At 34.3% G+C, this 72,089-nt stretch overlaps 1 protein-coding gene and 3 pseudogenes across 1 annotated transcript; all 4 read left to right on the top strand.

Annotated features, from left to right (window-relative positions):
* Window positions 1-18,355: 18,355 nt before the first annotated feature.
* LOC146898940 (uncharacterized) lies at window positions 18,356-19,531 on the top strand (annotated as a pseudogene).
* Window positions 19,532-26,232: 6,701 nt separating this feature from the next.
* LOC146898938 (protein FAR1-RELATED SEQUENCE 5-like) lies at window positions 26,233-30,161 on the top strand. Its single transcript, XM_085737287.1, has 5 exons — window positions 26,233-26,741; window positions 27,173-29,331; window positions 29,435-29,494; window positions 29,603-29,767; window positions 29,861-30,161. Exons 2-5 carry the CDS (start codon window positions 28,057-28,059, stop codon window positions 29,915-29,917), a joined length of 1,557 nt encoding a protein of 518 aa, XP_085593413.1. The 5' UTR covers window positions 26,233-26,741; window positions 27,173-28,056; the 3' UTR covers window positions 29,918-30,161.
* Window positions 26,657-28,032, top strand: LOC146898939 (protein FAR1-RELATED SEQUENCE 5 pseudogene; annotated as a pseudogene).
* Window positions 30,162-62,908: 32,747 nt separating the features above from the next.
* Window positions 62,909-63,476, top strand: LOC146898937 (agamous-like MADS-box protein AGL29 pseudogene; annotated as a pseudogene).
* The last annotated feature ends 8,613 nt before the right edge of the window (window positions 63,477-72,089 follow it).

Here is a 72,089-nt window from a genome sequence, read left to right as displayed (position 1 = left end):
CACATTTAAAATTATGTGCTGTTTGAAAAGCTGCCAAAAAGGCTACAACCACGATGAATATAATGAGCGTTGATCACCAAATTTGAATCCCATCGACCAGCTGCTCCTGTCCAATTCGGTTGATTGCGTTGGGTGGCTGGTTTGGCTTTATTTCTATTTATTACTATTCAATCTTACTTTACGTGATTGATTCTTTGCAACATAATCATTGGTTTGCTAATTCATGCTATTGATAATTCACGTTGGATAATTTGTAATTAGCCATAAAGGATTTTGCAAAAGGGATTTTGCAGTCTGAAAGCATTTCTGATACCGCAGCTTAGCCATGGCCTTTGATTGGCATGCCGAGCTGGCCGCACCACTGGGAAAGATTGTTGTGAATCATGCTTCATCTGCAGCAACGGCTCTTCCCCCTCCCAAACCAGTGAGTAGGATTCCTTTGCCGGTCTCATTTGCACAGGCACTGACAGGCACGAATAAGGCGGTATCGAATGACAATTTGCCCGTACCTTATATTCGGGGTGAAACATTCGGTATTAAGATCATGCAGGTCTTTTATGAACGTGGAAGAAATTTTTACAAGACTAATTTGAGGGGACGACTTGTTTTGAACAAGGGAGACAAACCTTATACTACAAAGGACACTGAGTCTAAATTACAGAATCTTTGGAAGATCGGAGGGGCATGGTGTATGCTCTCTTTAGGAAGGGGATTCTATGAATTCTTTTTCTCTAATGAAACTGATATGCGCACGGTCTGGGATGCGGGAACAATGAACTTGAAACCGGGTCTTCTTTGGCTCATTGAGTGGTCGAAGGACTTTAACATGCACACTCATCGCAGCAAACATGCATAAGTGTGGATTCGTCTTCTTGAACTGCCTCAAGAGTATTGGATGGAGCGGACGCTTTGTGAGATTGCAAGTGCGGTGGGCACTCCTCTTTTGATCGACAACGCAATGACAAAACATTTTTTCGGTCACTACGCTCGCATTTTGGTGGACATGGATTTATCTCGCAAGCTCTTTCACGAAATAGTTGTTGAGAGAGAAGGGTTTGCTTTTATGTTGGAAGTAGCATATGAATGGTTCCCGGATTTTTGCACTCGTTGTCAAGCCATAGGGCATGATGTGACTGCTTGTCGAAGGTTGTACCCTCGTAAGGAAACAAACGCAACTAAGGAGAAGATTGCACAAGGGAAGAAACCAATCCCTGTTACGAAGGAAAACTCTGAAAAATGGTAGTTGCTTTTTAACTTATGCTTCATGAATTTGGTACTAGTTCCTTTTGTTTCTCTATTAGGCTAAAGACTAATTTCATGTCCTTGTTCTTGTACTAACGTAGTGAAGATTATATGAATCTTACTAATGTAATTTACATTCTGCATGCTTTTGTCATTACATCACATTTACATTGTTTGGAATTGAGGATGATGCCTCAAAATAAATAAATAAACATCAACACATAAATTAAATCAAATCAGATCAATTTAACCTCAAAATGTTATTCACTAAAATTCAAAAAATTCAAAAAATAATGACAATTTCAGATTCAGATTAACAATAACATCAATAAACTGAACTTCGCACAATTCATCAAAATTAATAGAGTTCAAAAATCACAAACCACTAAAAAAATAGATCAGCCTTCAAATCGAAACTAAAGCAACCTAATAATTAATAAAAAAAATATATGAACAAGCATTCAATTAACACTTCGAACAAATCACAAATCACGAATTCAGATTCAAAAACAATTACGAAACCCTAAAATTCCGAATTGAATTACGAGATTGATTGAAATAGGAATTAGAATGGATCGAATCGAATTACCTTTGAGAGAAGAGTGCGACGAATCGGAAGATTGGATGAGAAGAGATCTTCGGGGAGATGCATTTTGGTGCCGTCGCTCATCGCCGTGTGAAGATCGAGATCGGAAATCGGAACGAATTAGGAATTGGAGAACAAATGATAAATTCGTCGAATTGAGCATCAACATGAATTTTGAGGTTATCGGAGATCGATGCAAGCGATGCAGATCGGAAAGACAGTGGTTATCGGAGCAATCAACGGTGAAGATAACTGAATTCGCGATAAGGAGAGAGCAGTGTTGTGTGTTTTTGGAGAGAGAATGTATTATTTAATTTATTTATTTTTAACAAAAGGGGATTTTTGACCGGAATAAATTTAAATATATAAAATATAAAAATAAAACCAAATTAAATGAAACGGTAGCTAATTTTGTTGACATTTGCTACCATTACATTTCATAGCACAGTTATCCTAGCATATCCTATATTTTCTTGTAGTGTTTGAATGTCATTCTCTTTCCTATGAATTTGTTCATTCAACCTCTATTTTTGTAAATTCATTCAGTTTTTTTTTTTTTTGGTGGCAAGTGATCATGGAAATTTGCATGTGTTACACTAATTTAGCAAAATACATGTATATTACACATTTAAAATTATGTGCTGTTTGAAAAGCTGCCAAAAAGGCTACAACCACGATGAATATAATGAGCGTTGATCACCAAATTTGAATCCCATCGACCAGCTGCTCCTGTCCAATTCGGTTGATTGCGTTGGGTGGCTGGTTTGGCTTTATTTCTATTTATTACTATTCAATCTTACTTTACGTGATTGATTCTTTGCAACATAATCATTGGTTTGCTAATTCATGCTATTGATAATTCACGTTGGATAATTTGTAATTAGCCATAAAGGATTTTGCAAAAGGGATTTTGCAGTCTGAAAGCATTTCTGATACCGCAGCTTAGCCATGGCCTTTGATTGGCATGCCGAGCTGGCCGCACCACTGGGAAAGATTGTTGTGAATCATGCTTCATCTGCAGCAACGGCTCTTCCCCCTCCCAAACCAGTGAGTAGGATTCCTTTGCCGGTCTCATTTGCACAGGCACTGACAGGCACGAATAAGGCGGTATCGAATGACAATTTGCCCGTACCTTATATTCGGGGTGAAACATTCGGTATTAAGATCATGCAGGTCTTTTATGAACGTGGAAGAAATTTTTACAAGACTAATTTGAGGGGACGACTTGTTTTGAACAAGGGAGACAAACCTTATACTACAAAGGACACTGAGTCTAAATTACAGAATCTTTGGAAGATCGGAGGGGCATGGTGTATGCTCTCTTTAGGAAGGGGATTCTATGAATTCTTTTTCTCTAATGAAACTGATATGCGCACGGTCTGGGATGCGGGAACAATGAACTTGAAACCGGGTCTTCTTTGGCTCATTGAGTGGTCGAAGGACTTTAACATGCACACTCATCGCAGCAAACATGCATAAGTGTGGATTCGTCTTCTTGAACTGCCTCAAGAGTATTGGATGGAGCGGACGCTTTGTGAGATTGCAAGTGCGGTGGGCACTCCTCTTTTGATCGACAACGCAATGACAAAACATTTTTTCGGTCACTACGCTCGCATTTTGGTGGACATGGATTTATCTCGCAAGCTCTTTCACGAAATAGTTGTTGAGAGAGAAGGGTTTGCTTTTATGTTGGAAGTAGCATATGAATGGTTCCCGGATTTTTGCACTCGTTGTCAAGCCATAGGGCATGATGTGACTGCTTGTCGAAGGTTGTACCCTCGTAAGGAAACAAACGCAACTAAGGAGAAGATTGCACAAGGGAAGAAACCAATCCCTGTTACGAAGGAAAATAGGGTCCCAATCCAAGATAACCCGTCAGGTATTAGTTCATCCGCTGCCTTTGGAGCAGATAATCATGATGATGCAGCAGAGGCAATTCCTCAAAAAACTTTGGAGGTTACTGTTCCTTTTCAGGTCATTGACAACCCAACATTCGAAAAAGAAACAGAAACAGAAACATTGCACAAGGAAGCAGGAAAAACAACATTGGACCAAACAGAAATAGCATGTGACAGAGAAGGGGGAAATCGCCACTATGGACATACAATTAGAAACCACAACATTAGAGCAGGAAATAGATACAAGTCAGCACGAAGATTCAAGTATTCCTCACCAAATTACTCTTGAAGCCGCAGAAGGGGCAGCATTACAAGGTGCAGCAGAAGTTACTAAAAAGCGCACAGACCAGCTGCCTAGCACTTCAATACATGCGTTGGAAGAGATAAATGTTGATGAGAATATAAGCATGGCTGATGTTGGAAATGATCGAGCAAGTTACATCTGAAATTGGCCTACAAACCCAACACGCAGCAAACACTAGTACTGATGACGCAGAGGTAAATATATCATCCCAGGTCCCATCTGTTCAGCATGAAGCACACATTAGTAGAAACATACAGAATGGTCTGGATTTATGGGCCAAAATTCGCGAATACGACCAACGAATGGCTGATGAAGGCTTCACGCAAGTTCTTTCAAAGGAGCAGAAGCAAGCTGTTGGGTGTTTGTGTTGGCTGCATTGTTGCTAAAACAAATATCCTTGCTCTGTAAGTTGGAACCAATGTTCCAGCATGTGGTTAGGAGACTTTGTAAGATGTTGGATACAATGTTCCAACATCCTGGCACGGTTCAGTGTGCCTGGGTTCATGCCTAAATGTACGCGCATATTTCATCGGTTAAGGAAACAATATTTCATTTACTTATTGACCAAGCAACGTGCATATCTTCTAAGAATCAGCTATGGAATATTTCTAAAGTAGATATTTTATTTTAGGAAATATTTATTATTATTTGGAACGCTTCTATAAATGTTCCGACATTTTAGGACTTTCTCGATTTGTTTCTGATTCTTGTTTTGCAGGTTAGCTGAACCGATCTGCAAGTTTACTGAAGCCCAATGAATTATTTAGCCCAAGATAGTTCAGTATAAGAGGAAGACTTCAATTGCTCATTCAAGTCGTCATACTAAAAAGTTTAGATTTTTAGGGTTTGAGTCTTCATGTATTCTGTTTTTATTTCGTTTGTGATGCAAGTCTAGAATCTTTACTGTGTGCCTTTCTTGTGTCGTCTGTGATACTTATTTAGGACTGTTTGTCTGAGTTTGATACTCTTGTGCACTAAACCAAAGTTGTGAAACAAGGTTTAGTTGATTATGTTGGAAGGTAACTTCTATTTTGTTTTGTGTTAAGGTCTGATAGGTCACTGGGGCAGTGACTAACCATTAGGATAGTGAGATGGGATCTCAGATCTAGGAGTTCCTAGGTTGAAGTCTATACGGGTAGGTCCTAGGTCATATAGTGTAAAAGAGGAGTTTTCTGAGAGCTATTGAATAAGGACTACACTAATGGATTTCCTTCCTGGCTTGGTAGCCCCCAGATGTAAGCGTGTTGTGCTGAACTGGGTCAAGAAACTCTCTGTGTTCTTTACTTTCCTGTCTTTTATTTTTCTTGTTTTATTTATGTTTATCGTGCGATGTTGAAACATTAATCGGAACATTGCAAACGTTAAAACATCTGACAGAACATATTAAAACAAGTGCGCTAGAATTTCAATTGGCATCAGAGCAGGCACCCTGCCTGTTATAGGGTGAGCTCCAAGGAGTTCTATTCTAGCATCATGGACAAGGAAGGTGGATATGTAAACAGGCCCCCTCTCTTGGATGGCTCCAACTATGATTACTAGAATTCACGCATGAGTTCCTTTCTCAAATCTATTGACAGCAAAACCTGGAAGGCAGTTCTGAAAGGTTGGGAACATCCTGTGCAACTTGATGCTGATGGCAACAGAACTGGTGTATTGAAACCAGAAGAAGAATGGAGTGCTGCTGAAGATGAATTGGCTCTTGGAAACTCAAAGGCATTGAATGCTCTGTTCAATGGTGTAGACTGTAACAGCCCGATTTTCGTTAGATTTATTTTATTATTTATTTATGCGTGTTATATGTGCAAATATGTGATTATTTGCCTTTGTGTGTATTTTTGGTTGGGATTCGTAGAATTCGGAGTTAGAAGGATATTTTAGTCATTTTGGACTTAGGGGCATTTTGGTCATTTCAAGAGTAAAGGTAATTTTGTAATTTAGCTGAAGATTATTTTTAATGCTTAGTGAGGGTTGTTATTTTACCAAGTTACTAGAGAGTGTAGTAATTATTTTATTTCCCGGTAAGTGACCGTTAGTGTTATATTTTACTGTTAGGTGAGTAGTAACATTTTTGAGGCTAGAATAGAAATGGGTTAGGCCCATTAAGGTTTGTGAGTTGAGCCCAATTGAATAGAGCATATATAAACTCTAGTTGTTGGTGAAAATTAGGTTTTACAAACATTTCTCATTTCATTTCATTGGAGAGAAGAGATAGAGATAGAGAGAAAAGGGTTGAAGAGGAAGAACAAGAGGAAAGCTAGAGCTAGAAGAGAGATTCATCATCTAGGAGCTAAATTGAAGCTTGGGTTAGAGATTCTTGGTGCTAGAGGTAAGAGGGTTAGATTTCAACCATAATTCATAACTTTTAATTTCTACCCATTTTGTGAAAATGATGAATTAAATCTAATTGTTGCAAATTCGTGCATGATTGTTGTTGTTATGTTTGAGAACATGATTTGTATGATAATTGTATGTTAGTATGTGAATTAACATGTTTAAATGCATAGTTGTTGGTGCTTTGTGTTCTTGAGCAAATTTGATAAGAATTGAAGTTGTGGTGATGAATTGTGCATGAATTTGTGTTCATTAGTGGTTGTTATTGATTTGGAACATGTAGTTGTTGAATTGGTACTTTGGGTATCAAGATTGATGAATTGATGAAGAGATTTTATGTTGTTTTTGAAAGTTGAGGAAGTGATGATAATTTGATGAATTTTGTTGTATTGATGCTTTAATTCCAAAACTTGTACATGTTTAAGTGTTTTGAAACCTATATGACCTATAAACACTTTCTGGAACTTGTTTTTGGTGAATTGGGGGATTGAAAATTAGATTTTGGGATGAAAATGGCTTAGAACCCGTAACTGAGTTCTGGAATTCTGATGTAGGACGCTTAAGCGTGCTTAGGACGCTTAAGCGACCCACCAGCATGCCAGAAGCGTCCTGATAGCGTGCTATCCAGAAGCTACTGGAGCTAGGACGCTTAAGCGTGCAGAGGACGCTTAAGCGTGCTCAGCCCAGTTCAGCCATTTTGATTTCTTCGCTTCGTGCACTTGGGGACCAATCCGAGATTTCTAAAATGTTTCTTTTGACTTAATTAACCTCTGTTTATACCTTTAATCCTACTGGAACATGATTTGAATTGGTTTGGACTTGAATTTGTGAAATTCGTCTAACTTTAGAAAAACGGTCCAAACGTCGATTTTTTTCAAAAACTCGTTTTTCTCTGGAAATTGAAGTGGGATTAGAGTTGTATAATGTCTATGTGATTTATAAAAACGGTTGTGATTGGTTTCATCTAGTTTGAACTTGTTTTGCTTTGAAAATGGAAATTTTTGTGAGAAGTGATAAAGTGAGACGAACTTTGAGTTTTTCATGATTTCGTCACACTTGGCCGATGAAATGCTTATGTAACCTCTACTGCACACATAAGTGACTTGTGAGAATACATGGAATAGGCAATTGAGCTTTTAGAATTGGTTTTGGTTCATAACCTCTAGTATTTTTAAGTTGTGACTTTTGGAGACGAACTTGGTAGAAAATGACTTTAAGAGTTGATTGTCTTGTGAATCCTTTATGGATAGTTGATATAACCTATATGAAGATGATTGATGATGTATTTATGTGACAACTACATATTGATTGAATTATGGATGTTGTTGGTGATTGTATATATGTTATATGGTGGTGAATTGTTGTTGATTGCATATATACTAAATGTTGGTGATGTTGAGGTGATTTGTATGTGTGAACATATGCATTTGGAGTTGAGTCATATGTTCATCCATTCATGACTGATGGTGGTGGATTTTATATCCGATTGAGGTGAGTACGATGTTTTTGTTGCATCGGAGGTGACGACCTTGAGGTGATTTGGTACCACATGCATCTAGATGAGTCTAGAGCCATTTGCATAAATTGTTGGTGAATTAGATTGCATTGAGATGTGCTTGATGGTTGAATTGCTAACTGTAATTGTGAATTGACTTGTTAATTGTTAATTGACATGGTGAAGATGTGATACGTGTATGATACACTTGTTGATATGAACTTAGAATGATGGTAATGAATGATATGAATGTTGTGAATACTTATGAGTATATGTATAATTTGTTATTCATCATACTTGGATGTATCTTTCATTTCCAATAATCTTGTTCAATCTTTTTGGATTATGATGATGTAATGCTAACCCTCAGTGGTTTACCACCTACCTTTCCGTATGGACGGGTAGATGGAGTGCAGGATGCTTAGACTTTATGCTTGATGTTGTCGAGGAGCGGAGTTCCTCTTTTTATGTGCAAGTGTCTAGATTAGGGCTCTGATCTAGGATAGTTCTTTTATGTCGGATTTTGTTTTGACTATGTAGTTTGGAGTTGAGATATTATTGTATCGGAGATTTTGGAGGATATATTTTTTATTATAGAGATTGGGAGTTGTTTATGGATTATATGTATGTGTTCCGCTGCTATGTTATGTAACATGATATTTATGCATGTATGATTTGGATTTTATGTTAGACGTAGCATCTATTTCTAGAATACATTCGTATGTTCACGCGTTTTACCGCTTATTAGAAGTAGGGTGTTACATAGACAAGAACATGTTCAGATTGATCAAACAATGTACTGTGGCTAAAGATGCTTGGGAGATTCTCAAAACTGCACATGAAGGTACTACTAAGGTAAAAAGTGCTAAAATCCAACTTCTTACTACAAAATTTGAGAATCTGAAAATGTTAGAAGATGAGAGCATTCAGGGTTATCACTTGAATATTCTAGACATTGCAAATTCTTTTGAGTCTCTTGGAGAGAAAATCTCTGAAGAAAAACTAGTGAGGAAGATCCTAAGATCTCTACCCAAGAGATTTGACATGAAGGTCACTGCTATTGAGGAGGCTCAAGACATATCTAGGTTGAAGGTTGACGAATTCATAGGATCGCTGCAAAACTTTGAAATAACTGTCAACATCAAGACTGATAAAAAGGGGAAGGGTATTGCCTTTACTTCTAGTGTGAATTCTGATGATGCACAAGGAAATTTTGAAGATGATGAAGACATAGCAGAGTCTCTGGCACTACTTGAGAGACAGTTCAAAAAGATCTTCAAAAGATTTGACAGAAGGTCCAGACCAAATGGGCAAAACATCCGACCCAACATTGGGAGTCAACCTAGTAAAGAGAAGATGACAAGCCCTGATGAGGTGGATTCTCACTACAAAGGAGTACAATGTCATGAATGTGAAGGGTACGGTCATATTAGAACAGAATGTGCCACTTTTCTAAAGAAACAGAAGAAAAGTTTGGATGTGTCTTGGTCAGATGGGGATGACTCAGATGATGAAATGAAAGATGAATCTGCAAATCATGTCTCTTCCCTAGCTGGTAGAATTATGTCTGACACTAAGTCTTGTGAGGAAGAAATGTCTTATGATGAGCTTGCTATTTCCTATCATGATCTGATTGGTGATGGAGCCAAAGGAAAGATTGTGGGAAGTGGAAACCTGACAAAACATGGGTTACCAAGACTTGATGATGTACTGCTAGTTAGAGGATTAACTGCAAATTTAATTAGCATTAGCCAACTGTGTGATCTTGGACAGAGAGTAAACTTCACCAGACCAGAATGTCAGATCTCAGATGAGAAAGGAGAAATTCTTATGAGAGGTACTAGATCCAAAGACAACTGCTATCTGTGGGTATCTCAGGAAGAATCATTCATCTCAACATGTCTTCTAAGCAAAGAGGAAGAGATCAACCTGTGGCATTAAAGGTTGGGACATTTGCATCTGAAAAGTATGAAGAAGGCCTGGTCATCAGAAGCCACCAGAACTGAATATTGTTGAAGGAAGCATATGTGGTGAATGTCAGATTGGAAAACAAACAAGGATGTTGCATCCAAGGTTGGAACATCAAGAAACCACTAAAATTATTGAACTTCTGCACATGGATCTGATGGGACCTATGCAAGTTGAAAGCATTGGTGGAAAAAGGTATGTTCTTGTAGTAGTTGATGATTTCTCTAGATTCACTTGGGTAAACTTCATTAGAGAAAAATCAGACACCTTTGATGTGTTTAAGGAGTTGTGTACACAATTCCAAAGAGAAAAGGGTTGTGGTATTGTTAGAATCAGCAGTGATCATGGAACTGAATTTGAAAACTCTAGATTTGATGAATAATGTACAGAAGAGGGAATCAAACATGAATTCTCATCACCTATAACTCCTCAGCAAAATGGTGTGGTTGAGAGGAAAAATAGGACTCTTAAAGAATCTGCAAGAGTCATGCTTCATGCTAAACACTTACCATATCGTTTCTGGGCTGAAACTATGAACACAGCTTGCCACATCCACAACAGGGTGACACTGAAAACTGGTACCACTACAACTCTCTATGAGCTTTGGAAGGGAAGAAAACCTACTGTTAAATATTTTCATGTGTTTTGTAGTAAATGCTATATTCTGTCTGATAGAGATTACAGGAGGAAGATGGACCCTAAGAGTGATGAGGGAATTTTTCTTGGGTACTCTACTAACAGCAGAGCCTACAGGGTTAACATGTCAAAATAACTTTTGATTAAGAAAAGGTGGCTGGGATTTAATTAATGTTTAAGATGTTGTTGGTTACTTTATCCTTATTAAATGATGTTAATTGATGATAATAATGTTAAATATATGTTGTTGATTAATCTTTATAAATTGTTACTTACTATTAATGAATGTGAAATCTCACCCCTTCTGCTTTATGGTCATTAAGGTCAAAATGACCATAATAGTAAGAAGGGGTGAGATTTCACATTCATTAATAGTAAGTAACAATTCATAAAGATTAATCAACAACATATATTTAACATTAATATCATCACTTAACATCATTTAATAAGGATAAAGTAACCAACAACATCTTAAACACCAACAATATATATGTCATACCCCAATTTTTGACCTAAGACCCTGCATTTATATGTCATTTGACCCTGAATACTCTCTGACTTTTCAAAGGAAATTTCGAGAGAGGGGTATTTTAAAATACCTCATTTTTGTTCCGATATCGGACCCTCTTCTCTCCTTTATTTTATTTTTATTATTATTAGTTTTTATTTTATTTTATTTTTATCTTTAGTTTTTTTTATTATATCCATATTTTATTTTACCATTTTTTTATTTTATTTTATGTCCACTTTTCTTTTTAGGTTATTTTCTTTTTTATTTTAATCAGTCAACCGTCCAATAGGTCTAAAAATAATTTATCCGGGGTGCAAAAGAATTTTCTTTCTTAGCCACGCCACCATTCATGGCCAAGATTCCTCATGTCAACTTTCGCATTCCAAAACCATCAATCTCATTCAATTCCCCATCAAAAGTCATTAAACCACTTTTCAATTCTCATCAACCTCCTCACCTATAAATAGAGCCCTCGTTCCACACTTCAAAAGACACCAAAAGTTCTCTTGAGTTGTCAAAGAACATTTCTCTCTTCTCCCTCATTTAGCTTGTGTTGACGAGCTATTCTTTTCTTCTCCCTCTTTTTCTGTCCCATCGGAAAAGTCCCTTTGGAATTTTGTCCCTTCGGTTGTCCCTTCCTTTTATTTTCTTTTATTTTCTTGCATTTTATTTCTTTTTAGCATTTTTTTATTTCTATTTAGCATTTTAATTATTGTCATTTATTTTCCAGCAATTAGAATGTATTTAGGTCCAATGTAAATATAAATGAGAAAACGTGTGTGTGTGTGTGTGTGTCTTTTATTTCTTTACCGCTTTATTTATATATATATATATATATATATTTATATATATATATATATCCAAAAATGCAAAAAAATAGATTAGGGATTTTGTGGTGATCCAACGTCACTACAAAAATCCACGCGCTTTTAATTTTATTTCTCTGTTAGTTTAATTTTCATTTATTATTCCAAAACAACAAAAACATGCAAATAACCAAAAATCACAAAAATATTTTCACGATAAACCTTGGTTCAAAAATCAAGTGATCCCATTTTTTTTTCTTTTATTTTCTTAATCAAAGTACATTAATCAATTTAATTATACTTTGAGTCTCTTTTTTCTTTTAATATAAAAAATACAAACCAATTACATTTTGCCACTTGGCTTTTACTTTAAAACCTTTTCAAAACTAATAAAAAACACAAAATCAATCAAACGTCAATTTCAACCCCGAACTACGTGATTTTGATCCTTCACGGTTACGTAGGCAAAGGACATTCGTCCTCTCAAATCAATAAAATGTAGATAATTAGGTCTTCCTCTTTTAATCATTTCAAAATTCCATTTTTAAAAAAAGCAAGGAAGTTTATAACACAAAAAGTTCAATAAAATCAAGAGGTTCTCGTAGAGTACGACAAATATTTAGGGTGCTAACACCTTCCCTAAATATAACCAACCCCCGAACCCTTAATCTTTAAATATGGGGTAGTTTGAAGTTTTTTCCCCTTTTCTAAAAAAATTAAATGTTCGGTTGTGAAATAAATTAGTGAGTCAAACGCTAATAAAAATAGCTTGACCTCCGAAAAATGACGCGACAGAAATGGCGACTTCACTGGGGACATCCTAAGAGGGTTAAGCCTAACTTGGCTTTGTTTAAATTTTGTGCTTTAAACTTGCTTAAAAATAAAAAAATCCAAAAAAAGAAAATCAAAAAAAAAAAATCAAAAATAACGTGAGTGGTGAGATAAGTCCTAACCCGGACTTGAGAGAAATATAAGATAGGACGGGGTATAATCATAGTGCCATACCATGAGCATTCTTGGACCATGTGTACATGTGATAACCCTACTCGATGGAGGCCCCACGGAAGGTAATACTCTTGTTGTCATGAGCATTCATGACGACGTTATTACTTTCAATGTGAGTGTTGTAACACGCCGTTTTCCCAAAATAAACATTTCTTAAATAAAAATCAGAGTTTAACAACTTTAAACGGAATACTACACTTCTTAAAAATTCTTAAACTGAATAAATAACAATTTATTCTTCAAAATCATTTAACATAAGTAATTCAAAACTTCGCAGCGGAATTAAATCAAATCAACATAAAAGTCTTTGGCACGCAGGCCTCATCATAAAAGTCTTATAAGTCTTGGTTCAACATTTATTCATAAAAGTTCATAAATAATACGTAAGGAATAGAAATAAAGTCAAAGTCCCATCTCATTACGTATCAGAGCACCTAGACACAAAGTGAGGAGTCCACTCACGACCGCCTCTAGTCTTCATTACCTACAAGTTACCCATACGAATGGAAACATTTTCAAGCAGAAGGGGTGAGATTTCACAAACAATATATTAAGCATAAAATTCATCAAAATAAATTTAACAACATAAAACATCATTAACATATCAAACATTTATCACTTAGCATCATATTAAATCATAATCAATTCATAATCAACATTAAATCATAATCAAACATCTTTAATCGACTCGACACTTGACTCAACAATGCGACTCAACAATACAACTCTTAACATCTTAAATCATCTTAAAACCTCTTGATATGCAAATGCATATGGTACCACTCAGGGCATCATGCCCCCAACATATATGAGCGTGAATAGGCTCTTCAGGGCATCAAGCCCCCAACAAAAGTGAGCAAAAGTTGTCGGGCATCAAGCCCCCAAAGTAGTTTGAGCAAAAGCTACCGGGCCTCAAGCCCCCATCTTTAATGAGTATGCAATGGGCTCAACTTCCTACAACTTAGACAAAATCATGAACACCTCTTATAATTCCATTATTATGGACAACTTCTTAAATCTTTACAATTTAGACCAACTTATACAACTTTATGACATTAAATGGTCAACAAAAGTAAACGACAACAAATGCAGCATATAACAGTGCTTGAATATCATATCACCAACAAGGATAATTCACATCAACTTAATCATCAAGAATAACCACATAAAGCATATTTATCATTATCACATTGATCACAATCTATATCATCTTAGTTCAGACTTTCTGGACAGCTTCTAATGTCCTAAACAATCTTTATCTTACTCCTAGGATCAACTCATAACTACACGTGCGAAAAGGATCACAAAAACTTAACAAGGTTGTCTGTCTTTTAGGTGCTCGCGAGGCGACTCCTCTACTCACCATTGCGAGTTCATGTTTCTGGGTTACCCGCCATTGCGAGTTGTTCTGCTCGCGAGGCGAGCAAACTTCTAGGTGCTCTCGGGTTCTTGACATTTTTCACCAAAAAGTACCGTTTTTAACTTCCCTAGGTCCAATCTTAATCCCAAAACTTGTCTAATCATTCTTATAAATATTAGGAAACTCAAAGCCATATAAAACTTGGCCTAAAACATCAATTACAAAATCATGATTTCTCACTGGGTTGCTCGCCGTTGCGAGCGATCCACTCGCAGTTGCGAGCGATGAAGTTCATAGTTCGCGAGGCGAGCTAAGCTACTCGCCATTGCGAGCGATGAATGTCAGCTCTGCCAGAATTCAGTTTTTGTCAAATTTTCACCTAATCTCATGGTTCTATCATCGAAACAGTATCTAATTATCACCCTATGGAATATCTACACAAGTTTTACATCAATCTAACAAGTGTTCATGGTTAAATCATCAAAATTGGTCATAAACCCTAGTTCTTAATTCTCACAAAACTCATCCTAAATCATGCTAAATCCATATTTCAGAATCATAGACTTAATAATATTGGAAGTTAGTCTCACCCTTACCCTATAACAGATGAAATCGCAGCTCTCCAGGTTTCTCCCTCTTCTCTTGACTTTTCTCCCTTTTTCTCCAAAACTGAACGTACATTGTAAAAACTGTTCTCTCAACCTAACTTCTCTATTTATAACACTCTTCTATTCTTTTCTCACCACTAAAATTACTCATCTCACATCATAGCCCCACTTCTTAGTATTTTTGTTTTATTTTCATATCTTATTTTATTTAATAATAAAATAAGTCGCAATACTTCATAAAATCACTAAAAATCGTATAATTCACATAGATCTTGCAAATCACATAAATCACATATAAATCATATAAACCACTTGTAAATCACCTATATCATATAAATATATGCAAAAACTCATTAAATAATTAAATGATTAAGACGGGCGTTACAAGTGTCCCGCAAAGCTGAAGACCTTAGTTACCCTTAACCATCTTGGCCTTTTTAGGATGTAGTGCGGTGGCAAACCAAGAGCATTCTTGACTTTAGTTGACACTCGATACTACACTCAAACTAGATTTCCTTGTGAATGTTATTGGACTAGGAGCATTCCTATACACCAATATATTCATAAGGGGGTTGTAATTTGGGAACTTGGTAGAACCTTTGTTACAAAGTGCAAGTGAAACCATAGTCCTTACCAAAAGACGTACATACCCTTAAATCCAACATGTGGACTTAACCTCACCACGTATTCTATGTTCTTTTGCATAATCATGCATACATTCATATAAACTTTTTCTCATTAAAAATTGAAAGACTTAGATAAGTTTTTGTAAACATCAGAGGTATGGACCTTATAAAGAGGAAAACCAGGAAATACATCTTCAAAATTCTTAACTAGACCTTATCCATTGTTGGGGTCTTCTTCCTTGACTTTTCTTCTTAAGGAAACTGCTTTTAATATTTCAAATTATCAAATGAAACAATGTTCCTTATGATGTTTACAATCACTTTGACAAGTCCTTCGAAAAAAAGTGTTCATTTTTTGCATAAGCATAATTCATCATCATGCATTCACAGTTTCAAGTTCGTGTCTCACAAGTTTGTTTTTCCTATAAGAAGGTCAACCTGTTTCAAAAGTGGTCCGACTGTTGTCGTCAAAAGTCAACTCGCACCTACAACACTCGTGCAAACAGAATGTAACAGTTTGAACAAGAGATCCACGAGCATTCGTGAAGAGGTAACAACACTCCAAGCCGAGTCAGAGAGACTGATTACCCTAGTGGCTTCACTGGTAGCTTCGTAGAATCAGCCGCAGTTCCATCAAGGGCTAACATCAACAGCAGCCTCGACAACAGGCTCCAAGGATGCAGTTTGACCCAATCCCAATGACATATGCAAAGCTGCTTCCCCTCTTGCTCATGAAGAACCTTGTCCAAACTAGAGCGCCTCCTCGGGTGCTTAACGAGTTGCCAGGTTTGGTATCAACCTGACCTCTCCTGTGCCTTCCACCAAGGAGCACCCGACCATGGCATCGAGCATTGTTTCTCTTTGGAGATTGAAGTCCAGAAGCTAATTGAAGCCAATATCTTATCTTTCGAAGATTGAATTCGGACGTGCCAGTTAAACCGCCACCGGATGATGGAGCCTAGTGGTGCGACACGTTGAGTGGTTTGCTACATTTGGGTCGATGTTTATGTTCCTTTCACTACTCTTTTGTATCAAATAATGTGTTTGTTTGTTTGTTTGCTGCTTTTCAAAAAAAAATCCTTTCGTTCTGCCCGAGACGAAAGTGAACTTGTGTAGGGCTTTTTGCTTTAAGTGTTTCCATCATTGATAAAAAAGTCGTTTTGACCCCAACTTTGTTTTTATTTGTTTCTTATTTTGGAAAAAATGGTAATACAAAAAAATAATCATTCTCAAATATCTGCATAATCATAACTTATACTTACTTGTCAAAATTAATAATCAAATCATGCATTAATAAACCCGTTGAAGACATTAACCATATACTCTCTTCCAAATTTGAGTTCCCCGTGTCCGAAGGTAAAAAAGATAATGAAGAGACTCCCGATGAAATCTCTCACATACTGGGGTATCTCAGCCATTGAACCCGTCAAAAATCAAGAAGATTGTCCAAAAGAGCACATTCACTTACAAAAACTGCCATGAGATGTTACCATTGCGTTACATAGGTATTATGTGTCAGTGCACATTTCAACAAGGGCAACCCCCCCTCCATCCCTCAGTATACGACATGGAGATCGTGCCTCCCGTAGAGGTTTGAAGTCCCGTCAATAGGAGTTCAGCTGGAATCCCAGCTGATTGAGCTTAAAATGTGTGACGACCTTGTACAACTATATCAAAACAGGTTTAAACTAACTTCCAACAAGAAGGTTCGTCCCCTTGAATTTCAAGAAGGAGACTTTGTGCTCATAAAGACACTACATTTCCAAACAGACTCCAGGGGCAAGTGGACGCCTAACTGTGAAGACCTATATGCAATGACTTTTGCAACTACGGATGGTGACAAACTCACACTGTTGGGTATTTGTGTTGGCTGCATTGTTGCTAAAACAAATATCCTTGTTCTGTAAGTTGAAACCAATGTTACAGCATGTGGTTAGGCAGCTCTGTAAGATGTTGGATACAATGTTCCAACATCTTGGCACGGTTCAGTGTGCCTGGGTTTCTGCCTTATCTGTACACGCATATTTTATTGTTTAAGGAAACCATATTTCCTTTACTTACTGACCAAGTAACGCGCATATCTTATAAGAATCAGCTGTGGAATATTACTAAAATAGATATTTTGTTTTAGGAAATATTTGTTACGATCTGGAATGTTTCTAAATAGGTTCCGACATATTAGGACTTTCCAGAATTGTTTCTGATTCTGTTTTGCAGGTTTGCTGAACCGATCTGCAAGTTTACTGAAGCCCAATGATTATTTAGCCCAAGCTGCTTCAGTATAAAAGGAAGACTTCAAGACCTAATTGCTGATTCAAGCCATCATACTAAAAAGTTTAGATCTTTAGGGTTTGAGTCTTCATGTATTCTGTTCTTGTGTCGTTTGTGATGCAAGTCTAGAATCTTTTGTGTGTTCTTTCTAGTGTCGTGTTAGATACTTGTTTAGGACTGGTTTTATGAGTAGTGATACTCTTATGCATCAAACCGAAGTTGTGAAACAAGGTTTGGTTGTTTGTGTTGGAAGGTAACTTCTAATCTTTTTGTGTTTGAGGTCTGATAGGTCACTGGGGCAGTGACTGACCATTAGGATAGTGAGATGGGATCTCAGATCTAGGAGTTCCTAGGTTGAAGTGTAGACGGGTAGGTCCTAGGTCATATAGTGTAAACGAGGAGTTTGGTGAGAGCTATTGAATAAGGACTACACTAGTGGATTTCCTTCCTGGCTTGGTAGCCCCCAGATGTAAGCGTGTTGTGCTGAACTGGGTTAACAAACTCACTGTGTTCTTTATTTTCCTGTCCTTTATTTTTCTTGTTTTTATTTCTGTTTTATCGCTCGATGTTGAAAAATTAACCGGAACATTGCAAATGTTAAAACATCTGACAGAACTTTTAAAACAAGTGCGCTAGAATTTCAATTGGCATCAGAGCAGGCACCCTGCCTGTTTTAGGGTGAGCTCCTGGGAGTACTATTCTAGCACTATGGACAAGGAAGGTGGTTTTTTAAACAGGCCCCCTCTATTTGATGGGTCCAACTATGATTACTGGAAATCACGCATGAGTGCCTTCCTCAAATCTATTGGCAGCAAAACATGGAAGACAGTTCTAAGAGGTTGGGAACATCCTGTGCAACTTGATGCTGATGGCAATAAAACCGATGAGTTGAAACCTAAAGAAGAATAGAGTGCTGATGAAGATGAAGTGGCTCTTGGAAACTCAAAGGCATTGAATGCTCTGTTTAATGGTGTAGACAAGAATATGTTCAGACTGATCAAGCAATGCACTGTGGCCAAAGATGCTTGGGAGATTCTCAAAACTGCACATGAAGGCACAACAAAGGTAAAAAGTGCTAAAATCCAACTTCTCACTACTAAATTTGAGAATTTGAAAATGTTAGAAGATGAGAGCATTCAAGATTATCACTTGAATATTCTAGACATTGCAAACTCTTTTGATTTTCTCGGTGAGAAAATCTCCGAAGAAAAATTAGTAAGAAAAATCCTAAGATCTCTACCCAAGAGATTTGACATGAAGGTCACTGCTATTGAGGAGGCTCAAGACATTTCTAGCTTGAAGGTTGATGAATTAATAGGTTCTCTACAAAACTTTGAGATTACTGTCAACAGTAAGACTGATAAAAAGAGGAAGGGTATTGCCTTTACTTCCAACATGAATTCTGATGATGCACAAGGAAGTTTTGAAGATGATGAAGACATGGCAGAGTCTCTGGCACTGCTTGGGAAACAATTCAAGAAGATCTTCAAAAGTTTTGACAGAAGGTCCAGACCAAATGGGTAGAACATCCGACCCAACATTGACAGTCAATCCAGTAAAGAGAGAATGACAAGACCTGATGAATTAGATTATCACCACAAAGAAGTACAATGTCATGAATGTGAAGGCTATGGTCATATCAGATCAGAATGTGCAACCTTCCTCAAGAAACAAAAGAAAAGCTTTGCGGTTACTTGGACTGATGATGATGAATCTGATAGAGATTTTGAAAATGAATCTAACAAGCATGTTGCTGCTCTCACTGGAAGAGTTCTTTCTGAGGACGAGTCTTGTGATGAAGATCTTGTCTATGATGAGTTGACGGTTTCCTATAAAAAACTGAATGACAGAAACACAGATATCTGTAAACAACTTGAAGAATAGAAAACATCACCATCAAACGCGAGATTGAAAATACTGGTCATCTAGCAAAAATCTCAGAACTCAACAATGAGGTAATTCAGTTCAACTCACAACTTGATTATGTTATGAAACAAGTAAAAATGATGACTACTGGGACTGATGTTCTAGATGAGATTCTGGAAGGACAAATCCATGGTAAACCAAATGGAATAGGGTTTACCTCTAAACACTCAGGACAGAGTCAAACTTTTGCCCAGGCCTTGGCAGAATATGGAATGGCAAAGAAGGAGAAACCTATAAAAAATATAAAGTTTGTAGCTTCCACTGGTACAAATGATCCAATAACCAGTAAAGGTATGTTGCAACATACCAAGAAACATCATGTTTCTAAAGTTGAAAAGGTATCTCTATCCAGGACATGTCATTTTTGCGAGAAAAAGAGGCACATAAGACCTTTTTGCTACAGGCTTTTTGGGTTGCCACAACAGGTACAACAGAAGGAACATAGATCAAGAAGGATAACTGTCAGAAAAGTGTGGAAACCTAAAAGATATAATGTAGGGTTGATGGCTCACATTTCTTAGAAAAATTTGTCTAAGGAAAGATGGTATTTTGACAGTGGATGTTCTCTACACATGACTGGATCTAAGGATCTGCTTAATATTAAAAAATCTTGTGACGACAGTTATGTTACTTTTGGAAATCAGACAAGAGGTAAGATCCTTGGTTCAGGTAGATTGATCAGTCCTGAGTCACCAAAACTTGATAGTGTCCTATTAGTAAAAGGTTTAAGCACCAACCTGATTAGCATAAGTCAACTGTGTGATCAAGGAATGAGTGTGAACTTCAGTAAATTTACTTGTTGTGTAGTTGATAGAAAAGGAAAGGTAATAATGAATGGCATCAAATCTGAAGGTGATTGTTACTTGTGGATACCTCCCTGCAAGGATCAGACTCAGTTTGATCAAGTTTTGTCTTTAGGGAATAATAAATGTATGTCCCAATCTACGTGTAAGGACAAGTTCCCTCTAGCTGGAAACAGACTCTCAAGACATATGAGGCTAGAAAAGGAATTATTAAAATATTATGTTGAACAAGATGTTCCAACATTATGCTGCATCAACTTATGCACAACTCTTCGTAAAGATTTAAAGGGCAATTCAGATATTTTATGTCAAGAGATTGTGGCAGTTATTTGTGCTTAAGTTTGTTCCACTACTGTACGCATATCTAGGGCAAACTTCTCTAACTTTACTAAAACCTCCAACCAAAAGCAACAACCTTCATCCCATCATTACCTTGTCCCTCTCTTCACACAAATTCAGAAGAAACATCTCTCTTCTACAATCTCCTACTCAATCCTTTGGTACTCCACACCAAATCAATCTTGTTGCTATGAACTTCAAAAACGACCCCCTAACTGCCAAAGAAAGCACGGTTCCAGAACTTCGTGAGACTGAATCTTCAAAAATGACTGATCCCTCCACAACGGTGACTTCTCCAAAATCCGAGAAGAAAACTGTGACTAAGTCTACTTCGAAGGAGAAAAGGGGCCCTAAAACAAAAAGGGGTGAATCAAAGATGTCATTGAGCATGACTAATTTGTACCTCAAGGAGAATCCATTTATCTCCACTGTTGTCGAACCAAATGTTGAAACTTTCCAGAAGGATCTTCTAGTTGCTGATGTTGAAGCTATTATCAACAGTTCCTCCACCCAAGTTGAAAAAGGTAACTCTTCTAAAACCCTAATTTCTGTTGTACATGAATCTAGTAGAAAATTAGGCTTAGAAGACTTGAACGAAGCCATAGATCGTTCTGAAAATGTGGATGTATTTGATCCTAATCTTATTATGATGAATTCGACAAAAGACACTGTTTGACCTTCTACTAACATCAGTGATGGTCCTAAGAATGGTGAACCTAATGTTGGAACATCTCTGGACCAGCAAGAAAAAGAACCTGATGATATTGGATCTCCTGAAATAGAATCTGCTCATTCGTCTGAAAGGAATGAACAGATTAAAACAGAAGGAAATAAAGTGGAGACTGATCCTGAGGATTGTGCTGGTAAAAAGGATGAAGAAGATGTGGTGGTTGTTGATGATATAGATTCAGATGAGATTCCACTGGGTAGGAAATTTGGAGAAAGTGTGGCGAAAAGACTAAGAAGTAGTAAAGAGGAAGCAGTTGTATCAGAGGTTGAAAACTGGAAAAATAGGACAAAGAATGTTGGTACAGGTCCAAAGAAGGGGTGGAGCAAAGTGAAGACTAAGACTACAGCTGGTAGAACAAAGAAGAGAAAGATTGCTTCTGAGATTGAATCTGAACATGATGTTGAGGAAGATGTTACAAACATCATCTCATCTACCAAAATGAAGTCAGCTAGGAAGATGAATGTGCAGACTGTTGAAAATGTTCCTATTGACAAAGTTTCATTTCATCTACCTGAGAACGCTCAGAGGTGGAAGTTCATTTATCACATGAGGATGGCATTGGAGAGAGAGCTTGGGGAGGAAGCATTAAACATTGAAGCTATAATGAAACTCATTAGAGAAGCAGGTCGGATCAAGACAGTTTGTAATCTTGATAATTGCTATGAACAACTCGTCAGGAAGTTTCTGGTAAACATTCCAAATGATTGCGACAATCCTATTAGCAAAGAATTTCAAAAGGTGTATGTGAGAGGCGAGTGTGTTAACTTTTCTGCCAACATCATCAACAAATTATTTGGTATTAAGGAAGACAATTTCTCTGAGTTGGAGGCAACTGACAGTCAAATCTGCAGAGAAATCACTGCCAACCAAGTCAAAACTTGGCCCAAGAAGAAAAAGATTTCATCTGGTAAGCTATCTGTAAAGTATGCCATCCTAAGTAGGATTGCTGTTGTAAATTGGGTACCTATAAGTCATTCCTCAGATGTTGCCAATGGTCTTGGTAGATTTATCTATGCTATAGGTACCAAGGCTAAAATGGATTTTGGTGCTTACATCTTTGAACAAACTATTAGGCATGCCAAAACGGATGCTATTAAATTTCCCATTGCTTTTCCAACATTACTCTGTAGCATCATTCTCAACCAACATCCCAACATTAAAAATGCAAAAGATATCCCTGCCAAGAGGGAATCTCCTCTAACCTTGCACCAGAAACTGTTTGGTGCTGATCATGTTCCAGACATTGTTGGAACATCTGGAACTGCACCTGCTGCAGGGTCAATGACTAAACAAGAAATTTTGAAAGCTCTAAAGGACACCTGTGTCCTACTGGAAGAAAGGAAAGCCAAGCTTGAATTGATGATTCACTCACTGGAAGGTGAAATTACTGCTGCAAATGGACAGGAGGAAGATGACTATGCAAATAAAGCATACAATGAAAATGAGGACATCAAGGAAGATTCTGATAGCAGTTCTGGAGCTGCTGAATGATTTTTTGTTGTTCTATTTTGTGGGCTATGCCCTGAATACTTTTTGTGCACCTGTGTGTGTGCCTATTTTGATGTGTAATATCCTAATTTTCTTCTGGTCTCAGGCTTTATCCTGTTTTGTTTGGCATATTTGTGGCTAAAAAGGGGAGAAAAATTGATGTTTCCTTTCTTATACTCTCCTATGTATACGTGCTCTCTGCATATATCTGTGCCTATATGCCTATTTTTATGCCTAAATGTTTTTACTGCACCTGCTATTCGATGTTGTTGCATTTATTTTGCAACTATTTCAGGTTGTGTGTAGATGTTGGCTCTCATGTTGCAACATCTTGATGTCCTGGTAGGTCTGATAATCTGAGAATTTGTCTCAGTATTTTTGTTTGTACATGTTCCTTGCTGACATTCTCTGATATGTTGGGACATGTCTATGAAGACTGGTGTAGATGTTAGCACTTGTGGTAGAACATCTCTATGCTTCTGAGATTCTGGTTCTCTCAGATGCTGTACATGTTCCCTGCAAATGCTTTATCAAAGGTTGGAACATGTCTGTGAGACTCTGTGCAGATGTTGGCACTTTCGCTGCAACATCTTGTTGTAATTCTGAGAATTTATTTTTCTTAGGATTCTTAGTGTACAGGTTCCCTACTACTGTCTTATATTATGGAATCTGTCTGGTTGGCTTCATAAAGTCTAGGTTGTGTGTGTGACCTTTGATAGGTCTGCTAGCATGTATCTGATGATAGGATTGCTAGCTTGTTAATATTCCTTGAATGTCTATGCCCAGATCCTGAATCTTATCTGTCTATGCATCTATATGCATGTATTCAGGGGGAGTAATGAAATATTCCTGTAAGTAGTTGTTGGAGTAAGCCCTAATAGCCAATCTATGTCTATTGGGTTTGGCTTTGTATCATGATGTTGATATAAGTATATATTGTGAATATATAATAATAAGGCATTTCTTTATTGATTTTGTTCTGTTTCAAAATAATAAAGTCCCTAGAATAGTTAGTCCGTTTAATGGAACATTAAGTATAACTTAATTGTGAGACCCCGTTAAACATAAGGAAACTATTCTTAAAGTATCCGTAGTCAAACTTTATTAAGAAGTGGGATATCATTAAAGCATAGAGACTATTATGTGGGTAGACTGATGATCACATCTCACAGGTCATGGATAAAAGAGTTATCAAGTCTTCACATAGATATAAATATTAGGAGTAATATTTATATTGGATTGACCCGCCATGAGAATACTACATAGTAAAAATTATGAAAAGTGTCATAAGATATTCTCATAGTGATAGTGGTGTATTCCACCCTTCGACCTGAAACCACTATGTACCCTAGATGTTGGAGTCGAGTGCTTTGTCACCATTCAAACGTTGTCCGTAACAGGATGACTATAAAGTTGGTTGATGGGTACTCCATGAATCATGCTGAGGGACATGAGTGACCTAGATGGAATTTGTCCCTCCTACATAACAGGAGAAATGTCTACGGACCCAATATTGAACTAGACAAGGATGACACGGTCTATGCCTTGTGTTCAATATAGACATGAGGGCAAAAGGGTAATTATACACATGATCATTATCACAGAAAGGTTTCGTCAGATCACATGACATTCTCGTCACTTGGGTAGCAGTGATGTGTTGCTAGATACCGCTCACTGTTTATAATATTAAATATGTGATTTAATATTATTGCCAACGTTACGGGAACCTATAGGGTCACACACAAAGGACAGATAGATGAGAGAAATAAATAAGTAAGACTTATTTATAAGATAAATAAGTAAGACTTATTAGTAATTAAATAATTAAATATTTAATTTACGAAAAATAGAGAAACGCGGTCCACCGTAAGGTATGGTGTGTTTAAGTGAAATAAGGTGCACCGTAAGGTACGGTGTACTTAAATGCTTGACTTTCTGAGCACACAAGTGGTTCTATAAATAGAACCCTTGTGCTAAAACTTTTGGTTGCTTGAAAGACTTAACCTAATTCTAAAAGTTAGAAACATAGCCGTCGTTCTCTAAACCCTATTCTCTTTGAATCTCCGTTGGAATTGGCTAGCACCGGTCATCGGAGAAGTTCTATTCGTGTGGACAGAGTAGAGGCATGGCTACGTGGCTACGTTGCTTTGCTCGTGATCAGAAATAATTCTGCTACAAAATAGAATCTGCCTTACCTTCTTGACTGGTGTTACCGGTATGGTTCTGCGCTTCAAGAGGTAAACACATAATCCTTAAAGTGTTTAAGTATGCGTTCTTGTTGATTTGTTGATTTGTGATTAATGATTTAATCAAGATCCGTTTTCATTGGGATTTCTTCCGCAAAGAGGATTAAAATTTTGAAAAACTTCTATTAAATCCCTTCAGTGGTATCAGAGATTGTGATTAAATCATTAGTTCGAATTTGTTTGCTTTACTTGACGATTGGCATGATTTAAGAGTTATTGATATTTGATGCTGTGAGTATCGTTTTGAATAGCCCGTGTTTGCTTTTATGTTATGAATTCGATTGATCATTATTTTTGTGGCGATAATTGTTATAGCTGTAATAAACTTATCGATTAATCTAGTTTGTTAACGATTGACTATTTGAGAGCATGTCTCCATCAGTGCAAAACGATTTTAATTAGATTGAAATTAGTTTGCTAAAAATTTCTGAACGCATGTCTCCACGCATTTCTGTTTCTCTATGGTCACTGTGTATGCTAATATCATCGCAATATTTTAATCCATGAAATTGTATTCAAGTTGAATTGTTTTTATTGCCCTGCAATGAATTATCGAAAGAAAAAAAAAATAAAGGAGCTAATCTGGACATATTTCTTTTGATTTTATTTTGACTTGAATACAATCGAAAATCATGAGATTTTAAATCGGTTTTAATACAATTGAATGACATTAATTCAAAGAAGATATTCCTTTCAATTTTGGAATTGATTGATTTTGTGAATTCTAGAGAATTGTATTAGAACAGTGAATCATAATAACACATTTAAGTGACCAGTTGTTGATGCAAATTGAATAGGCACAACCAATTGTTTTGTTTGCTTCTGTGTTAATTGGTTCTTTTTTTTGGTTACAGTGTTAATTGGTTCATTGTTAGTGTTTTGAAATTGTTTCAAAATACTAAAGATTTGAAAGTTGTATATGATATTTGGCAAAACTAATATTCCAAAGTTGTTTGTGAAAACGGAAAGTGATCCAAATTTTTCGAAACCGAAATTTGCGATTGATTACATGCGGATTTGACTTGAAAATTAGTTTCTTTTCAATTGATGGATATTATTATGGACAAAACTTATGCACAGTGCTATAAGTGCAGTTTTTGCTGTTCCCCAATCAAAATATGACACCTGTATTAAATTTCCACATCATTTAAGTTAACCCCTTAATAGTTAACGTCCGTTTTCTCTCCCCTGTTTCGTGCCTTCCTAATTTCTCTCCCTCCATCAGTTTCGTGCCTTAGTGTTTGGCGCTTCAAGAAACTGTCAATTCAAAACCATCTTCTTTTCATGTACCCATGAACAATCAGTGACATTAAACCTTGTTCTTGCACACGCAACGTTCCTCTTCCCTCTGTTTCTCTAATTCTTGCACCCATCTTTTATCTCTTTGAAGCCACCAATTCCAAATCCTCTTTGTTTCATGTATCCATGAACAATTGCTTCAGACCATTGTTTTTTTAGTTCAAGAAGGTACTCCAAGATGGAAAATTCAAATTTCACTGCAAGCAATGTCAATGAACCATTAGGGAGTGGCGATAAACCTCCAGTAAATATGAATTCTAATGGTATGTATTTTTCTATTTAAATTATATTCAATGTTTTTAAATATTTTTAGGAGAAGATACTTAGAAATTGATCGATAGGAGTTGGTCAGTAGGTTAGAGATGGTACAAATTGATAACATAATAAAGCATTGTTCTAGTTATAGTTGTTTATGTTGGTACTGTCATAGAATAACACACACTACAAGAAAACAAAGGGTTCATAGAGACATAACTACACCTTTAATAATAACACTATAATTGTAATTTATAACAACGTTTAAATTCATAATAATAGTAACATTGAAGCTTTATCTACCAAACTAGAAAAAAACCTATGTTCATGTTAAATGTTTACGTATTGCTTTTTCTTATAATATGTTTACCGATTGCTTGTTTGTAATAGATTGAGCTGATGATTTAACCATTAAATTTATATATTTTCTTATTCACAGTTAAAGGGAATGATAATCTTGAGCATGAACTAACTGAAGAAGATATAATCCCATATGTTGGCATGGAGTTTGATACCGAAGACCATGCATATAGATTTTATAATTTATATGCTGGCTTTGTTGGTTTTAGCATTAGAAAAGATTGGAGAAACAAAAGCAAATTAGATAATGAAACTGTGACGTCTCGAAAGTTTGTTTGTTTTAAAGAAGGTTTTAAGAGGATCAAAGAATATGATGAAAAAGTGTCTCGTAAGGATATCAGAACTGGATGTTTAGCACATGTTGTCATTAGTCGGGAATCAAGTGGAAAATATGTTGTTACATCTTTCAGAAAAGACCATAATCATGAGCTTGCATCCCCTAGAAGTAAGCATAAATTACCATCACAAAGGAGGGTTTCTGCTGCTCAAGCAGCTGAGGTAGAAATGGCAAATCGATCTGGTATACGTCAAAAATTGATTTTTGAGTTTATGAGTCAACACGTTGGAGGGAGGGAGAATGTTGGTTGCACTTCTAAAGATATTAGCAATCATTTAACTGCCAAGAGGATGAAGGAAATGAAGGAAGGTGAAGCATATACTTTGCTTCATTATTTTAAAGCAAAGCAAACAGAGAATCAATCATTCTTTTATGATATTCAACTTGATGTTGATAATCAAATCACAAACATTTTCTGGGCAGATGCTAAAATGGTTTTGGATTATGTTTATTTTGGGGATGTAGTATGTTTTGATACAACATACCGCACTAATAAGAATCTACGACCATTTGCTCCTTTTATTGGATTCAACCATCATAGAGAAAGTGTGATATTTGGTGCAGCATTGTTATACGATGAAACTGCAGCATCATTTGAGTAGTTGTTTAAAACTTTTCTTAAGGCAATGTGTGGAAAAAAGCCGAAGACAATTTTCACAGATCAAGATGCTGCCATGGCAAAAGCAATTTCAGAGGTTTTTCCTGAAAGTGAAACATATCATCGTTTATGCTTGTGGCATTTATTTCAGAATGCACTTAAGAATCTTAATCATGCCTTTCAGAGATCAGATTCTTTTGCTATGGATTTGAGAAGTTGCATTTATGATTTTGAATATGAGGATGACTTTCTTGCAGCTTGGAATTCGTTACTTGAAAAGCACGACCTTCACCAAAATAAATGGATGCAAGATCTCTATAAGAAAAAAGAAAAATGGGCTTTAGTATATGGGCGAAACACATTTTCAGCTGGTGCTACAACAACACAATTAAGTGAGAGCTTCAATGGTCGTTTACGACTTTACATGAAGTCCACTTATAATGTGTTAGAATTTTTCACACACTTAGAAAGATTGATAAATGACATGCGTTATAAGGAGATAGAGTCTAAATATGAAATGAGCCAGAAGATGCCTGCATTGAATATGGATATCATGTTACTCAAAACTGCTGGAGATATCTACACACCAGTTATCTTTTCTCTAGTTCGTGGAGAATATGAAAAGTCTTGTAATCTTCTTTTGAACAACTGCTCTAAAAACTTGCAATTATATGAATATGTAGTAAGTTTTTTCAGGGACATGAGGCAGCATAAAGTTACCTTTAACTCTGAAGATCAAAGTGTTGAGTGCAGTTGTCGACTTTTTCAATTCATTGGAATCCTTTGTTGTCATGCTCTTCGAGTACTTAATCATCAAAATATAATAGTTATTCCCCAAAAGTACATATTGAAGAGGTGGACTAAACAAGCTCGGAGTGGATGTGTGCTAGACAGTAAGGGACAAATTATCAAAGAAGATCCAAAGATAGTTGTGGCAAATCGCTTCAAAGATCTATGTCGCACTGCAGTAGGAATATCAAGCAAGGCTGCTGAAGATGGAGATGCTTCAGCAGTTTTAGCAAGAAAATTGATGGAAGCTAGCATTGAAGTTGATAAAATCTTAAGCAAAAGATCTTCCACATCAACAACAAATCTTGGTGAGGTAAATAGTCGAACCAATGAGATAGTAACAGATGATATTACCACTGTATCAAAAGCCATGGGTATAAAAAAGAAGGATGGTAAATCACGCATAAAAGGCAGGCCTAAGAGTTGTGTGGAGAAAAAATACAAAAGAAGCAAAGGCACTCACAAGCGTAGTCATGTGACACAAAATTATTCAACCATCATGTCAATTATGCAGGTACTACATAATAGTAACTCATATTTCTTTGTTTGAGTATAAATTATTTTGTTCAATACTTTATCTATTAAATTAAATATGTTTTTGATTGTTGTATGTGCAGAATTTTCCATTTTCACATACATATCAAGATCTAGAAGCAGCTAGTATTAGTACATCACAGGTTGGATTATTCATCACACAATTTATTTTTCTTTTTTGTACTTGCAGATTTTTTTTTTTGTTCAGCTTTATATGTGTGTCATACTCATCATATCCCCTTCAAATGTAGGCTAATGACATGAATAACGAAAATGGAGAACACGGGGAAGAATTTGGTCATTCTACCGATGCTTATCATGGACAAGAGCATCTGAGTCAAAGTCGCATGCTTAACTCAACAAATGTAGAGCCTCAGGCACCATCTGCTGAGTTTCAATTTCAACCAAGTCCTTTGGTATTTTAAGCACTCAATGCTTTATCACTAATGTTGTCAACACTCATTACAAGCAAATTTTTTTAATCAGTGGTATATTTTTTGTTGGTGTAGGAATTTAGCTTACATGATGGCTTGTCTTCATGGGGTGGAAACAAGGAGACCAATTGATATGGTTCTTCACGCTAATCCGAAGATTGGAAGATGTTTGACTACATATTACATATATTTGTTTTTTCTGTATCCATTGAGACTTAGATACTGTCTTATTATTATTATTATTATTATTTACGTGCATTGAAAAGAGTTTTGTACCAATTAATTTTTTATTTAGCATTTGAGACCATTGTTTAGTAGGGAAAGGTATACTAGTGCATAATATTATTAGTAATGAAATTGGTTTGACATTAAGAAAGGCAGCAACAATCATAACCATTCCATTTAATTTGCTTGTTTTCCATTGGTTTATTTTGATATCAATGGGACATAAATCACACAAAATTACACACACTAACTATCTAGCAGAGAAAGAACAGAGAAGAAGAGATTTTACAACATTATATTTTCATTCACAACATTGATACTACACAATGGTTGCTTCATGCCTTTTTATAAGCTTAGTTTCTTAATACACCAGCTAAATAAAATTCTTAAATATGAGGTAAATAAGAAGGTGATGCAGCTGTACTAAGAATGCAGCTCTGCTACGATCAGGTAGCGGGTCGAAACTCCAAAAAATAAGACCCTCCAAACCCCAAGTACAACCTCGAATCGCTACTGACCCCATACCATTAGTGGTGATTGAGACTCCCACAAATTCTCCGCTGTAGAAAGAAAAGAAAAAGACGATCATCAACATATTCAAACTACAAAAGGAATTGGCTGCAGACTGATGAAGAAAATGCAGAAAAACAGTCTAAAGTTGCTTCCTTGCCTTAAAAATGCAGCCTACAATACACAACTAGCAGAAAGTTTCACTGCCAACCCCAATAACAGTGTGATTACTATGAATTTTAGTGCACCTTATTAATATGATTTTTCTTTTGCAAAAACAAAATTGAGACATTGATTTTTTATTTCAATTGAGCTTTAGAATGATGGATATATATGGATATGCAATGCGTTCTCCTCATCATGAACCAAGCACGTGCTCTTTAGTCATAGGGGTTAAAATTTTCTTTCTTTGTTTGTTAGCCTTTTATTTATTATTTCATTTTTTATTTATCAATATTATAATCGTATGTGCCCATATGCCATGCTATTCAGGTTTCAGATTTCATGTTCTTTGTTATTTTTCTTGACTTCTTTTGATAAAATTATTGGTTGTAGTGAGAGCATTCTGAACCTTTTAAATAGTTTCTTGCTATGTAGTTTGGTTCATAAATACAATCAACTTATTTTCCCTTTCCCTGGAGTGATGTGCAACAACCAAATCATTGTTTAAGTATTTAAAAGAAAGGATGTGCAACACTTAATTGATTCGAGCAATATGAGAATATATTGAGCTTTACGTCTGCGGACAAATTAAATGTAAGCACACATGTCGTTGTCCTGTCAGATACCGGAATACATTGTACCCCAACATCGACACGTGTTATACACCAACTTGTGTTGAAAGCCAGACACTTCTTCAATCGAAAGTGTCAGTGCCACATACCTTATATATGCATCAACCGAGTGTTTTCACAACATTTTGAAAAGGATCACATTTTCAAAAGAAAAATAAATAAAAATCATTCCCAAAACTCAGTTCTCAAAGAGTTAGTTTCATGAATCCTCTCTAATACTTCGAAGCTTAAATGACACATGTGTGTTGTAAGGAAAATTTGAAGAAGAATCATAAAAAGATGCTAACTAAACTTCAGAACACTTCAATGGAGCATAACCAAGTCTGCATTCTTTGTATCACACAAAATCTGAAAATTCTGTTATTCATAGTTTCTAAATTTCCAAATCCAAAGACAATTCCACTTCTTCAACTCCACTCACAGTATAACTTCCCTTTAAAGATGCAAAACTTTCAACAATTGAATACCCTTTAAGTTTCAATTTTCTTCATGAACGATTTCTTAATGATCTCATAAGTAGGTTAAGAAAAAAAGTAAAGGTTGCACCACGAACACCTTCTTCTTCTTCTAGAAACTGGAATTGCTGATTTCTACTTAATTTCACTAATTTTTAATGGTATCTAAAATAGAAAGTTTTGGAATTGCTAATTTCGCGAAACTGATGGAGGGAGAGAAATTAGGAAGGCACGAAACAGGGGAGAGAAAACGGACGTTAACTATTAAGGGGTTAACTTAAATGATGTGGAAATTTAATACAGGTGTCATATTTTGATTGGGGAACAGCAAAAACTGCACTTATAGCACTGTGCATAAGTTTTGTCCATAATAATAGGACAAAACTTATGCACAGTGCTATAAGTGCAGTTTTTGCTGTTCCCCAATCAAAATATGACACCTGTATTAAATTTCCACATCATTTAAGTTAACCCCTTAATAGTTAACGTCCGTTTTCTCTCCCCTGTTTCGTGCCTTCCTAATTTCTCTCCCTCCATCAGTTTCGTGCCTTAGTGTTTGGCGCTTCAAGAAACTGTCAATTCAAAACCATCTTCTTTTCATGTACCCATGAACAATCAGTGACATTAAACCTTGTTCTTGCACAAGCAACGTTCCTCTTCCCTCTGTTTCTCTAATTCTTGCACCCATCTTTTATCTCTTTGAAGCCACCAATTCCAAATCCTCTTTGTTTCATGTACCAAATGTGTATAGACGTGACTCAATTGCAGCCATGGTATTGAATAATGATCAATATACTATTGATTTTGAAATCGTTTCAAAATAGAAATATTATTTCCAAAATCTTGAATGATTCTAAAATTGTTTAAAATAATAATAAATAGTTATTATTATTTAATATATGGTATATGGTTATGACCTTAGTTTATATTGGCATTTGTTCATTTATTTAAATATGACCTGCGTGTCATGATTTATTTTATTTAAATACGGCCTGCGTGTCGTGATTTATTTTATTTAAATACGACCTGTGTGTCGTGGTTTAGTTTAATTATTTTATTTAAGTGTTAAATATTGTAAATGCTCAAGTTGAAGAGAAGACGCCAAATGACGATTCCAGTTGGAGAAACTTTTGAAGCTTGCTCGTTGGTCAAAGAATTGTAATAAAGTAGTTTATTTAATTCTTACGCATTAGGAGGTCATAACCATATTACCTAATTTATTTTATGTATGTGATGCATGAAATGTATGTTTATTTAGCGCATGTATGTGTTGTATGCTTAACATGTTTTAGATGTATGTTAGCATGTATATTTTAAATGTTTTATATACTTGCTTTCTATGAGCATGAATGTCATGCATCTTTAAAGACACGTGTATGAGATACACATGTCAATGAGATTAAACTAAATAAAAATCCTTCAAATAGAATATGAAGTAAATTGTTTTCCAAAGTATAACACACTTCAAGACTAATATCGAAATGTGTAGGATTCGCCTCCGCGAGGTGCACTTTCTATACTAGTAAGTCGTGGTGCGGTAATTCTATTTACCGATTGTTATTTTTGGATCTAACTCAACTAGATTATTTTAATAAGATTAAAATATATAAATATTTTTACTTCAAATGAAATATTAAGTTTGATGCTTTCCAAAAGTTTAACACCCTTCAAGACTAATATCGAATATGTGGGTTTTGCCTCCGTGAAGCGCATATTTTATACTAGTAAGTTGCGGTGCGGTAATCCAATTTACCCAAGTGTTATTCTTTTGGGTTTAACTTAACTAAATTAATTTTAATGAGATTAAAATAAATTTAGAAGCAATGTTTGGGAACATCTATATGATAGATTAGAGTAAGGAGTTATTCACTCAAATGATTTGAAAGTTGTATGAGATACAATTGGAAGGAGTTCCTACCTAAATAACTGAGTTTTGAGTACAGCCCCGTTGACTTAAAGCAAGGTGAAATATGGATTTCAACCCACTAGAAAATCTTCCAATGAGATTTTCCGATTCAAATGTTGAAGGTCATTTGTTTTGAGTAAAATAGTGGGAGCATATTTAATTAAAGACCTAATTAAATATGTTTTTCAATCATGATACATTTATTTTATTAATTTTCTGTATTTAGAATTTCTTCGGCATATACTTTTTTATTATACTGTTACATGTTCTTATGAAGAACAAAATCTTCAGAAAGGAGTTTCTGAATTGGTACAAAATTAAGAATTGAATGAGAAAAACTGTTAATGTTTTGAAAGAGTCAATGCCTATATAGTTATAGAAAGTTAAATTTCTACTTCTGCATCATAAGTATATGATACTTGATGATTAATCTTATATTTGTTGAAATATAGAGAGTTTTAAAGAAGCAGGACATTAACTATAAGTGAAGTCCACTTACGTCTAGAATGAAGCAAATTGTTTCATTGACATAGGAACTAATGTTTGGACTTAAATTTAACTTGATATGGAACCACATAATTGTTATTAAATTCCATATAAAATAGAAGCATCAAATCATAAATCTTGCATTGACAAGAGAGTGATTGTGTAGTTGAATAAAAAGACAAATGTTGTCCTATTATCCAAATAATGTTTTCTATACAAGTGTGCTAATCAAGTAATGGAATTGAGTTCCATGATCTTGATAAAGCTGACCTATAACATATAAAAAAGGATCAAATGAGATTTGAACCTTTTGTATATCATTGGCATTATTGTTTAGTACAAACAGGTGTGATTCACATTTCCAAAATCCGTGGATATGGACTATTGGACTCATTTGATTTTATATCATTTGAAGGATGTGAGTCCCACCTTTCAAAATATATTAGTATACCAGTCACCAACAAAGGTGAAAGGGCACGTAATTTATTTGAGTTTATATACATATGAGATGTATATGAAGAACTAAACATATTTGCTAGATATTTTTTCTATTACTTCATCTAACATTACAAAATCATTTAGTAGATAAGCAAAGTGTATTTGACACGATTCAAGAAAACTTTGATATTGTTCAAAGATTTTAACAATGAAGTAAAAGGAATAAGTTTGAAAAGTATAAAGACTATACGAGTAAGTCGTGATGGTAAATGCTTGATTAATGAGTATAATGATTATTTATATCGCTTCATGTTTGACATGACTCGATCTAAAATAGTTTGATTATAACTCAAAGACTCTTAAAATTAATGAAATTATAGTTATTCTTCACCCACAACAAGTTCTAATTGAGTAACCATAAAGGCACCATATTAGATATGGAGGTAAGAGTACCTATTTTTGACTTTATGATAATTTGAGGTCATATGGTTTACTAAGATAAACTAAACTTCAAATTAAATGAATGTATACTTGTGGAGGTTCCCTTAGGAAACTAGAGGATACTATTTCTACATCTTCTTCCTTGACAAAAGTCGTTTGTCGCTAGAACTGGAGTATTCCTTTTTCAAGGAGTATAGCTTTGCAAGAGCTAGTGGGAGTGATGTAGAACTTGAATTAAGTCAAGTACCACAAAATACATGTTTCTCTAAGAATGGAACATGAACTGATTCAACAAAGGGTTGTTGGTAAATCGGTAGTTCGAGTAGCACATGATCTAGATGAGTCTGATATGTCATAACACTAGGATGAGAAACATGAATTTGTCATAAGGTGATATGATGCTCATGGAAGATGAGCACCTGACTTACTAGAAGGTCGCAAATGGCCTGATTTTTTAGAAGTGGCTAGATCCATGTACATAAACCATATATGAATATTGGTTATATCATCCAAATGAGTATGACTCATAAGATGAATGTGAGTTTTCTTATCAAAAACTGACATGGATGGTATTATGAATACCTTTAAGATGTGATTGATTGTAGAAGGTTTCATGCAATTCATGATGCATATCATGACGAAACCATTCCATCTTCGTAATGCTTAAATCTAAGGATCCCAATTCCCAATGTTATATAATACATGTTCTAGAAGATGGATAACGAGGTTCTATTCCTTAATTGGAATAACCTTATATATGTATTTGTGTAGGATTTCGTTAATCCAAAGGTTACTAGAAAGGAAGATGTATTATAAAATTCATTTATGAATTAGAAAACTTATCGAAGTTGATTTTTTTTTTTTTGAATGAAGTTTTATGAAAACTTTTGTTAATAAAGAATCTTGTGCACATAAGAAGATTAGTGGGAGCATTTAAATTACTTTGGTGGAGTATGTGGATGACATACTAGTCACCAAAATAATTTATCTACATATGTAAGACATAGTTAGAAAATTATTTTCAATATGTACCAAAATTGATTATAGTGTTCGACACTAGAATACCTTCAAGAATATCCTTGGATGTCTTAAAGGACTATGGATTGTTTCTTGAACACAAATGAAAGAAACATTGTAAATGAGTTACAATGATGTTGACTTTCATATCGGTGTACAGAATATCCAGAGCGTAATTTGGAATAAATGTTATGCTAGGATATCAACTATGAAATTTGTAAAAGTACAAGCTTCAGATAGTTGTTGTTTCTATTACAGATGTCAAATATATATGATTTGGATTGTTTAGCTCATAACTGAGTGAAAACATGTGTTTCTTGCGATGCGGATTCCTTTGATCTCGTCTGAGGTAAAATTGGTTTAAATCCTACAAGCAATGAAAACTTGATCTCACCAATGATCCAAATGTATACTTTGACACTTCAATTTCTTTTCGATGGAAAATTGAAAGTGTAAATTGAAAGTAGTGTAGCCTACCAACATAGGAAAGGGTTCCTTATCTACTAGAATAGTATCATGCCCAAAGTGTGCTTGATGCTAACACTTGACCAATAGATATTGAGTTAATATTTGATTGGCTTTTAGTGCTAGTGGGAGATTGTTGGAGTAAGCCCTAATAGCCAATCTATTTTGATTGGGTTTGGCTTTGTATCATGATATTGATATAAGTATATATTGTGAATATATAATAATAAGGCATTTCTTTATTGATTTTGTTCTGTTTATAAATAATAAAGTCCCTAGAATAGTTAGTCCGTTTAATGGAACATTAAGTATAACTTAATTGTGAGACCTGTTAAACATAAGGAAACTATTCTTAAAGTATCCGTAGTCAAGCTTTATTGAGAAGTGGGATATCATTAAAGCATAAAGACTATTATGTGGGTAGACTGATGATCACATCTCACATGTCATGGATAAAAGAGTTATCAAGTCTTCACATAGATATAAATATTAGGAGTAATATTTATATTGGATTGACCCGCCATGAGAATACTACATAGTAAAAGTTATGAAAAGTGTCATAATAGATTCTCATAGTGATAGTGGTGTATTCCACCCTTCGACCTGAAACCACTATGTACCCTAGATGTTGGAGTCGAGTGCTTTGTCACCATTCAAACGTTGTCCGTAACAGGATGACTATAAAGTTGGTTGATGGGTACTCCATGAATCATGCTGAGGGACATGAGTGACCTAGATGGAATTTGTCCCTCCTACATAACAGGAGAAATGTCTACGGGCCCAATATTGAACCAGACAAGGATGACACGGTCTATGCCTTGTGTTCAATATAGACATGAGGGCAAAAGGGCAATTATACACATGATCATTATCACAGAAAGGTTTCGTCAGATCACATGACATTCTCGTCACTTGGGTAGCAGTGATGTGTTGCTAGATACCGCTCACTGTTTATAATATTAAATATGTGATTTAATATTATTGCCAACGTTACGGGAACCTATAGGGTCACACACAAAGGACAGATAGATGAGAGAAATAAATAAGTAAGACTTATTTATAAGATAAATAAGTAAGACTTATTAGTAATTAAATAATTAAATATTTAATTTACGAAAAATAGAGAAACGCGGTCCACCGTAAGGTATGGTGTGTTTAAGTGAAATAAGGTGCACCGTAAGGTACGGTGTACTTAAATGCTTGACTTTCTGAGCACACAAGTGGTTCTATAAATAGAACCCTTGTGCTAAAACTTTTGGTTGCTTGAAAGACTTAACCTAATTCTAAAAGTTAGAAACATAGCCGTCGTTCTCTAAACCCTATTCTCTTTGAATCTCCGTTGGAATTGGCTAGCACTGGTCATCGGAGAAGTTCTGTTCGTGTGGACTGAGTAGAGGCATGGCTACGTTGCTTTGCTCGTGATCAGAAATAATTCTGCTACAAAGGTTCTGCGCTTCAAGAGGTAAACACATAATCCTTAAAGTGTTTAAGTATGCGTTCTTGTTGATTTGTGATTAATGATTTAATCAAGATCCGTTTTCATTGGGATTTCTTCCGCAAAGAGGATTAAAATTTTGAAAAACCTCTATTAAATCCCTTCAGTAGTCACTCATAAGATCATATATTCAGGGGGAGTGATACTTCTATGTGTGCTTGTGCTAAGACCAAGCTGGGTGAAGGATGTTGTGTCAGAAGTTTAAACATATGTGTCTATCACTTGTAAGTTTGGAAATTTATGTTTCCTGACTTCTATATGTTGTTGGTGATAGTTCTCTGAAGGCATCCAAGTCTGTCACATGTAAGTATAGGAATTTAGGTTTCTGTGCTTCTATGGTTGGTTGGTGACAGTACCCTGTAGGTATGGGAAATTTATTTTTCCTTGCCTCTATGTGTGGCAGGTACTCCTGTCTGATGTGCTAAAGGATGTTGGAACATCCTATGTCTGTAGCATTGGAATTTCTTTTTCCTCTGCTCTTGAGAGATCTTGCTTCTCTCCACTTCTGTGTTGGAAGTTATCTTCCTTGACTGTAGCACAGGAATTTATTTTTCCTCTGCTCTTGAGAGAACTTGTTTCTCTCTCTCTCTCTCTCTCTCTGTACAAGAACTTAGGTTCCCTAGTTGTAGCTTAGGAATTTATTCCTCAGCTTTTGAGACTATGCTACTGATCTGATCCGCTGCTGCATGTCTCTGATCCAGTGTAATACATCTGCCAGCTTAAGCTGAGATTGAAGATCCGTGAGGTATTCTATGTATGCACACTTTTGCTTTCTCTAAAGTGATACTGTCTGCTACTTCTTCTTCTTGAATATGTGTTCGTGATGACTTGAGGAAGTGTATCTATGGTGTCTCTTTGGATTCTGTGTGCTAGCTGTTTCTTCATTGGTGTGTGCTCATGCTCTTGGAGGAATGGAATCTTTTGTATCCCTCTGTTTCATAAAGTATTGGCCTTAATTTGTTTTAGCCAAAAATTTGCCAAAGGGGGAGATTGTTGGGTATTTGTGTTGGCTGCATTGTTGCTAAAACAAATATCCTTGTTCTGTAAGTTGGAACCAATGTTCCAGCATGTGGTTAGGCAGCTCTGTGAGATGTTGGATACAATGTTCCAACATCCTGGCACGGTTCAGTGTGCCTGGGTTTCTGCCTTACCTGTACGCGCGTATTTTATTGTTTAAGGAAACCATTTTTCCTTTACTTACTGACCAAGTAACGCGCATATCTTATAAGAATCAGCTGTGGAATATTACTAAAATAGATATTTTGTTTTAGGAAATATTTGTTACGATCTGGAATGTTTCTAAATTGGTTCCGACATATTAGGACTTTCCAGAATTGTTTCTGATTCTGTTTTGCAGGTTTGCTGAACCGATCTGCAAGTTTACTGAAGCCCAATGATTATTTAGCCCAAGCTGCTTCAGTATAAAAGGAAGACTTCAAGACCTAATTGCTGATTCAAGCCATCATACTAATAAGTTTAGATCTTTAGGGTTTGAGTCTTCATGTATTCTGTTCTTGTGTCGTTTATGATGCAAGTCTAGAATCTTATGTGTGTTCTTTCTAGTGTCGTGTTAGATACTTGTTTAGGACTGGTTTTGTGAGTATTGATACTCTTGTGCATCAAACCGAACTTGTGAAACAAGGTTTGGTTGTTTGTGTTGGAAGGTAAGTTCTAATCTTTTTGTGTTTGAGGTCTGATAGGTCACTGGGGCAGTGACTGACCATTAGGATAGTGAGATGGGATCTCAGATCTAGGAGTTCCTAGGTTGAAGTCTAGACGGGTAGGTCCTAGGTCATATAGTGTAGACAAGGAGTTTGCTGAGAGCTATTGAATAAGGACTACACTAGTGGATTTCCTTCCTGGCTTGGTAACCCCCAGATGTAAGCGTGTTGTGCTGAACTGGGTCAACAAACTCACTGTGTTCTTTATTTTCCTGTCCTTTATTTTTCTTGTTTTTATTTCTGTTTTATCGCTCGATGTTGAAACATTAACCGGAACATTGCAAACGTTAAAACATCTGACAGAACTTTTAAAACAAGTGCGCTAGAATTTCACACACGTTCTATGAATGTCGGTGCAGTCAAGAAATACTTTGTCAAAAAATAAAGCTCGATAAGTCGCAAACCTAAAAAGGCGGCTTAGGCAAAATTGAGCGTCTCGATGGACTAAAAACCCAAAAGGGCGGTCCAGGCAAAAATCAGAGACATGATCAAAAATGATTATCCTGATAGGTTGGAAACCCGAAAGGGCAATCTATGCAAAAGTTAAGGATCAAAAGACAAAGTAACTGCATCCGGTCAGGCACAATCCACATGGGGCATAACCATTGTCAAAGAACCTCCAATTCGAAGCATGGGGCATACCTGCTATCAAAGAACCTCCGATTCGAAGCATCTGCATATCAAAGACTCGAAACAGGGGCATTCAAAGATAGGGAGAATAATGGTTATTGTATTCAATGTACCTTCCCATATATTTACCATTTTCATAAATTTTCAAAGATCCGTGGAGTCATGCCATTGGCCGGCCACCATTCAATTAATCAAATTTGAGCCTGTACCCATTTATTTGGAACTCTCAATTATTCTATTCATAAAATTTCTTCTATTTTTGATGGCAATACTTGAAGTGAAAATTTTCAAAATACAAAACTTTTTTTTACATCTTTTGAAAAGTGTGAACAACAAACACACTCTCTTTGAACTCGTGAGTAGGTGAAGCGTACATCAACGTCCGCCTCGAGAACGGTTACACTCCGGAAGAGAAACATGGCTGAGCATTATGGAGAGGACCTCTGCTTTGAGCAAGATGCTGTCACAGTCCGAGAATACAAAAACTAATAAAATAAAATAAAAAAAATCAAAGCTCGCTAAGTTAGAAAACCTGAAAAGGCGGCTTAGGCAATAGAGAGCGTCCTGGTGGACTGAAAACCCGAAAGGGCTGTCCAGGCAAAAATTAGGGGCACAAAAAAGGAATATATTCTCGTTGGACAGAAAACCCGAAAGGGCGGTCCAGGCAAAAGTTAGGGATTTTCAAAAAAAAAAAAACTGCTGAAGCATGCCGATGGAAGTACACTCTTCACCGGTTTGCAAATGGCGACTTCTTTCAGACTCTTGGTCAACAATGGGCTTTATCCCCAGGGGCATCAGTTGCTACCTTGTGCCTGACTTCACCCCGTCAACGGCTCAATTTTGTTCACAATAATCTCCAAGGAAGTTTGCCGAGTGTTTGTACTTCGAAGTCAGTCCATTTCCCATCTCGCCTGTCTTGTCTCGTTTCATCGAGTCACTTGTCATATACAGTTTATACAGTTGTACAAGTTACATCCATACATTCATGCATTCATACATTCATACATTCATTCATACATTCATGCATTATTACTTTCATTCATACACATCATATACACAACATCATTCATAAATAACCACATTGATCACCCATAATCTTGTTTGGCTATATCCTTTCAGTTCAATCTTCACTCATTGTTGTGTCAAGCGAATAGCTTGCAAAGATCATTTGTTACCTTTGTGTCAAGAGAATAGCTTGCAAATATCTTTTGTTACCTTGGTGTCAAGCGAATAGCTTGCAAAGATCTTTTGTTACCTCTGTGTCAAGTGAATAGCTTGCAAATATCTTTTGCTACCTTGGTGTCAAGCAAATAGCTTGCAAATATCTTCTGTTACCCATGTTGAGTCAAGCGAATGGCTTGCAAACCTCTTTTGTTACCTTGGTGTCAAGCGAATAGCTTGCAAATATATTTTGTTACCTTTGTGTCAAGCGAATGGCTTGCAAAACTCTTTTGTTACCTCTGTGTCAAGCGAATAGCTTGCATAGATCTTTTGTTACCCCTGGGTATTTGTCTATGTCTTCTTACATTTAAAACCATCCAAATGTTTTTCTTGCATTCCAAGTCATTTGAGTTTGTCTCTGATCAATTGCATGTTTCTCTGCATTTTATTTCGATATTATTTGCAAAAATTCATGAAAAAGGGTATTTTAGTCATTTCCTGCACTCAAACCCATTTTAGTCCTTGAAAATTGTTTAAGTCTTTTCAATTGGTTTGTATAAGTCCTTGTTTCAATCTCATGTTAAAATCCATTTCAAAAATTATACTTGAGTCATTTTGAGTCAGTTTAGCCCCTAAGGGGCATTTTAGTCATTTCTTGTGTTAAAATTCTGTTTAATCCCTAAAAATTGTCTCTGAGTCTTTTCAATTTGCTTGTATAAACCTCTGGCTTCAATTCCCTGTCAAAATTCATTTCAAAAAATTGCATTTGAGTCATTTTAGTCCCTAGGGGCATTTTGGTCATTTCACATGAAATTTTGACAGAGAGAGGTTACTTTGAAGCACCTCATTTATGTAGTTGGTTCATTTTAGTCCTTTTGGTGTTTTTTTATTGGTTCCACTTTACGTTGTTTTCAAATTACATTTTTTACCCAATTTTATTTTTAATTGCATTTTAGTCCTTAAAGCCTTTACAATTTGCACTTTAGTCCTTTTTTCATTTCAGTCCTTAAAATCTTTAAAGTTTGCATCTTTAGTCCTTTTTCTTTTCTTTCATTTCAGTCCATAAAACCTTTTTTCAATTTAAATTTCAGTCCTTTAAGTCTTTAAAAAATTGCAGTCTAGTCCTTTTTGAATTGCAGATTGGTCCCAAAGTCTCAGGAATTGCACAAAGGCCCTCAAGCCTAAAAACGCAGCAAATCCAAGTTCAAGTCCACATGTCACAAGCTCATTGGCCAAAACATCACACTTGTCACTTATATAAAGGCCAACTCATCAATGCACAGGGCATTCAATCCCATTCACAGCGTGCCACATCACAAACATAATTTCCCATTCTCTCTCTTCTGCTCAGAATCAAAATCGTAACCGTTTTTTCAAGAATCACCAAGAACATTCATCAAACCCTAATTTCCCAGAACCAAAAATTGAGTCGAATTGGAGTAAATTCATCACAGTTCTCAGAGATTCACGTTTGAATCTTCATCATCGAACTAGAAAGACTGCAATTCAAGCACACATTCAACGAATTTGTACGATCACAGTGAGAGAAGTAAGAAGAAGAGAGAATCGAAGCAACTTCTGAACCAAGGAAGAAGAAAGAGCGAAGAACACCGATTTATTTTCGGTTCCAACTTACCAGAAAAGCTTTCTCGAGGATCTTTGTTCGAATCTCCTTTTCAATTCAGGTAACCACAAGAAACTCTTTCGTTTTCATTGCAAAAGCTCAACGAAAGTTCGTAAGCACAAATAAACGGTGGATTGAAGTAGGTTAACAAACTTTTGGACTTGTTCTCTCATAAAACTTCAAAAAATTGAAACAACGTTGAAACCGAAACTTCAAAAATGTAGATCTACAACATTTCACCGTTTATTTTGCAAGTCAGAGTCCATATATGTAATCAACGTAACAAATAAGTTAGGTTAGGGTTTCGTTCCAAGAAACTTCGGAAAGATTCAAAAAAGTTGAAATCGTAACTTCAAGTGTAGATCTGCACTAATCTAGTAAGGTTTAGGAAAAATGAGTTAGGTTTTCAAACTCAGGAAGAAAAGACGAACACACCAGTACAAAAAGCTTTCAAAAACGGTTAAGATTGGGATTCCGATGCGGTGGTTCCGTCACTGGAAACCTAACCGTCGCCGGAATCTTCATCAGTGTTCTTCGTCTTTTCCAGAAAACACAAGGAGGAAGATGAAGTTCTAAGAGAGAAGTGAGAGCATCTCTCACTAGAACGAGAGAAGAGAGAGAAGTGAAAGTGTGGAATGGTGTGAACCGGTCCCCCATAAGCTTTTATAAACCACTGAACCGGACCGGTCTAACACCGGTCCATTCCTGCGCTTTCCCCATCGTTGGATCTAGGGTTGATCCGTTTGGATCAATCCAACGGTCCCGGAAACTCCCTGTGTTTTCTGGACCTTTCTCCTTTGGGCCTGGACTTTTTTTTTCATTTTCCTTCGTTTTTCTTGCTATGTATACCTGTTGTCGTGCTAATTGAAGCCCTGCCATGCCTAAAATGTTTTAGAAAATTCTCTAAAAATTTATAGAAACTTCTTGATATTTTTGTGATGTCCTTGTGTTGATTTTGCACTGAAAAACTTTCTAAAAAAAATTTACACATTTTCTTGTTAAAATTCTTGAGATTTTATGTCAAAAACTTGTGAAATTTGGCTTAATTTTGATTCCAATTCTTGACCTATATTTGTGATTCATAGTATGTGATTTTGTGAGGAATTTACTACAGTTTAAATGTGTTTTTACTGAACATGTGCATGTGATTTTTGGTGGCCTGCTTTCCAAGTTATGTTTGTAAATAAATAATGTGGAATTTGCCTAACTTTGGTCTTAGATGCTTGGTAGAGTGCATTCCTTTAATCCTCTTTGTGAAAATTGAATTGAAACTCTTTGGGAACTCTTTGAAATATGGGGATTATAGGTTATATTCAAACCTTGCATTGGTGATGAATTTTTAGGTCCATTTCACATCATTTTTTGCTTGTCTTTATGTCAATTCTTTACTTTTGTTATAGTAGCTTTTACTTGCTCTATATCTTATGCTACTAACATTTTCATCTCATGTTTCATAAGCACATTTCATCCTTCCACTTTAAGTTTCACTTCTTGCACTTCAATTCTCATACCAAGACTTAGAATGTATGACCTAGGAATTTTGTAATTTCTTTTATGCAATTTAAATTCTTGCAAGACCATAGCATGTAAACTAGGGCATATGTAAAGGACAATGGACTCTAATGATGTACACCGACACAAGCACCGACACATGCACACATATCACATGGTTACTTTAGATGTATGTTTAGGGAATGTATGTTTAGATGTATGCTTAGGAATCGCGATACTTAGAAAAATTCTCTTTTCCAAAAAATATGAACAACATCACTCAAATCATTTTCTAAATAAACTTTGGGATCAAAGTCCCATTGATTTGCCCTTTATTTTCTTAAATAAAAATCTTAATGAATTTTAATCATACTCAGACCTTTTCTTTGCAAAATAACTAATTCCACCACACATTTTTCCAAATCTTATGCCCTTGAGGCCTCCCTCTCTTATTCTTCAAAATTCCATTTTCAAACTTAAAATCAATCAACAAAAACAAAAACATTTTTTGGAAGAGAACTACATGGAGTTTGATCCCTTAAAAGGGTATGTAGGCAAGAAGTCAAAACTTCTCCAAGTCCGATAAAATAAAAATTCAAACATCTTCTTCTCCCTCCAATTCTTGACTTAGTAAACTCTTAGGTATAAATATCATTTTTTCAAATAGCATTTAAAAATAAAGCGCGCGTGTAGAAAATAAAGACGGTTCCTATAGGATACTATAGTCGTTATGGGTGCCTAACACCTTCCCGTAACGAAAACAAATCCCGGACCTCGATTCTCAAGGGTTTTTCTTATTTTTTCCTTCCCAAGAAAAAATGAGATATCAAACCTTTCGTAGGTTAAAAAGGTTCAAACTTAATCAATGTTTGACACCCGAAAACCAAGATAAAACAAATAGCTTGCAAACCTTTTTTGTTACGTTTGTGTCAAGCGAATAGCTTGCAGAGATCTTTTGTTACCTGTGTCAAGCGAATAGCTTGCAAACCATCTTTTGTTACATTTGTGTCAAGCGAATAGCTTGCAAGCCTCTTGTGTTATCTGTGTGTCAAGCGAATAAGCTTGCAAAAATTCTTGTCTTATAAAAAGTGTCATCCCCAGCGTTATCTATTCCATTGATGTCACTGATCAATTTCTATTTCAATTTCAATTTCAGAGGTGTCATCCCCAGCGTTAGCTGTTCTAGAGATGTCACTGATCAATTTCTATTTCAGTTTCAATTTCAGAGGTGTCATCCCTAGCGTTAGCTGTTCCAGTGATGTCACTGATCAATTTCTATTTTTATTTCAATTTCAGAGGTGTCATCCCCAGCGTTAGCTGTTCAGTGTAGCTGTTCAGCGTTAGCTGTTCTAGAGATGTCACTGATCAATTTCTATTTCAATTTCAATTTCAGAGGTGTCGTCCCCAGCGTTAGCTGTTCTAGATATGTCACTGATCAATTTCTATTTCAAATTTAATTTCAGTGGTGTCATCCTCGGTGTTAGCTGTTCTAGAGATGTCACTGATCAATTTCTATTTCAATTTCAATTTCAGAGGTGTCATTGCCAGCGTTATCTATTCCAGTGATGTCACTGATCAATTTCTATTTCAATTTCAATTTCAGAGGTGTCATCCCCAGCTTCAGCTGTTCTAGAGATGTCACTGATCAATTTCTATTTCAATTTCAATTTCAGAGATGTCATCCCCAGCGTTAGCTGTTCTAGAGATGTCGCTAAGAATTCTGTCTTCATTAAGCTATCGTTCCAAACCATTACGGTAATAGACAATCATTTTCCCCAGTGAAACTACATACCCCCTAGCGGAGTCGGGTCCCTATTTCTTCAACGAATTTGGGTATCCCGTGGTTGTTTCTCGTCTCAGTCAAATCATCTTTACCGTCCGGCGTTCATAATTGCATCATAAGCCTTTCACAGCATCTTAGGTCCAAAATTGGTGTACTTCTGTATTTAAGTCTCTTCGGTCCGTCAAATCAAAGATTCCATCTTCAAGTCTCCGGACGAAGAAACTTAAATAGGGGCATCTGTCATACCCCAATTTTTGACCTAAGACCCTGCATTTATACGTCGTTTGACCCTGAATAGTCTCTGACTTTTCAAAGGAAATTTCGGCAGAGGGGTATTTTAAAATACCTCACTTTTGTTCCGATATCGGACCCTCTTCTCTCCTTTATTTTATTTTTATTATTATTAGTTTTTATTTTATTTTATTTTTATCTTTAGTTTTTTTTATTATTTCCATCTTTTATTTTACCATTATTTTATTTTATTTTATGTCCACTTTTCTTTTTAGGTTATTTTCTTTTTTATTTTAATCATTCAACCGTCCAATAGGTCTAAAAATAATTTATACGGGGTCCAAAAAAAATTTCTTTCTTAGCCGCGCCACCGTTCATGGCCAAGGTTCCTCATGTCAACTTTCAGATTCCAAAACCATCAATCTCATTCAATTCCCCATCAAAAGCCATTAAACCACTTTTCCATTCTCATCAACCTCCTCACCTATAAATAGAGTCATCATTCCACACTTCAAAACACACCAAAAGTTCTCTTGAGTTGTCAAAGAACTTTTCTCTCTTCTCCCTCATTTAGCTTGTGTTGACGAGCTATTATTTTCTTCTCCCTCTTTTTCTGTCCCTTCGGAAAAGTCCCTTTGGAATTTTGTCCCTTCGGTTGTCCCTTCCTTTTATTTTCTTTTATTTTCTTGCATTTTATTTCTTTTTAGCATTTTTTTTATTTCTATTTAGCATTTTAATTATTGTCATTTATTTTCCAGCAATTAGAATGTATTTAGGTCCAATGTAAATATAAATGAGAAAACGTGTGTGTGTCTTTTATTTCTTTACCACTTTATTTATATCTATATATATATATATATATATATATATATATATATATATCCAAAAATACAAAAAAAATTAGATTAGGGATTTTGTGGTGATCCAACGTCACTACAAAAATCCACGCGCTTTTATTTTTATTGCTCTGTTAGTTTAATTTTCATTTATTATTCCAAAACAACAAAAACATGCAAATAACCAAAAATCACAAAAATATTTTCACGATAAACCTTGGTTCAAAAATCAAGTGATCCCATTTTTTTTCTTTTATTTTCTTAATCAAACATTAATCAATTTAATTATACTTTGAGTCTCTTTTTTCTTTTAATATAAAAAATACAAACCAATTACATTTTGCCACTTGGCTTTTACTTTAAAACCTTTTCAAAACTAATAAAAAACACAAATTAATCAAACGTCAATTTCAACCCCGAACTATGTGATTTTGATCCTTCACGGGTACGTAGGCAAAGGACACTCGTCCTCTCAAATCAATAAAATGTAGATAATTACGTCTTCCTTTTTTAATCATTTCAAAATTCCATTTTTAAAAAAAGCAAGCAAGTTTATAGCACAAAAAGTTAAATAAAATCAAGAGGTTCTCATAGAGTACTACGAATATTTAGGGTGCTAACACCTTCCCTAAATATAACCAACCCCCGAACCCTTAATCTTTAAATATGGGGTAGTTTGAACTTTTTTCCCCTTTTCTAAAAAAATTAAATGTTCGGTCGTGAAATAAATTAGTTAGTCAAACGCTAATAAAAATAGCTTGACCTCCGAAAAATGACGCGACAATATATATTCATCATTATATAACATCAACTAATATCGTCCATTAAGGTCAGAACAGCAACAAAACCATCAAGGGCAGCAACAACATCTTAAGCAATCATAAATTATTTCATGTTATGACGACTCTACAATGCAACAACAACTCCTCATCTTAAACAACGACATCTTAGACAACTTCAATATGCATGTGGTACCACCAGGGCATTAAGCCCCCATCTCTAAGGTCATAAATGGACTTGTCGGACATTAAGCCCCCATCTCTAAGATCATAAAGGACCTGTCAGGCATTAAGCCCCCATCTCTGACTATGCAACGACACAACTCTAATGCAACAACATAACTTTCGTACAACAACTTGAATGGCATAAAAGCATAATATTATACATCATACAATACTCACATAATAGATTCCAACACAACAACAACAATAACAACATATACATTAATCAATTACATTCATATCAAAGTCCAAAACATTCTTCAAAAGCAATCAAGTTTTATCAATAAGACATAAGCCAAATACTCATAAAACACCTCAACTAAATCCCTAATACTTAAGTTGAAGTTGGGAAACCAACCATAAGTTTTTGGACTAACTTGGGATTAGTTATGCTAAGTTTTCTTAAAGTTTTCTGATGATCCACTTGGACTATTTTCATCATAACTCAAAATCTATAAATATTTTTCTAGTCACTCCAAATCCATTAGAAAGCTAACTCAATTATATACAACTTTTATGTTTACACCTAAAGCTAATTCAAAACAGAAATGGGTGAAAAAGACGCAAGAACGCGAAACAAGGGATGCTGTCAAATCGGAGTACGATTTGGAAAATCGGAGCACGATTTTCTCGGTCAAAATTAGCATTTTCATTCAATAATCGGAGCACCATTTGACAAAATCGGAGCACGATTTGGCACAGGCTGTTATGATTTTTACACCATTTTTCACCCCAAAAACCCAATTTTCAATCACCCAAACCCCAAATTTGATAGGGAACATTGCCTATGATCATTCTAAGACCTGAACATCAATTCAACATAGCAATTCATGGGAAATTCATGCACTTTCAACAATTAAATTCATAATTCAAAGTCTTAATTTCTCAAACAACAAAACTATGAACAACAACATAAGATTAACCCTATAATCCCCAAAACTCACAACCTACAACTTCTGTCAAACCCAATTTCAGAAGAACATACTTAAGATTAGAGAATATGAATTCCACCCTTACCTTAGATTATTTTTCTGAATTCCAACGGCTGCGTTCTTCGTTCTTAGGCTTCTCTCTCTGAGTTCTCCTCTTTTCTCCAAAACGTACGTGTTCTGATTTTCTAACTCTCATTGACTCTTAACCTATTTTATAATTACTTTTCTCACCACAATTTACTTCCTCCCCTCTTACTTATTTATTTCTAATAATTATAAATCTCCCCCACATGCAATAATATTAACACATAATATCAATTATTAATATATCTACATTCCATCAAAATATATAAGTCACATAATATTATACTAAAATGCAATAAATCAATTAAGTAATAAATATTAAAGGTACGCGTTACATCTCCCACTAAACCCGACTATTGATCAGCTTAGGACAAACGACTCAAATACTTTAAGAATAGTCAACCAAAGCTCTGATACCACAATGTAACGCCCCGTTTTTCAGCACCAAATATTATGCGTCTGTTTTTTTTTTTTATATAATGAAAGAAAAGTGTTAAACCTTTTTAATCACAAGTCATAGACTTTTATTAACAAAATAAACTAAAGGTTACTTTTTAAAATGAACGTCATAGTTATATAGAGCTTTGTAAGACAACTGAATAATTTACAAGACACAAGTACATCCCTATGCAGAGGGAAAGTTCCCTATCCAAAGTTTTATCTAAAATTGACAAGACTACTAAACTGATCTTATTATAAAGATAAAGATATTGGGTATTGGACCTACATACATGACACCATCCTAGAAGCTTTCTCCCTACTGACTATGTGGCTGGTCTCGAGTACATTACCTAGTGAATATGATCTATCATGCGGCTGGGTGGAATCCCTAAGACGAAATAGTCAACTCATCCGGGGAGGTGGAACCATCATCTTCTACTCTCGTATTTCGACTTCCTTTGAAATCAACATAATCTAATGGCGTATAGCCCTCACATCCACTGAAAGGGTCACCAATCCAAAAATAACAAATATACAGGAGCAGAGCAAAAAGCAAATATGGAGTAAACATTATACATGAATTAGAGATCTCAATCTAACTCACGTACGGAAACAAGTATAAAAGTGCTCATAATAAAGATAATTAAGACTCGATTCCTAATGCAATGTTTATATGCCAATGCATATGATTCCGGAAATTATCACCGCTCCGCAGAGGGTTGAGGCAACACCACTAAGGAGATGAGTATCTACTCATCTATCAGACTCGATGATCCACTACGAGATAAGGTGGTTTTAAAACACACCCCGTGCCACCTCTCCAGTGTGCACCTCGTGACTCCTCTCTTGTGGCCACATTACTATGAAATGCATGGACAAAATATTTTTCATAAGGTATATGCACTTCTAGTCACATGTTACAGCTCAAATATACCATAAGTAATTTATCGCATGCATAAATGATTTCATATACATATACATTCATTTATTCACCTTGGAAATTAAAATCATCAGACAGCTATGAAAATACGGAGCAGATATACATAACAATTTATCATATATAAATGTATCTTATAATGGATAGGTGCCCTTTACCTCGACTAGCTTTTTATCGAAGCAAAATTGTCTTTTGTTCCTTTTATTTCTTTTAGACATCAAAGATCCTCAAGAATACAATACCCTCTCCCATTAAATACTTTTATGTCTCTTCTTACTCACTTCTCCAAACTCTCTCACAATCTCACTTTACTCACACTCAACTCTCACTTATCTCTCAAAGTTCAAGACACCGACACTTAAGATAAGGGAAAAGAAACCGAAGCAAATAGAGAGAGATGATCAGACATGAAAGAGAAAGAAAATATGACTCGCACTTGAAAGAGAGCAAGAAATACCATTGCTTTAAAGATTAAGATTATGGTCAGGATCTATTGTTACTATTATTATTTATTTTAATTTTTGATAAAAGTTAACATCATTAAAAGTCTTCTTTTTCTAAAATAAACTAACCTGTCAAAATAACTTTTGATTAAGAAAAGGTGTCTAGATTTAATTAATGTTATCTTATTTTAAACCAGTCTTGAATCATAAATGATTCTTAACGTCTTTGTCTCTACATTTCTACGAAAGTTCAACGGAGTCTCATTTGTTTTTACATCGTTTTCCAAATTTCTTTAAACTAGTTAAACCTTTAAGCATGCTACCCAAATTTATCAACCACAAGAATATTTTTTTTTTATTGTTTCTAAATCAATTGAGATTAACCATTTTTTCTACAAACGTTACGTTGAGAAAAGTTCAGCGCATATATCTAATTTTTTTTCTTTAAACTTTTCATTCAAAAGAATAAAAACAATAGTATATTTAGTGTCTAATAACTATTCTATTTAGTTACTAACTAACTCATTGTTTTTAGACTAAAAGTGGTAAAAGTTTAAGCATATTCTATAGTATATTTTAATACTAAAATTAAGTGTCCTTAACAAGGTTCATGACTAAATCTTATGAGACTATTTTTAGACAGCCACGACGTTTGTTTTAAACACCAACAAGTAAATGAAAAAGATTTTGAAAGACACAACAACACCTACGTCATAGATTTATATAGGTTATAATATGATAGAGATTATTAAGTCTCGGCCATTTAAGTAGAGAAAAGAGTGAATATAATTTTCTTACCAAATTTGATCCATAACCTTTAATTATTCGTCATCCTTAATACTAAAAACATAACATCTCCCTAAGTTCATATAGTTAAACTTTGTTAGTGATGGTCTGAAGAAAATCAAAGTCCAATATGTCCATATATTTAATTTTCTTTTGTTATGGCAGTTTCGAACATTTCAAATTATTGACCAATAACATTTTTGCCCGATTAGATTTATGTCCAAAAATATATTTTGTAAATGATTGATTCAATATCTTGAAAATTAATTAACATTAATTAACATGTTAAAAGTAGAATCGAGATTCTAAATTAAAGTCTTTTTTCCCGTTTTAGTTCAACTAGGAATTATACCAATTTTAAAGTCATTAAAGATAATTATATCCTTTTCCCTTTAAAATTATGACAGTTTAACATGCATAATCATTTTGAACAAAATAAAATCTTTATCAAAATCAAACATCATTAATTTAATTTAATTTAATTAAAACCATAACACTAAAAGACTAATTTTCATCCCCGTGAGCTTAGCTCGGTTGGTAAGGACAATGCATAATATATGCAAGGTTCGGGGTTCGATTCCCGGACACCACAAAAAAAAAAAGACTAATTTTCTTTTGAAACAAAAGTAATGGTTTTACGGTTTACAAAGTTTTATATACATACTTAAAAAAAAGTTTTATATACATAATTTTTTTTAAAAGCTTGTATACTACACGTTCAAGGCTTTGAATCAAGGAAAAAAAAGAGAAATGAAATTTTCACCTTTCCTGGTTATGTGAATAATGATCAATCGAGTATGGCTTAATTTGCATAGATAAGATCATATATTCTTCTTAAAATTCTATGAATAGATCCATATATGTCACAGAAGCTTAAGTCTAAAATTTAGTTGACAAATTCCAAATATTGAAAGAGTAAGACTTGTTTGGGTTTATAATTCTTTACACACTTTGTGAGAAATAGAAATCAAAATCAAGGAAAGAGTAGAGGTTTTCATGAGACGTTATTACCTTTGTCAAGGGCCTTGAACAATTTTTCTTTGATGTCAAAGTAGAAGAAATAAGGGAGGAAAGAACATAGAAGAATGAATGAATAAATAAGAGAGATGGAAGGTTTATGGTTTTGTTGAGAGAGAAGTAGGAAGAAGAAGAGATAAAGAAAGGAGAGAAGATAGAAGATAGAACAATGAAGAAAGAAGAGATCAACTAGAGAGAAGGATGAAGAATAGAGAAAGAGAGAGACACGTGAGAGAAAAGAGGAAAGAAGAATGAAAGAATGAAATGAGAAATGTGAATTTGGTTGGCTTTGGCTTGTGTGTATATACATATATATGCAAGTTAAAGAAGTTATATAGAAGGGTGAAAAAGAAAGAAGAATGAAGAATGAAGAGATATGGATGAGGAGAGAATAAAGAGGAGAGAAGAAAACAACTAGATAGAGAGAAGGAAGAGAGAAGGAACGTGAAAGAATGAAAAGAGAATAGAGCGGATAGGGATTGGTAGATATTTTCTTTCTAAAGCAAAGCAAATTATCATTAGGGAACTTCTACGTTACACTCACAAAGTGAGGTGTACCGGTACTCTTGCTTCATAATTTTATATATTAACGTTCATTTTTCATGTAAGAAATAGCTATATTTCAATATTTATATTTTATAGAACATCATTTCGTAAGAAAAAACATCATTTCATTGTTTATAAGAATCATAGTAATTTTTTTTCATATTATCGTAAAAAATAATCAATGTTCTCAATCATGAGTGATAAAAATTCAAAAAAAAATTAATTTTATTTCGTTGACACTTTTGATGAATAAGATTTAGTTATTATAATTATAAGTGATAAAAAAACAATATTTTTCTTCGAAAAACAACTCATATAACTACTAATTTAAAGAGTTGGTGTACTGGTACACTCAAGTATATTGGGTGTACCATAGAATTTGCCTTATCATTAGACTTTACTAGTTATCATTAGTTCCTTAAGTGTCATGCTAACCGGTGCCCCCGGGGCACTAGTTAAGCATACAAAAAAAAGGAAATTCTTACCATAAAAGGAAACTCTGTTGACTTATTTATGGATTAATTACACAATTTTCAATGCAATAATTACTAGGCTTAAATATGAATTTCGTCCCTGTAATATAGGCGTGTTTTGATTTTCGTCCCTGTAAAAAAAAAAGTTTGAATTACGTCCCTGTAAATTTTTTTTTGTTTGAAAATGGTCCCTGGGCCCACTGTTAAGCTGAGTTGGCAAGGGTTTGGTCACGTGGCAGTTGCTGACTGTGCAACTTTTGCCACGTGGCGCTGGCGTGGCGTGCCACATAATTAAAAAATAAAAAATAAAAATAAAATTCTGAAAATTATTTATTTAAATTTAAAAAATCTGAAAATAAATTTAAAAATCATAAAAAATTTCCAAAAAAAATCTAAAAATAATAAAAAATTTCCGAAAAATCCCAAAATAAATTTAAAAATCATAAAAAATTTTGAAAAAAATCTGAAAATTATAAAAAATTTCCGAAAAATCTGAAAATAAATTTAAAAATCATAAAAAAATTTCGAAAAATAGATATTTTAATTTGAAAATTATATATTAAATTTTTTTCGAAAAACATAATTTCAGAAAAATATAATATATATTCTGAAATTAATATATTATATTCAGTTTTTTCGAAAAATTTCAGAATATATATATTAATTTCAGAAAAAAATCAGAAAATATATTTCATAATTTCAGAAAAAATTTCCGAAAAAAAATTTATTTTAATATTTCAGAAAAAAAATTATGAAAAATTTTATTTTAATATTTCGGAAAAAATTTATAATTTTTAAATTTTCTTTGAAAATTTATAATTTATTTTTTCGGAATTTTTAATTTTTAAAAATTTTTAAAATTTTTTTGGGAAAAAATTAATTCTTATCTACAACATTCTTCGAAAATTTTCACATTTTTTTAAATTTTTCGGAAATTTTTTTCACATTCTTCGAAAAATTTTCGAAATTTTCGAAAATTTAAATTTAAAAATCTGAAAAATCCGAAATATTTTTAAATTTTCGAAAATTTCAATTTTTTAAAAATAATCATGCGGTAAGGCGCAACATTAAGAAAGACGAATGGGGCAAGAAAGATGTAGCAGAAGTCTGACAGGAAACTTTTTTCGTATAACCCCCTTCTACTTGTTTAATTAACTGAATATGCGGGGAAAATAATAAATAACAAGCCTTTTAAAGTAAAAATTGTCATATTCATATATGTATAATGTTATCATAATCATATATAGATCAACTTTGCTGGCATGACACAAAGTTTTCGAATTTTTTTAAGTTTTCAAAATTAAAAATTATAAATTTTAAAATTTTTAAAATTTTTGAAATCTTTTTATGATTTTTAAATTTATTTTCAGATTTTTCGTAAATTTTTTATGATTTTTAAATTTATTTTCAGATTTTTTGGAAATTTTTTATAATTTTCAGATTTTTTCGGAAATTTTTTATGATTTTAAAATTTATTTTCAGATTTTTCGGAAATTTTTTATAATTTTCAGAATTTTTTCGGTAATTTTTTATGATTTTTAAAATTATTTTCATATTTTTTAATTTTAAAAACAATTTTCAGAATTTTTAAAATATTTTTTAAAATTTAGTATTATGTGGCACGCCACGTCAGTGCCACGTGGCAAAAGTTGCACAGTCAGCAACTGCCATGTGGCGAATGCCATGCCACATCAGCGCTACAGTGGGCCCAGGGACCATTTTCAAACAAAAAAAAATTTACAGGGACGTAATTCAAACTTTTTTTTTTACAGGGACGAAAATCAAAACACGCCTATATTACAGGGACGAAATTCATATTTAAGCCTAATTACTATATAATTTCTTTTTTTAGTATCCTTAACTAGTGTCCCGGGGGCACTGGTTAGCATTTCCCGTTCCTTAATTAATATAAGTTCTACCAATTCCCTTAACCATAGAAACTTAGTTACTTCTAAAAAAATCTCATAATGGTTATTCTCACGTTCATTTCTATAACATGCCACTTAACTTTAAACATAAATAATCGCGGTTGATAATGATACGTGCACCGGTAAAATAACATTTTATTCCAGTATTCTATCACTACTAGAAAATTATTTTCACTACATTAATCTATCATAAATAATTTTATGAGTCTATACAAAAAATTTCGTACAAAACGGAGTTTGTTTTAAAAATTAAGCGCGGTAAAATTTTCGTTTGTGGAAGAGACTGAAAATTAAATTCTCGAGAAATTTTTTGAAAAATTTATCATGAGTCGCTATTGCGACAAAAACTACAAAATATTCGAGTAGCGATAAAAATTCATCGCTGAAGGTATTATTTATTTTTATTTTAACATAAAGGTTATAAAGGTTTTCCATCAGACCATCACTACTTTTTAGCTTATAAAATTCATCGCTATTGTTACTACTAAATTTTTACTTTAGTCCTTCTAAAATTTATGTTTGACTTTTAGCTTATAAAGGTTTTCCATCAGACCATCACTAGTTTTTATACAACTCATGTTTAGCTTTCAAACTTTTTATAGAAATTTTCAGAATGGTGTAGAATATTTTGACAATCTGCGAAGAATAGAATTTTTTAACAAAAACATGAATTAAATATGAAATTTAATGCACAAAAAACTAAAAATTCATATTTAATTCATGTTTTGTTTAAAAGTTCGATTTTATTGTGAGATGTGTTCTTAATATTCTACCCATTTTTGAAGAATTTCGTTAAAAAACATGAAGGCTAAACATGAGTTGACAAAAAAGAAGAGACCAAAAATGAAGATGAATTTTAGGACTAAAAGTCTAACAAAATTTGTACAGACACTAAAATGAATAAATTGTATAATTAAACGGACCAAAAAGATCCTTAAGTCTAACTTTATTACAAATTAAAAGTGAGTTAAAACATCAAGAAGAAACTTAAAGATCCCAACTCTATTAGGACCCTGATGTGCGGATTAGGCAAATGTTCCAAATCGTTTATCAAGTAATAAAGCGATAAGTAAGTTTCGTATCCACATGAATTGTCGTTTCGTCCAAACAATTCTCGTTACTTATTTTTATAAGTTGACAATAATAAAAGATAAAATGTTAGAAAGTCATGCAATTTTTATCTGTTTGCGACATAGCAAGTTAGCTGTTTTTGGTTGCAGAAAAGTAAGTAGCGGTTAGGATTCTTCGAATCCCCTCTGTATATATGTTGTTGGATAATAAGTAATAGAAATGCCGCATTTATTTGTCTTAGGTAGACTATACAAGTGATGAGGCCATTGGGACGTTACTAGCCTACTTTGGTATATCCTTCCGATGGCTAATTGCATCTGTTGATCGCACGGTGATCCTTACATGCGGGGTCTTGTTAATTCAAAGGTAATTGAAACATAAACTTAAATTGGATTTCTAGTGTTTCCCAAGAAAATGAAGGCTAGTGTTACCTTAGGTCTGCCCATCTATGAATCTTAGGACACTCATAGCACACTCTCTCTACGCTTTCTTAGTAGTTCTACAAACTGACAGAACTAATCTACGTCTACCTTACAAAGAGTTTCAAGAGAATGGTTCTATTAGGTTTACAGCTTATTTCCATCAGCTTGTTTCCCTAATTACTAACCAATTAATTCCTAGGTTCACTGGGGCACCACCCAGTCTTAATAGTTTTAAGCCACTAAGCACCTACGTCTAGGGTCAACAATTCTTATGACATCTTTGGCTCGTTAATAATCACTTACTTATTAGACAGATAGTTATCAGTAAAGGGATATAAATATGAAGATATAAGCATCCAGTTAGTGATATCAATATTAGGCCCTGTCATAACCTAAGTAACTAATCTAGGGTTGCACCTCTCACAGAAATAAATTACTTCATAATAAAACTTAATAGCGAACAAAATAATAAATAAATAAAATAAACGACATATTATATTAAATAAATATCGAACAAAAATATAGAGAGATTCATATTAGAACTCTAACCTAAAAAGATTTAGTTACACATGGTAACTAAAATCAAATTACTAAAGATAAAAACATACCCTAGCAAATCAAGGAGAAAATAGAAACTCTATAAAAGCTCCAAAGTTGCCTTCCTCTTGAACTACCACAGTTTTGAACGAAAAATTCTGAATGAGGAAGACAGGTATTTATAGTGAGAGTTTCTACCTAGGTTTGGGTTTGGGCAAAAACTGTGGGCTTTACCCAACACAGAAGCAGGAAAAGACAGTTGCGCCCTGAATTTTTGCATGCACGGGACACATATGCACGGGGCGCATGAGAGTGTACCCCAATTCATGCCGTAAGCGCATGGTCGATGCCCTAGGCACATGGTATGTGAAATCCATGGCTTAGGCATTTTTCCATGCCTTAGGTGCATGGTGTCTGTTTCCTACGCCCAATCTCCGATTTTCTGACATTTTTAGGTCTTTGTCTTCAAATAATTTGCCTCAGTACTTTCGGAACAAAATTCCTTCCATTTGCAAGTCTTCTGAGGCCTCTTGAATCTTTATTCTTGTTTTTTGAATCTTCACAATTCTTCAGATGTTCTTGATCTGCCGTTTAGCATGATTTCTTCGTGAATTACTTAAAAAAACCCTAAAATTGCTATGTGTCGGGAAAACTAGAATTACAGACTCAAATATAGAAAACATTACAGAAGTCCTGAAATCATAGGCAATCATTCTAATACTCGTCCTTTTTGCTGCTAAATCCTACTGAAAATAACTGAAAAAGATGTTAAGAATAACGTAAGATGACCTGCCATCAGGACCCCAAGAACCCTTATCATTCTACCACCCACAGAGGAGTATAATAACTTAGCAATGATGCAAACATATGTAAGATACAATTGAAAAATAGTTAATAGGTCCAACCTAGCACCACAATTCTTCCAACCTAGCACCACAACAAAATTTACTAATAGGTCCCACTAATAACTCTATTATTACATTTCTAAAACACTCATTTATTTCATTAGAAAATATTAAATGAAATTCATAAAAAAAAAATGAAGAGAGAGAGGGTCCTTATATAGACTGTAACACCCATACCAGACGTATCTAGAAAGTCTAGCACGTGCGTTAATATTAGTACTGGATACATTAAAATATACAACATAATTTTTTTTTACGAATGAATAATAATTACATCAAGTCACGTTCGTATAAATCATAATACAATACAACTCATCCATACATAAAAATACATCCTTGATGTCCATATCGTCCCGCAGCTTTACGAACGAACCCTTGACGAAATATCCATCCAGCTCCGAACATGCATAACATCCTGCTTATCTGAAACAAATAATGATTGGGATGAGACATAATGTCTCAGTGAGTTCCCCTAAATCCTAGGCTATAGGCAACCTCAAGGGGAAACCTACGGTCACCACGTGTCTACCTTACAACCTGACAGTTGATTATACGTGTGTGGGGGCGTGCATACTTAGACGGTAGTGCATACTAGGGCCGTCATAGTTTTATCTTAACCTGTTATAGGCTTCACTTCCTATACGTGTCATGGCGGCCGAGGGAACCTAGGACCGCATTGCCAAGAATACGCTTACGTTTTGAGGCCTAAACATAACATGATCATGGCACGATTCTAAACCGGACGATTAGGGGAAACCTAAGATCGTCATCGGTATCATGTTCTTTACTTGCTCTATACATAACTTGAACTTGTCTCATAGCATCACATGCTCTTATACTTAACTTAATCATACGTGCTTTCATTCTTGAACATAATCATAATCATATCATACATAAACGTATCTAAGTTCATTCAATTATGTTAGCGTTGAACAAACAATTATTATCTTGATTCATTTTACGGATAGTCCCGGGTGGAGTAACCCCGAGATCAATCCCATACATGACCGATGTACGTACATCGGACTCCCTCGGTGTCGTGCGGGTCCCTTGCGGCTGAAACTGTTCCCCTTAGGTCGAGAACCTCCCGTATCCCCCTGACGTGGATAACAAGAGACACGAGCACCTACGTCTTGTTAATTTCAGTGACATGCGGGTCCCTTACGGCTTGAATCGTTCCCCTTAGATCGAGAACCTCTTGTATCCCCCTGATGTGGATAGCAAGAGACATGCCACCTACTTATTATTCATGGTCTTGTCGTACATATTCATACTTGCTTGCTTATTACCTCGGACCCTTGAGTCGATCCGATTATCGGTAAATACATACTTGTTCATGCTTGTAAGTTCTTAATCATGGTGGAGTGATTAACTAATCAAACCACGACTTAACATGCTTGCTATCTTAATCTTAATCATGTGCGAAGATAGTATACTTCGCGTCTTAACATTCTAGGGGTACTTGCTAAACATGCTAGTTCTCGACAACTAGTCGAGGTTCTAGTTCATTCCCTTACTTAAAGATTATCTTGCTACCCAAATCAAACATCATACTCTCGCTTACCATGCTTTACCATATATGCCAAATACTTGTTTCATTTATAAGGAAGTCTCCTTTTAAAACTTTAACAATTAGGATCTTGGTTTGAGGGGTTTATTTCTCTTAAAAGGACTGCACAAGAAAAACCGCTCGCGAAAACGCCGAAACGACCTGAGGCGAACAAAACAATGGGTTCCCCCACTGTGTTGCTCGCCTAGGCGAGTAAAATTACTGGGGAGGCGAGCTCTTACTCGCCATGGCGAGTTGGGGGCGAGCAGGACCCCCTGTTCGACCTTCTAGCTCGCCTTGCGAGCAGTTTACTCGCCGTGGCGAGCTGTGACAGTCCAGCCACTTCAAAATTGATATTTTTGACTTAAAAACCTCAAACCAAGCATCACCAAGTGCTATATGACCCTTAGGATCATTAGAAACCTATAAAACAGTCATGGAACAAGTACATACAAGTATAGCAAGCATGGCAAGGAAAAGGGCAACTAAACATATACTTAAAACCCTAGAAATTATCATATGATTCATGTTGATTAACAAGGCTTAAACATAATCCCAAAGGGAGGGAAACTAGCTATGGAACTCACCTAATCAAGTTCTTGAAGCTTCACAAAGTTCCAAGCCCAAACAAGCTAAAACCCTAGTTTTACTTCACATGCTTCCTTTGTCCAAACCATAACCATCTTGATATTTTCTTGCAAATCTAAGGCATCTTAATCCTTGCTAGCCCATCTCTAATCCCAAAACAAAGCTTTCTTCAACAAACCCTAACTTTTCATGAACTTCTCTTAAGGAGGAAAAGTGGTAAAATCAACCCATTCCAAACTTCATGTCTCTTCCTTGATCAAGATGTAACCATAACATACACAAGCCCCAAGCTTCCTCTTTACTAACAACAAACCCTTGATTCATTAAGAAGAGGAGAAATAGAGAAATTAAACATAATCCAAACTTCCTTAAGCTTAAATGATCATAAGGGAACAAATTTGGAAGCTTACCATGAGAGGATGAAGTTTTGAGAAAGATTGGTGGAGAGGAGAAGAGAAAATGGCGTGGGAGAAGAGAAGATAGAAGGGAGAGAAATGTTTTCCCAACTTAGAGAGAGAAAGGATAAGGGAAAATGAGATATTTTCCACCCAAAAACATATAAATATCCTTTTCCGTGAAATTACCATTATGCCCTTGCCTTGAACGTGTTTAAATCCGACACTGATACTTAATCCGTATTATGCTGACATGTCATAAAATATTTTCCATTAACTTACTTTTCCATAAATTTAATTCCTCTGGCACGATTGACTGGTAATATACCGATGCTGACAGGCGGGATATTACATAGACACCCTTCTCTATAAGCATAAATTTCACTCCACAATGTGGTGCCAATTTAGCTAGGTGCTAAATAGGTGAAGCACCCACCATTCTGGATGGTCTATGCTCACGGAGATAGAATTAAATTTTTTAATATGTGTGAAATGATAATAACTTATAATTAGGGACATAAAGAGTATTTATTTAGCTTGCTCCTGATTTTGATATATAAGACTATCCTCTCAAAGCTTTCTTTTAAACGTAAGATTAACCATTCACACTTAGTAAGTTACCAAACACATCTAAAATTTTATATTTCTATTTCTAGGTAAAAAAAAACTCTTCTAACATTGACTTGTTTTAAAAAGAATGACTTTGTGATATATTGTACTACAAAAGAATGACTTTGTGATATATTGTACTACAATTTTTACATCGATATTGAATATCATCAATTAAATCTATCTATATAAGTGTAATCCTAGCGACACTCTATTTTCAACACTCTCTCCAACATTCACTTTCTAATTTATTTAAATCATGGTGGGTCTCATACTTTAGAAATGGGTTCCACTTAAAATGGTAGGTCATACATTGGTTTTATCCAATAAGAAAATGAGTGTTGAAAAGAGTGTTCTTAGCATTCCTCATCTATATAATAATGTATATGTATTACTAACTAAGATTACATATTTTCCATTATATTTAATATTCCTACATTTATTTTTTAGGAAAATAAAACTCCTACATTTAATAATAAAACTCCTACATTTATTATTATCATAATTACATAAAAGAATAAAAAACTAAAAGATTATATATTAGGCGAAACTTTTCAACTAAGAAAAATAGAAATAAATTTTAATATTGTTAAAAAATTGTTCATAAATTAAAAAATAATTAATACAATATTTGGAACAACGAACCTTTTTTTATTGAAAATGGATATAAATAGAGGCATAGGGATCAACTATAGCCACAACAACTACAATAACCCCTCAATTCAGATCTCTCTTTTTTAGTAGCAAATAGTGTGAAGTGGGTGAAGGGGTCATGGGTCGTCGCAAAATTGCGATTGCGAGGGTGAGAGACCCTATCATAAGGCAGGTTACATTCTCTAAGCGTCGAACAGGATTATTCAAGAAGGCAAATGAACTTGCCATCTTGTGCGGGGCAGAAATTGCTATTGTTGTGTTCTCCCTTGGGAATAAGCCTTACTCTTTCGGGCACCCAAGTGTTGATGATGTTGCATCCAAATTTCTTGAAGGAGAGCTCAACCTAGATGATGGCATAAGAAGCTCATCTTCTGAAGTTTCGAACAGAGAGGATCTGAATCAACAACTTGAAGATGTGCTAGCTGAACTAAAAGAGGCTGAAAATGAAGCCAGGGCACATGATGAGATCCTAGAAGAATACAAACTGACTGAACTCACTCAACTTGAGGAAATGAAAGATTCATATGGGAAATTTAAGGAAATGGTGAGATCACGTCTTCGTGATTTAGAAACAACTGAATCTATGTTACTTCTTGCAGAGAAACCGGTGGTTGGAACAAAAAACAAAGTCTCAAGAAAGAAAGGAAAACAACCAATGCTTTAGAATTTTTATATAAATATACTTATCATGCAAACTATGTTTATTTTAATTTCTCTTGTCCTAAAACCTTGTTGCTTCTTTTTATCTTTGTTGGATCGACATGAATAAAGTCTGTTGTATTGAGTTTCAAAAAATTGCAGGGAAATAAAAATATATGAACTTTTATGGGTTGATATTATGATTGTTATGAGTTTCAAAAAATTGCAGGGAAATAAAAATATATGAACTTTTATGGGTTAATATTATGATTGTTATTATTATGAGTTTCTCATTTATATTAGTTTTTTTTAGGTTTCTCTTATTTTAATTGGAATCATCACGTTTTTCTTTAATGAAATACTAATCAGGTGTGTCACTCATATCATATGTTTTATTATAGATCTATAACGTGCTTCAAGTGATATTTGGTTGAGTATGGTTTTGGTTTTGATCTTGAGAGTACAAAAGAATATAAAGAAATATTTTGCTCCTTTTTATATGATGTTTTAAAGTTTTTTTAGACAGAAGATTTCATTTCAAAGTTATTTTTTTTGGTCAAGCGTTTTACCGTTTTAGAGTTACTTTTTTTTTTTTTAATACTTTTAAAGAAATTATTTTCTATTATCGGATAATATTTATAATCTCATTCTACCTTTTTGATTAGGGATGGATTATCTCGATCTGCCTATTTCTTTCAACGATAAATCTCCAAGGGGTTATTGAATTTTTTTTTATCGTAAGTCTGAAAATAACAAGTCGGTTTATATCTGCCACTAAAAAAAGTCATCTTTTTTTCTCTCAAAAAAATATCATCTTTTTCCTTCAAAAAACAAAGAGTAAAACGAACGGAAATAATTTTGACCAAAAAGAAAAAAACGGAAAGAAGTATGTATAAAGAAATAAGAAATTATTAAGCTTCGGAAAAAGTGATAATTTTTTTTTTCGGTTACATAATGATAAAAAAAATCATGAGGTCAACTTAGTTTTTGGGAACATTGAGTTATATATGTAGGGGGTCGAGGTTCGAACCCCAAAACCCCACATTTCGAATCATAGGCTACTTGACGGAAAAAAGTAATTGTGTTAACCCTCTAATTCTCAATTTTCATTAGACGGGGATTTTTTTCATTAGAAGGGGATCTGCTAATCCCGAGTTCGTTCGAAAGGTAAGTAAAGTCTGACCAAGAATTATTTCTTTAATGGGGCATTTGTTTCAAGTTTACAAAATATAATACTCGGAATAATTTTCTTAGGAATATAAGGAAGAGAATTTTATGTTGGAATATTTTATTATTTAATAATATTCAAATATCATTATGTGGGCAAATATCGTAATAATAATTATATTATCTATTTATCAATTGTGAGCCTTAATTGATTAGTGATCAAATTAAGTAATAAGGCTACTAGATTTCTAATTAGATAATTAATTAAATATTTAATTATGTCCGGATGGCCCATTAACGGAATAATGGGAAACCCTAATGGCCATCCAATATAAAAGGAGCTATGGTCCCCAATACACCGTACACGGCAATACTCTCTCTTCTCCCCCATCTGAAGAGAACTTGAGGCATAAAGGTACCGGTTGAGGAAGAACCAAATCAGCCACCGCTAACCCTTGCTGCTTGTTTCAGATCACCTCCTCTCTTTTCGTTGTTGTTGAGAGGACTGCCATGAAAGCTCTATCCAGGTATTCCTAACACCTAATTCTTAATATCCTTGATAAATCAAACATGTCGTAGATCCGATCATAATTCATGTTCAATGATCAATTTGCTTCCGCTATACTTTTATTTGTATTGAACATATTTTATGAATTAAAACCTAAATTTCCAACAAGTGGTATCAGAGCTGTCTTCGTGTTTGATTTTTTGGGATATGATTTATTGTCATGAGCCCTAATTTTTGTTGGTCGTTTTTTGTTTTCGTGGTTTGTTTACCGAAAGGATATCTTCATGTTTCGGAATCAAAAATAGTTTGAAATTGGCTTATGATTATTTGTTTATTTAATTCGATACACTGCATTCCAATTTTCAATTGTTTCAAGTTATTGGAAACATATCCATAGCGGCATGATTTTTGGTCAACTCCTTTTCAGTATCTATGCAATTTCAATCGAACCTTAAAGCTATGGTTTCAATTGGCTTGATTAATTCTATTTTTTTAATTTTTTGTTTAAAATTTTTGGTTAGAAACACAAAATATATATAAGTGCAATGACATATTAGTTTCAATAGATGAAACCAGCTTAAGCTTATAAAACTTCATATATTTGTTTCTTGTTTTTGGGCTCGCTGATATTTGGTTTCATCAAATTTTTTGGGTAATTTTACTTTGTTGAAGTTTGGCTATAAACTCTTAATTTGATTTCCAAATATTTGTGTTTAAAATTACCTTTATGATTATAGTAATACATATTTTCCTTTGTCTTACTTGAATTGGAAATTGATTTAAAGTTTGCATCAATTCCAGTCTTTGGATTGTGTATATTTTGGATCCAGTTTATTATACTTGTATGCTTGCGTTTGCTTGGCAAATAAAATAACACATATGGATGTCTTGCTAAGTTATTATTTTGGATAAAAATATATGATCGATATAAATTTGTAACAAAGTATACTATTTTGGTAACCGGTCATATTTGTAAGCCTTTTTTTTGGGAAAATATTCTTTCTTCAATGTTGCAAGTTATGAAGAACTGGTCAAATGAAGTTTTATCATTTGACATAGTTAAATTTGTTTTAACTTTCAGAAATTTTGAAATTAAGGATTCTGATATGAATCTGATTTGGTTGATTTTTTTTTTTTAATCTTTTCAAATCAAATATTCAGTTTCGACTTATTTATAAAGTTTTTTTTTTATTGTTATATATTTTCGGTAGTAGGTATAACATATATAAATGAGATGTTAACAAATAAGTATTTGGATTTGATTTGAGATAATTTTCAAATATTGTTATCATATCTTGCAGCTTAATTTCTATTTGAAATTATAAATTGATTCACGAAGATTTTGTACATAAAGTTTATTTTGAAAAGTAGGCACATAAAATTAAAATATATTTGTGATATATTTGCTGCCTTTTAATAATGAATCTCAAAATATTATGAACTTTTTTTTTTTGTACATAAGGTAAGAATTTGGTTCTTTAAAGTTTGGAAAATAATAATTCTAGTTTTTTGTTTGTTTAGTTATAGACATATAAAGTTTGTTTCCTTTATTTAGGAAAACATTTATGCTAGAGTTATTATTTATTTTGTTTAAAGAATCATTCAGTTGTGTGTGAATCAATTTATGCTAGAGTTGTGATTTATTTTATTTAAAGAATCAATTGGTATATGTGAATCAATTGTGGCATGAATATTTTGGCATATAAGATTCAATTTTCTTTTGACTTAAAATTGAATATTTGGTTTATAGCATGATTTTGACGCTTGAGTTTATTGTATTAAGTTTTCTACAATAATATTTTGTCTTATCATGCATTTTGAATATATTTCATGCTATGTTTGTTGTTGTTTTTATGCAATATATGTAAATGTATTGTCATACACACATTGGTGTGATTTGTGACTTGCATCTTCTTTCAAATTCGTGAGTTTGTCTTCACACTTAAGTATTGTCATACACACATTGGTGTGATTTGTGACTTTCATCTTCTTTCAAATTCGTGAATTTGTCTTCACACTTAAGGGTTGCCGAGTGACCTCATGATTACTTAGCAACATAAAGAACTAATTTGGCCTACATTATGTCAGTAGTGCCTTGTAAATTTAAGACCATTCCCATTTATTTTACTGTGAAATGTCTAGTAATTGCGGTTGTTTTGGTTGAAACAACATGTTGCCAAAGTAACCTCTGTTGCGTAGATTTGATTCAACTGAACTTACAAAAGACGTAGTATGAAATTATCCTGTGAGTTGTCGTCGGCCCCAAGGAAGGGACAACTTGACCGGATAGTTACATACATATGATAGTAAATGTGTGGTGATTATAAAGTAATTTTCCATGTGAATAATAGGATACTCGAAAGTGACTATTGTTTGACAGGATTTATCACCCGTTTAATATATATTAAAATTGTCTAGTAAAATTAGTTGAGTCAGTTGAAACAATAATGTTGCCCAAGTAACCTCTGTTGTGTAAATTGATTTCAATTAAGCTTACAAAAGATGTAGTGTGTAATTATTTATGCGAGTTGTCGTCGGCCCCAAGGAAGGCACAACTTGGCCGGATAGTTACATGCCTGTGATGGTAAATATGTGGTGATTATAACGTAATTATCCATGTGGATAATAGGCCGCCCAAAGGTGACTATTATTTGACAGGACTTATCACCAATGTTTGATCATTGCATTGAGAGTACCGCTTGCAGTTAATTCTAAGCAATCCAAAGATTGTGTTTTAATGGTGCGCTTGGTATCTTGTTAAGGTCTTTTATTTACAAATAAAGAAGCACGTTTCTTTAATATTTTACTGACATGTTTGATGATGTTGTGTTGGTGTAAACTTATTTAAATATTTAAGAGTTTACATTCACATATATTATGATAAACATATGACAGTTATAAAAATTTTATTCTTTGTCAAAGTAAATTGTCATTGGTTGATCATTGCTGTAAAATACCACTAGCAATTGATATTATTGTTTAAAGACTTGATATTGATGGTGCACTAGGTATTTTGGTGAGTGTTTTACTACTCTTGTTCTCTCTAAACTAATATAGTTTATGTATCTGTTAATTTGAGTTAAATTTTAACTCTTAAAAGTTCTTTTAGGAATTAAAGAATAATATTAATATTGTTTTTGGATCTGGATCTAGACCTTAGATAAGGATGGTGAAACTCACATTCTCTCACAAATTCAGTACCTAATGTGAGAATCAAGTTTGACAAGTGAGTATACACCAAATCTCATAGGTCATATGTGATCATAAAACTAAAATATCATATGTATTAGAGGTGTTATTTAAGATGACAAATTTTTTGTCATATTTTCTTTGCTTAAACTAAGGTGCTTTTAAAGCAATATAGAGAAAGACAAGCTCTCATTTGAGAGTGAGTATTTCATTAAGATTATTAGGCAAAGAAAATGTTAGGAGCGCATTATGTAAATATTTAATCTTGCTAAGACACTATAATTTATACTATCATATGACTTGTTCGAAAATTCAGTAATTTTGACTATCATATGACTTGTTCGAGAATTCAGTATTCTCTTTGCACAATTAAGTTTTTTAACTGTTCCAGTTGGAAATGATCATTTAAATGATCAATTCATAAAGTGTGCAAATAAGTAAAAGTTTAAGCAAGAGAAAATAAAATAGTGCTCATTCGGAAAATACCTCAAAAGATAAGGGCAAATAAAGAAAGGTAGTCTTGACTGACTTATGTCCAGTGATGTTGAAAGATATATCAATTTAGAATGGACAAAGTCGATAAAGATTGCTTTATTCATTTTTTGAACCAATTTTAGATTGTCATTACTAGCTTTTTTTTTGTATTTAAAAGACAATTTGGTGAATCATCATTTGCTTATTTTTTTTTCTTTCTTTCTTCTTTTTCTCTTCGAATAAGTCATGATATTTTGAGTTCTATTTTCAAATGATAATTCAATGTGTCTTTTAAGTTCAATTATTAGAGTCAATTCAGCTATGACTCGTGACATTCTATATTGTTTAAGGTTTTGAATATTATAAGTTTTTCGTCCCACAAATTAAGAAATTTTTTGAGACATAAATTGTTAAGTTTTCTTGAGGATACTGAGTTTGGGGGAGAGATAAGGTTTTAGAACAAAACTGAATGAGGAAGAATTAGTTCTAAACTAATTCATATAGTTACTATTATTATTATAGTATATTTGGATTCTCATGAGGACATTATTGTCCTTCCTCTCAATCAAGTTAAGAAATTATTTCATATAGATCAAACTCAACACCCTCAAGAACTAGGGATTCTAGTGTCATTAAGAATTGACTGAAAAGAGAAATTCTATTTAGTTTAATTGAATGACTCTATTAGGACAGTCATGATACTAGTTTGCTTACTATAATTTTGGAGCTGCACAAGATGGATTTCAATATAGTGTTTCTTAATGGTGACATTAATGATGCAATATGGTGCAACTGAATCAAACTTGTGTCAATTGATACAAAATAGATGGTTTGCAAAGTCATGAAATCCACTTATAAGTTAAGAAATTTGTCTCTTTAGTGTTACCATAAATTCTCATAAAGTAATTGTCTCATTTGGTTTTGAGATAACATTATGGAGAATTGTGGTTTTATTAAGCTCAGTGGGAGTAAATTTATAGTTCAAGTTTAATGTGTCAATTATATTTTGTTTAGTCCACATTGATATATTAGTTATGTGAAACCAAGAATATCTCTAATGAAAGCTTAGCGATGAAAGATCTTGGGGACACTTCTTTTGTATTAAGTTTTAGATACTTAGAGATTATTCTCAAAGTATCCTTCAAATGTCACAAAATGTTTATATCAATAAAGTTGAAAATAAATTGACATAATAAATTATAGGTGACAATCACTGAGAGAGACTTTCAGTCTCAAATATTGCCCATTAGAAAATTTATAAATTCTGAAAATTAAGTATTTTCCTACGCTTTGTCTATAGGATTTTTATGTATGATCTTATTTATATGCATTTGGAAATAGCATATATAATCAGATTGTTTGGCAGATACTTGAGCAATTCAAAGTTTGAATTGTTGAAAAGCAACCTTAAGGATTATTAAAGAGAACAAGAGAGCTTATGCTCACATCAGAGATCTGACAATTTGGAGATCATTTTTGTGTCAGACTCTGACTTTTGGATGTCAGTATATGACATACATCCTAACTCAGGAAATGACTGTAAGTATTTATGTCAATTGGTTGCATATCGTTAAAGGCATTGAAAGACCACTCAAGTTATATAGTGACATAATTCAGTCGTATAGTTATTTGATAACAAAGTTTATAAGGTTCATTACCTTATAGATTATTGTTGTTGAATGATAGAACAAGTAGAGACAAACTTTATGCTAGCTGATCCGCTATTCAAAGACATGACACACAAGGTCTTTCATATGGTTGTTGTTATTAAGGATGTCTTGGATTAGTGGGAGTCTCTTTTACTTTATGTTCTATACTTTTGTTTTGGTATTGATACAGACTTTATGTTATGATTTTCTGCAGAAATAAAGTTCATGAGGTTATATTTATTATAACCATTTCTGTATCATTTTGTGCAAATACTAAATTTGCAAACTTCAGTTTGATCTCACTAAAGTTTTCAGTTGGATCAGTTGGAAATAGACATGATTTAGAGATCACATTACATGAAATTTCCATGCCACTCATCCATATCGATCTATGTCATCAAGTGCATTGATATGGTGGTCGTCGGGGTTCCGTCACGTTATACGTCAGTGACGACAGCTGCGGTGGTCCCATTATTAATGTATGAGGTGGACCAGATTGTAAGGTTGAAATCTAAAGATAAATAGCATTCAGTTGCGCGCCTAAAGAATTCTGATATAATTATTAAGATATGTAGCCCAAGTGGGAGATTGTTGGAATATTTTATTATTTAATAATATTCAAATATCATTATGTGGGCAAATATCGTAATAATAATTATATTAGCTATTTATCAATTGTGAGCCTTAATTGATTAGTGATCAAATTAAGTAATAAGGCTATTAGATTTCTAATTAGATAATTAATTAAATATTTAATTAGTTGATATGGACTCAATGAGTGGATGTCCGGATGGCCCATTAACGGAATAATGGGAAACCCTAATGGCCATCCAATATAAAAGAGGCTATGGTCCCCAATACACCGTACACGGCAATACTCTCTCTTCTCCCCATCTGAAGAGAACTTGAGGCATAAAGGTACCGGTTGAGGAAGAACCAAATCAGCCACCGCTAACCCTTGCTGCTTGTTTCAGATCACCTCCTCTCTTTTCATTGTTGTTGAGAGGACTGCCATGAAAGCTCTATCCAGGTATTCCTAACACCTAATTCTTAATATCCTTGATAAATCAAACATGTCGTAGATCCGATCATAATTCATGTTCAATGATCAATTTGCTTCCGCTATACTTTTATTTGTATTGAACATATTTTATGAATTAAGACCTAAATTTCCAACATTTTATTCCTGGGTTAAATGAAAAAATGTGTTTGGACGTATTTAAAGTATTCCTAAAATTGAATGATAAAACAATATTAATGGATAATTGTAACGCCCCGTTTTTCAGCACCAAAAATTGTGTCTGTTTTTTTTTTAACGAAAGAAAAAATAAAACCTTTATAAACTCAAGTTATAAACTTTTAAGAACAAAATAAAATAAAGGTTCCTTTTCAAAATGAAGGTCAGAGTTATATAGCGCTTTGTATGACGACTGATCAATTTATAAGACACAATTACATCCCTACGCAGAGGGAAAATTTCCTAATAAAAGTATTCACTAAAATAAAAAGGACCCTAAGCTAATCATTAACTATAAAAAATAAAGTTGGATACTGGACCCACGTATGACATCGAGCTAAAGGCTTTCTCGCTATCGACTATGTGAATGGTATCGAGTTCGTCTCTCGGTGAACGAGATCTATCATGCGGTTG

Source organism: Medicago sativa, chromosome 8 (assembly GCF_051527215.1).
Source record: "Medicago sativa cultivar Bolivia chromosome 8, Bolivia_mono, whole genome shotgun sequence".
In the NCBI taxonomy this organism is placed as follows: Eukaryota; Viridiplantae; Streptophyta; class Magnoliopsida; order Fabales; family Fabaceae; genus Medicago; species Medicago sativa.
Note: the sequence above shows the minus strand (reverse complement) of the source record. Positions and strands in the feature narration are given on the sequence as shown.

Coding starts and splice junctions, on each gene's coding strand:
- LOC146898938 (XM_085737287.1), top strand. CDS start 28,057: ATGTGTGGAAAAAAGCCGAAGACAATTTTCACAGATCAAGATGCTGCC. Junction 29,495..29,602: donor CTAGTATTAGTACATCACAG/GTTGGATTATTC, acceptor CTTCAAATGTAG/GCTAATGACATGAATAACGA. Junction 29,768..29,860: donor AATTTCAACCAAGTCCTTTG/GTATTTTAAGCA, acceptor TTGTTGGTGTAG/GAATTTAGCTTACATGATGG.